A 71,461-nucleotide genomic window follows, 5' to 3' on the forward strand; every position below is an offset into this window, starting at 1 on the left:
TCTCAGAGATATTTTAACATAAATTATATAATAGTGTAACCTGAAAATAGCCACTGAACAATATATATTATTCCAGCTACTTAGAGAAAGGGACTTCAATGGGAGCGTTTGTTTATTCAGCACGGCCAGTATTTGAACAAGTGTTTTATAGAAGTAAATGACATTTATTTCCTTCTAACTCAGATAGGAGCACTTTACATCATGTTTAATAGTTAAAACCTGACCAAGTGTATTAAATATTCTTGACTGTTCATCATCAGAGTCCTTGATGAAGTCATGCATTAGGGACGTCTCGTCCCGGGTCTGGAGCATTTAAAACAACCTGGCCTGGTTAATTCTTCGTCATTCTTTGAACTAAAATTAGACTAATGAGCGCTTGTGTCATGGATGTCTCAATGGTTGAAACTGAGATGAAATGATCCGCGACAGCAGCCGTATGTCCTGTGCTAAGTAACTGTCGTTGGTGGGTTTCCTGCTATTGATGCTGTCCACGCGCGTGTGGAAGTGCTTGGGGAAGTCAGAGCAGAGAGGAGAGAGAGAGAGAGGGAGAGAGGAGGAGGAGGAGGTAGTAGAGGGGTGGCTAGTGAACAAGTGGCCAGAAAGGAAGGAAGCTGTAGTGATATTCTTCTCTGGACCGTCTCCCTGACAGCAGCGAGTTGTCTTATAACAGTAGGTGGCGCAGACAGTGGATCTTGTCCTGGTAAAGGGATTACAAATCTGCGACAACTCTACACCGACTGCACCCATCGTAAGCCCTCGTGAATAAAGTGAGTGACTTTTTGACTATTATTTTCACTGTGACTCACAAATTTCATTCATTAATAATACATCAAATCATAGTTGAATTACAACTGAAATTAAGTTCATTTGTGGGACAAACTCAGTTGAAAAGACCCAAAGGATGGTGAGCATCAAATTTTGTGTTTTGGATGCCAGTATATAGACTTTACATTTGTTTATGTTACTGAGATCCCAATGCTGTATGTGAAAAAAATTATGATGGAAATTAACTTTTAAAACCTTTATTTTCCCTTATGCTTCTATGAAAACTTACCCTGTCTGTTTTCTAAAAAAAAAAAAAATTAATAAATAAATAGTCAAAGTAGGCATGCAGAAAAATGACTGTATTATAGTATATCCTTTGTTTCTGTTTGAGGTTAGTTTGACCATTTCAATAAAACATAAAGAGAAAAAGACAATAAAATAAATCAGAGTAAACTGTTAGGATTGTACCACTACTGTGTGTCAGGGTTAATATTATTAACTTAAACTATATAAAATTACTTTCATTCATTGAATTAAAGCTAAAATAATATATAAATATTAGATGATGAACATAAACTTAAAAGAATCAAATTAACAAATGTTGCATTCAAAATAAGCTGTAAGGTCTAACTAAAACTAAAACTGAAATAAATATAAAGCTAAATAGAAATATAAAAAATGACAAAAGCATAACAAAATTACTAAAACTTAAAGTAAAATCAAAATGAAATCTGAAAATGTACAAATAAAATTTAATTCAAAATATTAATAAATAATATAAAATGACACATGGGCATAACAAAATTAAAATAACATTTAAAGTAAAATTTAAATAAATTCAAAATATTAATCAATACTATAACATACTATATATATATATATATATATATATATATATATATATATATATATATATATATATATATATATATATTTGACTATATATAAACCAAAAATTATTCAGACACTAGATATAATTTTCTTTTTTCTTTTTTTTTTACTAGTGGATACAGGACACTTTAGTTCATTTATGTAAGTGAGGATAGCAAAATAAACTGTGACATACATATTATACCCAAAGATTCTTCATACAGTGGACTACCAGTAAAATTTGGAACCAAAAATTATTAAAATGATTATATATATACTTTTATTAATCATTTCTCATTAGAAGTAATCAAAAATGACCAGATTGAATGTTTAGGTTTTTGAGCTATTGAAATGTCTATGGAACAGGAGGGTTAATATCTTAAACAACAAGAGTTTGGTCAACCAACTTGACTAGAAAGACTATGCTGGTGGATCATCTTTACCTGTTTTGTTGGAGACACTTTAAAAAATGATGGGTTGTTTCAACCCATGTTTGTTTGGGTCAAATATGGACAAACCCAAATGATGGGTTTAAAAATGTAATTTAAACCAATGGTTCAGTTTGTTCATATTTGACCTAAACATGGGTTGAAACAACCCAAAAGTGTAGCTTGACTTGGTTTTTGCACCTGGTAGACCAGCACCAAAGCATCATGAACCAGCATAAACCAGTCTGGAACATCATGGAAATTCAAGAGGGTCTTTTCATCAGGGAACCTAAAAAAATCTTAAGTCTCCAGCTTAATTTCACAGATGCAGAGAGATTTCAACTAGTTGAGAACACTTGATGAAGCAGATGAAGCATTCTTCTCTCTGTCTCCTCCAAATGAGCTTTTCAATTATCTGGGGTGCTTGTGTGCTTGTCTTGTGTTAATGTGACTACTCCATCACGAATATACTGATAAATTGTTCGTGTCATCTTGCATCTGTGAGTAAATGCACAGATTCCCTTTGGAAAAGGATTATATTGTCCTACAGGGTCTTTTTGAAGAAGATGTAATTTTAGGCAGTAACAAATGTTCCTTTATCTATTATGCAGTGAGGAAGTCTGAAGTCTGGGTCTGCAGTTGAGAATAAATTACAATTACAGGACCAGACTCAGACTCTCAACAGTTCTGTTTGTTATGGTAATTCTGAAATGAAAGCAAAACTTACATAATGGTCTTAGTTTATAGTAGCTTAGTTTAATGGCCACTTAATGTGCACTGTGTTTACATATCCAAGATAAGATTATTAACAGAAACTTTAATGTCAAATATTTTGCTAAATACATATTTTTTCTCTATTTGTATTGAGACAGATATTGCACACTGTCAATCAAAGTAAAGACCGCATTTGATAGCACTGTGCGTGGAATTGTCTAAATCATGTAAAGAGTCGAAAATATCCAAACCTTTTTGCACTTAAAAAGTCATCTGCATAAGGCTGAAAATAAGTGGTGTAATTTTGGATAACTGGCTGTAACTCTTAGATTTTTCTGCTGCATGTCAACCCATTTCATTTGGAATTTAATCCGGTCACACAGACCTCATTAAAATCACTGAGTTTCTTTCTCATTACAAAATTTATGTAGTCTTCATTGTGAATAAAATATGCACATTTGACTCTGGTGAATTATATTTGAGAAGGGAATAGTTCATCTATGTAGGAATTGAAAAAAAAAAAAGTCCAAAAAGATAAGTCTAATATGCCCTGATTGGTCTCTGAATGTCAGTTTTTTCCCATACCTAATTTTAGTTCTCATAAGATGTTTTTTGCATATGATTTGTTCACCAAATTTATTTGGATTAATACAGATCCTATATTTAAATATCTGTAATCGTTGCATAATGGGTATTTTAAATAGCATGAAATATTAGATTTATCTTAACACATCATTATTCATTACACATCATTATTCATAATATACATGATACGATGGCATATTAATCTAAAATTACTAATATAATGAGATTCTTTTTTCTTTTGACACCCATTAACTCTGTGTCAGTGAAAAATGATCACAGTTCGCTTCCTTTGACAGTTTTTCTCTCCAAAATCACAATACATTATAATGTAGTCAAAATCAGTTATGAACATAATGTTATGTAGTCTGGTTAGCCTCTGCTCCTGAGAAGAAAATCTACTTAGACCGTATCTATTCCTATGAAGCAGTTGTACAGCTCGTCTTTTTGCTGTTTAATAATTGTGAGTTTAGCACATGCGTCTGACAGCTCAGGGTGCTTCAATGCATCTGTTTAAGACATTGCTTTACATTTTAATAAGCTAGACACTCAATCCTTAAGGTGAATCAATTAAAAACTGTTATGAGAGCTGCCATCAGTGCAAAAGCAGATATTTAACATAATATTTTCATTAAAGGGTTAGTTCACCCAAAAATGTCAATTCTGTCTTTACTCACCCTTATGCCGTTCCACACCCATAAGACCTTCTTTCATCTTCGGGACACAAATTAAAATATTTTTGATAAAATCCGATGGCCAGAAAGGTATATTTACAAAGACATATTTAAAACAGTTCATGTGACTACAGCGGTTTAACCTTAGTGTTATGAAGCGACGAGAATACTTTTTGTGCGCCAAAACCCCCCAAAATAATGACTTTATTCAACAATATTTAGTGATGGGCGATTTCAAAACACTGCTTCATGAAGCTTCGAAGCTTTACAAATCTCTTGGTTCGAATCAATGGTTCCGGAGCATGTATCAAACTGCACCCCCAGTGGTGAACCACTGAAATTTCGAAATGCTCTGAACCACTGATTCGAAACAAAAGATTAATAAAGCTTCAAAGCTTCATGAATCAGTACTTTGAAATCACCCATCACTAGATATTGTTGAATAAAGTCGTTATTTTGTTTTTTGGCACACAAAAAGTATTCTTGTCACTTCATAACATTAAGATTGAACCACTGTAGTCACATGAACTGATTTAAATGTCTTTAGTAGCTTTCTGGGCATCTGAAAGTGTTAATTATCTCGCTGTCAATGGAGGCCTCACTGAGCCATCGGATTTTATCAAAAATATCTTAATTTGTGTTCTGAAGATGAACGAAGGTCTTACGGGTGTAGAACGACATGAGGGAGTAATTAATGACAGAATTTAATTTTTTGGTGAACCAACCCTTTAAGAAGGAAAGTCATCCAGGTTTGGAATGAGCTGAGGGTGAGTAAATGATGACAGGATTTAATTTTTTAGGGTGAACTATCCTTTTAATAGTCAATGAAACATGTAATGCCAAAAAAAAAAAATCTTCAGATATCATTTTCCTTCTTTCTCTCCCTCGATCAGGTGTCAAAGTGGTGGTGTCATTGGTGGAATAAATAAATCATGCTTACGGACTGGAGGAGACCAGATTGCACTGGATCGAACACGTGTAAAGAGCAAAGTGTGCAAAAGAAAAAAAAGAAGCACAATCCCTAAGGAGAGACTCTTGGTATTGGTGCAATGGATTACACAAGTCCAGGCAGTCTCCATAGCTGAGAGACTGCCCTGAAAATGGAGGTCTTCTACCCTGGCTGCATCTTTGGATTTCTGGATGGCATCTACCAAACCTTGAGCGTCCACATGTAAAGCACCGGATGTCGTCAGAATGCAAATGCAGCCTAAATGAAGGATCCTCTCTACAAAGTGAACTGGGCTCTGACACAAATGAAGTATGTAGCACCACTCACAGCATCTAACACAGAGACTTGGCCAGTATGGAAGAGCAGACTACCACTGTGATTCCGATTTACTTGAATGGCACTGAGCAGTTCAATGCTTCGTATGAATTCAACCTAACCGATGTGAAAGAAAGCATAGACACCTATGAGTTTTACGTCATCGGCCTGTTTCTCTCCTGCCTGTACACCATATTCCTATTCCCGATTGGCTTCATTGGGAACATCCTCATTTTAGTGGTCAACCTCAACCACAGGGACAAGATGACCATCCCTGATCTGTACTTCGTCAACCTGGCTGTGGCGGACCTTATTCTAGTGGCGGATTCGCTCATTGAGGTCTTCAATCTCAACGAGAAGTACTACGACTATGCCGTCCTCTGTACCTTCATGTCGCTTTTCCTCCAGGTGAACATGTACAGCAGCATCTTCTTCCTGACATGGATGAGTTTCGACCGCTATGTTGCTCTTGCCAGCTCCATTAGCAGCAGTCCACTGCGAACTATGCAGCACGCCAAACTCAGCTGCAGCCTCATCTGGATGGCCTCCATCCTGGCGACTCTGCTTCCCTTCACCATCGTGCAGACCCAACACACCGGCGAGGTGCACTTCTGCTTCGCCAACGTCTTGGAGATCCAGTGGCTTGAGGTGACGATTGGATTTCTGGTGCCCTTCTCAATCATTGGCCTGTGCTATTCCCTAATTGTCCGCATCCTCATGCGAGCCCAGAAGCACAAGGGACTGTGGCCGCGCCGGCAGAAGGCTCTGCGCATGATCGTGGTGGTCGTACTGGTGTTCTTTATTTGCTGGCTGCCCGAGAACGTCTTCATTAGCATCCAGCTGCTCCAGGGCACGGCCGACCCATCGAAACGCAGCGACACCACGCTGTGGCACGACTACCCGTTGACCGGGCACATCGTCAACCTGGCTGCATTCTCCAACAGTTGCCTGAACCCGATCATTTACAGCTTCCTCGGGGAGACTTTCAGGGACAAGCTGCGGCTCTTCATCAAGAGAAAGGCCAGCTGGTCGGTGGTCTACCGCTTCTGTAATCACACTCTGGACTTGCACATCCCTGTCAGGGGCGAGTCCGAAGTGTAGCACAGGTTTGGAAACCTGCAGTTCCTCAAGTTGTCATCTGCCTTGTCTTGCTTTCCAGAACTTGATCAAGAAGTGACATGGGTTAACATAACGAACACTGCTTAATGTTTAAGTCAGCTGGGTGAAATAAGGATTATTTGGGGTGAATCACCTGCTGATGAAGTGGATTACAAGACATGGATGTAGAGCTTGGCCTACAACAGATAAGTGAAATAAATAGAGATGGCATGTCAAAACAAAGACGTTTAAAGGACCATATTCTCTGTGAACCCATTCAAAGGTAACAAATAAAGTGCCTGCGACCCATTTCCCATTTCATTGTGATATATATTCTCCTGTTCATATATTCATGTTATTGAAACTGATGCAATCAACGACTTGGTGTGTTCTGCTTCAAGACTGAATAAATGCATATTTTCTAGGATTTTTTATTTTATTTATTTATTCCGGAGTTCTTCACTGGGGGATGCTAAAAACGTGAGAAAATCTCAATTTCAAGAGTGTATGATTTACTTACAGGCACTTTTAGGGATTCCATAAACAGTGGTAAACAGTAATGATGTTGGAGAACATGAAGTTTATGTGCAAGGTTTACACGAAAAACATCATTAGGGAAACATTAAAGTAAATTCACTTCAAAGCAAACATATTTGGTGGATTACTGCTCATTTGGTAAAGTGTTTGGACTCTAAACCCAGGTGGGTGATCTTGTTTCCCTGAAGTTGGAGTCAGTGGGCAGGTGGTGTGCAGAACACATTATTCAAGACTTCAGAAGTGCGGCGTCCAGCGCTGCTGTTTACTAGATCCAGAGTTATCCGTTGCGTTCCCATTTCTCTAGCTTTCTCATGAGAGCACTCTATCAGCAAACACAGCGTCCACGCTTGCAGTAAATCACTTTGAACTGTGGGAAGTAATTCCACAAAGGTCTAATTCATTTAGAATCAGACTGTTCATTGTCTAGACTGTATGGATACACAGTACGACTTTAAATTATTTGGTTTCACTGTTTTTCAAGAATGTGTCAGGATGATTCGAGTATCATTTGAATGAACACTCTATTTTTGTATACAGAAATTATCACAAAATGATAACAAGAGCGTCGGTCTTGATAACAGGAAGCTGATATTCTTCCCTAGAGAGAGCCCTCTCATGCCCAGGGCTAAAACAATATATGACTCAAATTATTCATAAACACTGTGGCAGTCTGAGGGCTCTTTCCCAAGTAAAACAGAACAAAGATAAACAAATAAAAGGAAAATGAAGATTTCAAAAATAATCCCAAGGTTGGTCTCTTGGGGTTTTTATAAGTCCAGTTGAGCAGTAAATCACACATGATGTTTAATCAATACAACGGTCTGGGTGGAGCATGATGTAATGCATTTGAGCCTGAAAGAAACTGATTTCATGAATGGAAGAATATCTCCATTTTCACATTAAAGGGATAATTCACCCAAAAATGAAAATAACCCCATAATTCACTCACCCTCAAGCCTTTCAGACGAACACAATCCCACCCAAAAAAGTGCACCCATACGGCTCCAGGGGGTTAATAAAGGCCTTCTGAAGCGAAGTGATTTTGTAAGAAAAATATCCATATCCACTTTATAAACTATAATCACCAGCTTCCGGTAACGGCCGTACGTGAGTCTAGTTCCGGTGGAAGAGTGAACTTTGAACCCGATGCATGACTCATTGATGAACACAGAAGCGCAGAGGATAGAGCAAAACAAAACACCGGTCACAAATTAAAAGTCTAAAACAAGAATATTTAAAGAGAAATGTTGGAGGATTTTGATATGTCGGGTCAGAGGTCACTCTACCGCCCCAACTCGACTTGCGTATGGCTGTTACCGAAAGTCAGTGATTATAGTTTATAAAGTTAAAATACAAAACGCTTACAAAAATGCTTTGCTTCAGAAGGCCTTTATTAATCCATTGGAGCCATATGAATTACTTTTATTATCATTCAATCCCATTATAAAGCTTGGAAGAGCCAGGATTTTTTTTAATATAACTCCAGTTGTGTTTGTCTGAAAGAAGACAGTCATATACACCTAGGATGGCTTGAGAAAACAAGTGTGCAGTACAGTACAATAAAATAAGTTTGGTTTTACTCTACAGGTAAATCACTTCACGTTTATTATCTTTGGCAAATGCCACAGGAAATTGACTGGTCTGCACAAACAGCTAATCTAGACCATAACTTAATATATGACATATTTAAGTGCCTGTTATATTATGAAAAAGTAGACAACTTTCATAATTAGATACATTTTGGACAATAAAAGTGCATGTGTTTATGTTCCTGTTGACAATGATAGTCTCCTGTCTGAAGACAAGCTGCTGTGATTTTTATTTATTTATTTATTTATTTTTTTTTACTTTTTATTCTCATTTAATTATGAGAATCTAATGAGAATCACACGAAAGAGTACGGAAGAGGATTAGGGCCAAGCAATAATTAAAAATAAAACCATCTCGAGATTAAAGTTGTTAAATTGCGAGAAAAAAGTCGTTAAATTATGAGAACAAATTTGTTATGAGAAAAAAAGTTGTGAAATTACGAGAAAAAAGTCGAGATAAAATGTTGAGAATAAAGTCATTAAATTACGAGAAAAAAGTCCAGATAAAATGTTGAGAATAAAGTCATTAAATTACGAGAAAAAAGTCGAGATAAAATGTTGAGAATAAAGTCATTAAATTACGAGAAAAAAGTTGTTAAATTATAAGAACAAATTCGTAATTTAATGACTTTTTTCTCATAATTTAGTGACTTTATTCTCAACATTTTATCTCGACTTTTTCCTCGAAATTTAACAAGTTTGATCTCAAGATGGTTTAATTTTTTTATTATTGCTTGGCCCTAATCCTCTTCCGTAGGGTATCATTAGACTAATGGGAATTTAAAAAAAAACTCCAAAGTAACATGGCTGGACTAGTTATGGTTATGATATACAGTGATTTTGGTCATGTAAATAATGTTACAATCTAAAAAAAAAAAAAAAATGTGTTTTTGCATTGTTTCTTATTTGGATTTGGGGTTGAGATTAGATTTATAAATCACTTCCCAGGGTGACCAGAGGATGACCTTACTGCCGTTTTTGCTCTTGCCCATTTTGGTCACAGACCTTGTTGTATCAGTCAGCTGAGCCATAAACTTACTCTGAATATAAATATTAGATGAAAACTTACATTAGTACTAACTATGAGTAACTTTGCAACATGTCAACTCTCATTAGAGTATTAGTAGAGTATTAGGTTATAGGGTTAGGTGTCAGGGTTCAGGTTAGTGGAAGAATTGACATAGTTGACAAGTTACTTATATTCAGCAGTGTTAGCAGATATTAAGCAGACAGTCTGCTCATACTCTATTGACAGTTAGTTGGCATTTAGTTGCAGAGTTACTTATAGTTAGTAGTAGAAAGTCTGAAGTGGACCAAGTGTTACCCAATTCTTGGAACTTAAACAAAAATTTTAATGAAAGCTTGAAATATAAAATTGGACCTCATTCACAATATTAAGAAATTCTATAATGAAGTTCCTAAACATAAGTTAGGGTTGGATCTTTCATTCAACATCCAGAGTATATAAGCAGCTGCTTATACCTCTCTCCAGACTCAACTACTCCAGCATCCCTCCACCTTCATCTTAGGTACCTTGGCCTTTGGAATCATATCCTATTCTTAGTCACTGTGGGGGTATATCAGAGCTCGAATTGAAGCTGCTTCTTTGAGCCCCTCATCAGTGGAGAGCAAGCAAGTTTAATCTAATATCTTAAAGATTATATGGGCAAACAAACTTGTTAAATAATAAATAAATCTAAAATAACACAGCTCAGGAGCTTCAGGATGTCAGGACAACTCTGATCATGGATAAAGGTGCTTTTTTTATAGTAAAATCCATTTGTTGAGAAGGTTTTTTTTGACATTTGGTTGAGAAAATGCATTTTGAAGCAATACAACTATTAGTCAGAATAATGACTGCTGTTTCGGTATATGGAGTATTGGGTGCTGATACAGAGCGATCGGTTCATATGAACGTGCAGTTCTGGTTATTCAGCAAGAAAAAAAGATACAGCCTGGTAAAACCAAGAAATGTTTTTCCAGCTGTGACAGCCCATCCTGGGAAAAACATGTAAGCATTGTTTGAATAACTATTTATGAATTTGTATGGACATCATCAAAGTATAATTAACTGTTATGTGGTTATATCAAAAAACCATCCACACATTAAAACAGAAACTAAAGTGTGACTTGGGAAACTCAGATAGACCTATAGGGCATGAGTAAGGTTGTGTGCCTTTAACAGAGATTTGAGAATCCATGATGAGAACAGCCTTAGGATGTGAGCATCAAGACAAGTGAAATAATGACAGGCCCATTAGACAAGAGCTGAAATGCGGACCCCCACAGTCGATCCCCTGGGAAAGAGCCAAAGCGAGACATGTTAATTTTGTATCTGTATAAATACAAATAAATAGACATGGGACGGCTCTGAGAAAGACAAAGAGCAAGAGGTGAGGGACAGAGACTGTGAGAAGAGTGTGTGTCTGCAGCTGGGACTGGAGCAGGGCTCAGGGTTGAGGGATCTGACGTCATCGCGTCCTATTTGCCTATGAGATTTCTCTTTTGATGCGGTTAAATGAATCTGTTTATCGGAGCTCATGCTGTCTTATGGTTTTCAGTGTTTACATGCTTTCTGTGTTCACAAATAATTTAAACCTCTATATTTGAGCACACAAAAAGTTCTTCATATTTGAACTGGTCCAAATATTTTTTATATATATATATATATATATACACAAAAATGCCGCAGAAATATTGTGGCTTGGAGGAGAATAAGCTGAAATCTTATAAAACACAACAAGTCTTACAGCATCCAACACCTAAGGGTGACTGCCTTTGCCAGGTAATTAAGGTAGTGAGAATTAATGCATATGCTTAGGGAATATGAGTTTGAATAATAGATCTGATTCACAATTACATTTACATATTATAATCTTCTCTGGAGGAAAAAAAAAAAAAGAACTTAGGTAACATCAAGAGGATTACACAAGAGTGTTTCACTCTTATAATGAATCAAAATAAATACCATAAGTGAACCTACATAACATGGTATGGGCTAAACCAGAACATTAATATACTAAAAAAAAAAAAAAAAAAAAAAATCATAGAAGCGCAAGCTCACCTCTGACCACGAGAGGGCGCCAACAACGAGTACGTTCAATATACAGTCGACGGACAGTTCGACAACTTGGAAAGAATAATGAGATAAGTTTGCAGATGCAGAGTAACGGCATTTTATAATATATTGGCACCTCAAGTGTTTTGGACGAGTTAGAGCGAAATATTGTCGAGTAACAGCCTCAGCGTAGGATAAAAATGCGATGTTACCAAAGAATCTATCAAAGTCTGTCAGTTTTGACAAAGCCAAACATACTGTGCAAAACAGTTTATATTCCGAGCATACTACATACTTGACACTGCACACTCCAATTTAAACTACTTGAATAATTTTACAGCGTTTTTGAGCAGGGTTGACAGGTTTTCAGAAAACCCACCCAAAAAGGTTTTAGTTTACTTGCACAAATAGTTTACTTTTTTATTGTATATATTTTTACAATAATAAAAAAAATATATATAATGCATATACTGTACAGGGAGAGGGAAAAAAAAAACCCAAAGGGCTTAAACCCACCCAATTGCTCCTGAAAACTAGCCCAATTGCATTTCAGGGGTGTCCCATGGTAAAATACGCATTTTTGGCAGGGCTCCTCTGGTAAAATTTGCATTCCAGGGGCTAAATATCAAGTTTTGTGGGGTCGATTCAACCCGTGGACATAAAAAACCCATGGCAACAGTATAAAAGTAGCCCAATTCCGTGGGGGAAAACAGACTTGGCAACACTGATTTTGAGTATGTCACAATCAATGTCTGAACCACACTGTAGCTGTAATTTGGCTAGTCGCCACATTTTATTGTCTATAAATGCAATTTGCCATTGCTATCAAATTATGTAAATAGACCACCCTAACCACCAAATTACAAAAAAAATATTTGATGACAGCTCTTATGAAAGCTAAAACGACACGATTCTGCCCTCTTGTGGTGGAGAGACTACATGCCACAATTACAGGAGTAAAACTTGACTTTAGCTTTCAACATTCAACTGTAATAAAAACAAAACTGGCACTGACGCATAATGGTCTTCAGTAGTTGTCATTTTAGTATTGTTTAATTGCAAGACATAATCATGAATGAAAGCACAGAAGACCGAATAACCAGCACAGTTTTGAGGTAGAGTAATTTTATTTACAACCCAATGATCAATGTAAAAGATACGTGATAAATATTTTATGCATGCAACTAAAGCCGCTTCACAATGAGCTCTACAATGGTTAATCTAGACACTCACTTTAAAAACCTGAGTCTGTAAGGAATGCTTTACAAAATGACTCCAATGTACAAATCCATTGCTTTTAGTTTGAGTGTTTCTCATTAAAAGTAAAAAAAAATAAAAAACAAAACAAAAAATTAAATTAAAAATTAGGCCCTCTCTCCTCTGATTCGCCTTGCAAGCTGGATATCCTTGGGCATGATTGTGACTCTCTTGGCGTGAATGGCACACAAGTTAGTGTCCTCAAACAGACCGACAAGGTAAGCCTCACTTGCTTCCTGTAAAGAGACAAGCAAAAGTTAATACATCTGAAGTATATAAAGATATATTATATATAAAAATAGTAATAATATTATAATTATTAAGTCACACACCTGAAGTGCACCAATGGCTGCACTCTGGAACCTCAGATCAGTTTTGAAATCTTGTGCGATCTCCCTGACCAGACGCTGAAATGGCAACTTGCGGATGAGCAACTCCGTTGACTTCTGATAACGACGAATCTCTCTCAGAGCAACAGTTCCAGGCCTAAAGTGAGAAAAAAAAACAAAAAAAAAAAAAAAACAAAAAATGATTTACCCATTATAATCATATGTACTGTATTAAGCATGCATGTTCAGTTCAAACACCAGTCTCTCAATCAGACTCACCTGTATCTATGGGGCTTCTTGACGCCACCGGTAGAGGGCGCGCTCTTCCTAGCGGCTTTAGTCGCCAGTTGTTTTCTTGGCGCCTTTCCTCCAGTGGATTTACGCGCGGTCTGCTTGGTACGAGCCATTGTTTCTCAATCTCTACAGTTACAGACAAAAACGAGTATTTTAATACTGAATTCTTCCACTTTTAAAATAAAACTCAAATGGTAACTTAAAATGGCGGTATCATCCGGGTCCTGCTGTTTGCCTTTACCACTTCCGCTCAAGAGCTGCAACTACTTGATATAAAAATGTCTCATTTTTCAGAGATGCAACGTTACAACGTTAAGTGCCTACAATATGATAACAAACCAGCTAAAAAACGTGTGTAATTTGCCTTGAACAAACGCAAACGAGCATCACCGATGTATATTAGCACCAGACGACGGGAGCTGCTGCTGCTGTTCTTCTGTAACAGCCGCTCCGGTATCAGCCTCTATCTGCAGCAGGACCCGCTTCACCCCCTCTACACTGCAGATTAAACACCACCCTACCACGAAACTCTTAACCACGAATATAGCAACTGCATCATGTAGAAGGAGTTGGAAAATGAACAAATGCTGAGAGGAAAGTTAACAAAAAAAAAAAACAAAAAAAAAAAACAGTATTCCGAACAACCGGCAGCTCGTCTCGAGCTCCTCAGGAACAAGCGGAACGAACCTTTGTCCAAAATGGCGGGCAAAACGTAGATTGAACCAGCAAAGAACGATCAGATGCCCTTTATACTTCAAAGCCCGCCTAAAAGAGGTTTAACGAGCCTAAACACGCCACGAGATGATTAAATGAACAACGTTCAAGGACGGTAACTTAGTGTTTGAAATATTAATCCAAAACTAACAAATTAGCCAGCAAATGACTAGTCAATAAGCACGAAAAATGAAAATCTTATCAACGCTGTTATTGGTGTATGGTTTTGTTTTAAGACAGCACTAGAGGAACTACTATGATTATTGTCTAACGTCAAAATATCGACAAAATAATTTAAACTTTACTCACACGAACCACGATCTGTCTCCCTCGGCGTGTCTCTCGTATTTGAAAATAAGAGGAGGATGGGCTTCTATTTATATATTTCTGTGGCTTGCCGCGTAGATACGCCCCTTTGTGACGTCTTCGTTTCTCATTGGTTCAACATTAACAGTCTCCTAAGTTGTTTCGCTTTATTAACTTCGGTTTCCTTTTAGGATATTTTTTTAATATATAATTTGCCCCGCAGCTAAGAAACGTAATAATAAAAAAAATATTTTGAGGGGAAAAAAAAAAAAATTGATTTCCAATAGAAAATGGGTATTTTGAGTAATATTTTTTTTTTTCCAGTGGGATATGTTTTATACAACTTAGTGTAACTTTTTTTTTTTTTGCAGAAAAATAAAAATATAAAACAGCATTGCATTTAAATACAATAAAAGAAAGGACAAACAAACACACAAACAAACAAAAACAATAACACCTCAATCAATCAGTATAAAAAATCTCACCGTAAGTCTTAAGAAACATATTTTTTCTGAATAAAAAATGTATTAATTGCAACACACAAAAAAATTGACAATATGGTCAACTCTAGAAAAATATTAAAATATTTCTTTCAGCGAGAATTTTAAATCATATTTTATAAAGGAAGACAAATAATAATTTAAGTCCTCCCAAAGAGATTTAACATGATTGCAATGGTAGAATAAATGAAGTACAGATTCTTCCTCAACTTTGCAGAATACACATAAATTAGAAAGATCACAGCAATTTGGGTAGACATTATGTAAAATCTTAAAGTGTTTTTTATTTAATTGGAAATTTAAAAAATTTCAGGGAGTAACCATGCTTTCTTCCAATGAATTTTGTCAAATGTTCCAGAAAATTTACATCTAGGATATGTATAAACTGAATAAGTATTTGAGTAATATGTACTTGAAGTAGGCTAATTAAGACGATTCCGATCTCACATTTAGGAGTTTACATTTTTTTTTTTCACTCTTGAAATTAATTAAGAAATATAAATTAGGATATTTTTGAATATATATAATTTGCCCCACAGCTAAGAATGTAATAATAAAAATTAATTTTGAGTAAAAAAAAAAAAAAAGATAAAATGGAGTAATATGTAGGCTACTTTAAGTAGGCTACTTATGACGATTCCGATCTCACATTTAGGAATTTACGATTTTTTTGCACAATGGGAATTAATTAAGAAATATAAATTCCTACTAGATAAATAAGTAGTATTGTGTCATCATATATTTTATTGTATATATATTTCTGAATCATTTTGTGGAGCGCCACGCACTAAATACACACTTGTTTTGCGTGCGGAATCGCTGCATTATTGTGACACTGCAGCTATGCAGCATGGTCATTGTCTCATATTTGTTTGTCCCGCCAGTTGCTCATATTGGCCTTGCAGCGGCGCGCGAGAGCATGAGTAGACGAGAGGGTCCCCGCGCACGCGCTATTATTGTTTTGACTGAAAATGCCGTCGGTTTCGAAAACGGCGGCGAGCGCTTCTCCTCAAACCGAGAAACCAACCCACTATACGTAAGTAAAGTAAACACTGAATGGACGAAAATACGTTTCCGCGGAACGTGATGGCTATCCGATAGCCGACTGTCGGATTTACATTTGTAACGCGTGCTGTTTCCTTTCCCTCTGTGCGTTTTAAAATGGTGCTTTTCCTTTTGTAAATTCCTCCGAATGCACGCGCCTCTCAAATCTCAATGTTGATCAAATCAACAATCTCATCTCCGCTAAACACTGCATTGTTTTCCGTATTAACGCGCTGTGTGCGATTAAAAACTTCAGAAAGTGCTCTTCGCTTTATTTGCAGAAAGCCTGCCTGTGTGAAAAAGCTTGAAGACATGTATACTGCACAGCAGCGGAGCGAGCGAGCGAGTCGAGACGCTCGCTAGATGTAGCTAGCAGGCTGGTTTGTTAGCTGCATCCGCCTCCTTCCTCGGCCCGTGTTTCTTACTCTACGCTCTTTTCCCTGCGTACGCACCGTTGGTTTGAATGGAACGTACGTCGAAGATTGTGCGTAACTCTGAACGCTAATCGCGGAGTACTTGGCGTAAGCTTCTAATGTTGTAGTGATAAATGGCTCACAGTGGATTTTTAACGCACTCAGTTCCCATTTAGCTGCTTATAAACACATAAAATTAACATTACATGTTTATAGTTGCTAAAAAGTAACATAAAATGTTTATCTAGGGCTGGTTTTGTGGTGGAAAGGTAAACTACGCAGTGTAACAGACTCCAACAGCTCCAAACTTTGAACGTAGTTTGACATTTCTGATTTGTTTATATCACTCAAACGAAGTGTTTGGCTGATTTATGAAGCTTTATTCCCGTTTTGACCCTAGATATTTGAAGGAGTTCAGGACCGAGCAGTGCCCACTGTTTTTGCAGCACAAATGCACACAGCACAGACCCTTTACGTGTTTCCACTGGCATTTTCTCAACCAGCGAAGACGGAGACCCATCCGGAGAAGAGACGGGACTTTTAATTACAGCCCAGATGTGTACTGTACCAAGTATGATGAAACAACAGGGATATGTCCCGATGGAGACGAGTAAGTAACTTTCTTTCTTTATGTATGCATGCTGCGGTCGAGAAGTCATTTTGTAATATGATGCACGCGGCAGTCATGTTTATTTTGCATAGGCATGCATGTGTTGGTCGAAACGAACATGTGTTTTTGTTTCGGTATTTGTAATAAAGTGCGTCACTGGTGTTTGTGGATCAGATCTGTGGACTGTAAACGACACTGGGGCTTTTCCTTTAGCCATGGGCATGTTGTAGTGTTTTTGACTCATCGTCTGATTGTTTTGTGTAGCACACGCCTCCTCCTCCTCCTTCATCATCAAACACGGACCGTGTCTTATAAATTCACTATAGTGTTGACTTTATGTTAATGTTTCACTCCACCGTGTATATGGGATATTGACTTTCTCCCGTGCTGTTTGTGTCGTCTTTCCTTCGGTGTGTGTGTTTATCTCGAGTTTCACTTCCACTTGTCACTGATGGCTCTCTCAGTTCCCAGTGTGTTAACAGAAAAGTGTAGCCTCAGTTTGGAAATGAAGGCTGATGTGTTTCTTGCTGCTTGTGTGTTGAGCTCAGGGAGCCCAAAGACACGCCCCCTGTTCCCTGGTTTATGATTGGCTCTCCGGTGCACGTACTCTGTTTTTGATTGGTCCGTTGCTGTTACAATGTTTACGGTTCCCTCTCTTCATGAAAACTCAAGTGTGTTCAAAGCAGCAAGCTATAGTCTTTGTTCGGAGGATATTTAAACTCCGACTTTCAAACTCACATCAGGTCTAAATTTACTCCAGTTATATATTTTGTTGAAAATTAAAGGAAAACATTGTCCACTAAATAATTTATTGATTCTTTTGTGGGGATCTATGTTCTTATATATATATATATATATATATATATATATATATATATATATATATATATATATATGTATATGTGTGTGTGTTTGTTTTGTGTGTGTGTTTGTTTGTGTTTTAACTTGTTAGTTTCTTATTTGCTCGTTGAAATTTAATTTGAAACTGCTACTCAGGTATACTTAATTGTGGATACTTAAAGGGTTAGTTCACCAAAAAAATGAAAACAATGTCATTAATTACTCACCCTCATGCTGTTCCACACCCGTAAGACCTTCATTAATCTTCAGGACGCAAACTAAGATATTTTTGATGAAATTTGATGGCTCCGTGAGGCCTGCATAGGGAGCAATGACAATTCCTCTCTCAAGATCCATAAAGGTACTAAAAACATGTTTAAATCAGTTCATGTGAGTTCAGTGGTTCAATATTAATATTATAAAGCGACGAGAATATTTTTGTGTGCCAAAAACACAAAAATAACAACTTTTCAACAATATCTAGTGAACACTGCTTCAAAGCTTTATGAATCTTTTGTTTTGAATCAGTGATTCGGATCTCTTATCAAACCGCTAAACTGCTGAAATCCCGTGACTTTGGTGCTCTGATTCACTGATTCGATTCGTAAAGCTCTGAAGCAGTGTTCTGAAATTGCCCCATCACTATATTGTTGTTTTGGCGCTCCAAAAATATTCTCGTCACTTTATAATATTAATATTGAACCACTGTACTCACATGAACTGATTTAAATATGTTTTTAGTACCTTTATGGATCTTGACAGAGGAAGTGACATTAATCCCTATGCAGGCCTCATGGAGCCATTGGATTTCATCAAAAATATCTTCATTTGTGTTATGAAGATTAATGAAGGTGTTATGGGTGTGGAACGACATGAGGGTTAGTAATAAATGACATTATTTTCATTTTTGGGTGAACTAACCCTTTAATTGCTTTCTGTAATTTTGTATTGCAATGGCATGGCAACTTTGTTTTGATTTTGGGAATGCTGTAATATTTCTGATCTCGCTGTGAGATTGTCATTGAATCCTGTGAGACATCTCTGTCAACCGTTTGATGGTATATACTATAGATTCTATCTGTAACTAAACCTAACATTATTTTACTAATGATTGTACACCCTTAATCATTCTATCGTGACATGTTTTTATTGGTGTTACACAATATATGGGGACCATATAGGTAGGGCTGGGCAATTTGACAAAAAAATTATATCTGGATTTTTTTCAGAACAATTGACCGATTCACGATTTCGATATTTTTTTGTTTGTTTGTTTGTTTGTTTTTTTAACTAGTTAGATTCATTTCCAAGTGCACCACACATGAAGTGATCAACATGGTGTAAATGTAAAACAAATTATTTATTTGTTAAATATCTCTGCAGAAAATATACATTAAATATGAAGGCAAATGTTGTTCAAACATATCTTAAACATATCCTAAATACTCAGAAATAATTTAAAATAAGAAAAATGCTACATATTTCTGGCAATAAATAACACCTTTAATAGGCTATTATTAACAGCAAATGCTTTGTAAAAACAGATCACCATAATGCAAACATGAAATATCAAACATACAGTAGTTCTTTACAGGTTTTTGCATTCCATAGCGCTACTTTTCCTGTTGTTTTTATGTTTGGCAGACTTGTTTGGCTGTTTCACTCGTGTCTTGCATCTTTTGCAGCGTCTCACCCATGAAACAGCATTCTAAAAACGCTACGGTCAAGAAAAAAAAAAAGTTAAACTTGGGTTTAATAACTTTGCTTTTTTTCCCATTCCACTGCTCGTCTCATTTTTCAATGCAATAACACATTTCTGAATGAACAGTCAAGGCCAGAAGCTAGTTATTTTATTTTAGTTTATAAAGTTTTAAATATGGATATTTTTCTTACAAAAACCCATCACCTCGCTTCCGAAGGACTTTATTAACCCCCGTAGCCATATGGTTTATATTTATGATGGATGGATGCATTTTTTGGGCTTCAAAATCTTGCCCCTCATTCACTCCCATTATAAAGCTTAGAAGAGCAAGGATGCTCTTAAATGTATCTCGGATTGTGTTTGTCTGAAAGAAGAAAGTCAAATACACATAGGATGACTTGAAGGAGAACTGTCCCTTTAAATATTGGCCATAATCTAATGTTGTACCTGAAAAGAAAAAGCAAGGAAGAATATCAAAACATATGCAGAAATAAGGATCCACAATTAAATATTGAACAATACCATATACCATACTATTAATAATATTGGCAGATAGTCTATATGTTCCCCGTATATTGTATAACACCAAAAAAAAAAAAAAAAAACATGTTATGATATACTGATTAAGGATGCACAATCATTAGTAAAATAATGTTCTTTTTAATTACAGATAGAATCTATCTTCAAATCTGATTCGAACCACAATTTTTTTTCCTTTTTTTTTTTACTTTCCTTTACCTACACCTGAACTGAAGGTCACTGGATTATTATTATTATTATTCTTTGTCTTTTGATGCACTTTTTGCTCTGACTGATTTGCTCAAATGAAGCTCTAATGTAAATGGTTAAATAATTGCGAAAATGATTTTTTCCCCCCCCTTGTATTTGCCGAATCAAAATGTATGTCACATAGTTTCAGTGTGTAAGCATAGATCACACATTCATTCATCCAGTAGCAGCCGTCTTATGGTGACATCATCGCTGTTGCCATAGTTACTGTTGCTACCTGAACAAGATGCAGTTGCTATATTTGAGAAGATTATTGGGTATGTAGCATTTTCAGCATAAATCTGCTCTCCTCTGAGCTGCTGTTTGGACTGTCACAGCCCCATTTTCTGTGTGCCTTAAATCCTGTCTTAAAAATTAAATGCATATTTCTTATACATATCTGGTTCTCCTAATCTGATCATTTGCTTTGTGTTGCCATGTTTCAGCAAACTCTATTACTTATGTTTCAGTCATTTTTAATGCATTTTAAAACTAAAAAGTGCAGTTATCTGTGAAGAGCACCAAGAATACACACATATTTCATCATGTCATGCCATGTAATATAAAGTATATCCACTTTATACCAACATATCTTGCAAAACAACTTCTAGCCGGGAAGTATTTCACAAGTGTTTGACTGTTTTAAAGTTGTGAAAGAGCTTGGCACTGACATTGGTGCGTGTTGCTCTTAATGTCTCTTTATATGACTTGGTACATTTAACATATATTTAAGTGACAAGAAAAACTGTTCTAATATATTTGTTGATGAATTTTAAAAGAATTTTAATATAGGTATACTAATTGTTGATAATTAAATATAGTTAAAGTAATTATTTTAAAACATTGTGCATATGTTCCCATGTGGAAACAAGAAACAACCTTATTAAGACAAGCAGTAATATAATTACATATTTTAACAGCGACAGCAAGTGTACTTCGTTTACTCTAATCAAACTTATTTTGCCTCTGGAAATAGAAGTAGATTTAGTACTATTTATAGTGTAGTTTGCAGTTGCAGCACTGGGAATAAAAGGAGTTTCTCGCACATGCTTCCACACATTCTTCCCACTCTGTCATGGCAATGAAAAAGTTTTGCTGTCTGTTTATATCTCACTCTGTCTTACATTGTCTTACATTGTGGTATGTTAGAAATAGTTGTATGGCAGGTAAATGCAGTTTCAACACAATCGTATATATATATATTTTTTTTTTGTAACAACAAAATCCAGCATCTCTTTATCTTTTATTATCTTTTCAGATTACATATTATTATTGTTTAAAGTATCAGAATGTATTTCTTTATTCAGCATTTATACTGATGAGCCGGTGCTTTTCTCCTCACAGTTGCCCTTATTTACACCGGACCACCGGTGACACAGAGCGCAAGTACCATTTACGCTACTACAAGACCGGCACCTGCATCCATGAGACAGATGCCCGTGGACATTGTGTGAAGAACGGCCTCCACTGCGCCTTCGCTCATGGACCACATGACCTTCGGCCACCGGTTTATGATATCAGGTCGGTCTTTTCCCTCTCTTTGTGTCTTTTGCAAAGGTGCACATATGTATGATCATGTCCCTTGACTTGTGTGTAAATGAGGGATTTTTCTATGATATATATTTAGACCATTTAACATAGTGATTGCCATCAGGATATGAGGAAACTTTCAACCTGTTTAACAAAAAAATGTTTCTGTAGAGAGAATCACCTATTGCACCTTTTAATTTTATTAATTTTAATCATATTTTTCACATGCGTAAAAATCGGCATGACGGGCTGAATGTTAATGCAGATTCACACTCTAATAGTAGATGTCGCTTACAGCAAATCAGAAAATACCCCACTTACTCTGGTACACAAAAGCGATGTGCAACTTTCCGTTTCTAACACCCGCTTATCACCGAAATGAAAGGAAGTCCAACAGTATTTACATGTTTTTAAACAGCCATTTAAGATTTTTGCATTTGTTATGGTGTTTATCAAATAATTGCATGACTGTGTGATGAGAACCACAGTAGTTGATAACTGTGCTCTACTATCTTGCTATGCATTTTTGCTTTACTTTTATTTGTAACGCTAAGAAAGAGTCAATCTCTCATGTATTCCTGTGTACCTGCCATTAAACTAGTGGAATACAGACTTTTCGCTTGCAAGCTCTTTCATTCCATTGATTTAACTAGCATCATCTGGGCTGAAGCATTACAATTTTCAGTGTCGCTTAGCAAGATAGTCTATTCATGAACAAAGTTGTAGTTTCCATCCACCTACTTTTATGTGCATTTTGGGATATATTATATAAAAAATGCTGGACGGCAACGCCAAGATGTGCAAAAATTCAGAAAATTAAGAAAAAAATGTATCCATTCAGAAGATAAGCATAAACTGCGATGGAAACCCATTTACTGCATAAAACCCTTGATGCACAACATGATTGGGTAACTGGTCTAAGCAGTGAACAATCTCATCGCACAGCATCTCAAATTTCTGAGCCAAAGTCTGTCATCAGAATGAATTGGTTTAATTCCCTCACAGAAGCGTTTCATGTGATTGCATTCACAAACACCAGCATCCGAACGCAAGATAACATCACAGCGTTTATTACGGTTCGTCTGCACGCTCTGAGATGCAAGTCATTTATGATGTAAGAAAAAAGAGGCACAGTGGCTTCTCCGATGGCAGCAACTTTCATTTTTATTACAGATAATTTGCTCCAGTTTCCCATGAAGTTACGATTTTGTTCTCTTGAACACCTGATGGGATGGAATTGCTGCTTTTATCGCCAGTGTTTAGTGCGATATTCCAGTTTTGTGCAGAAGTTAAATTTGCAACTTTGAATGGAAACATAGCTAGTGGATCTGTGCATGTGACTAAAAGTGTGAATCAGTGCAACGGAAAAGAGATCTTTCACATGCAAATGTCTGTGTCCGTCTGAACAGGTTCGTTAACAGCCGGTCATTCGAATTCAAATGTTTATCACACCGAACATTCGTCTTGGTGTGAACGGAGAACCTTTAGAGAGGAAGAAATCTTTACACTAAAGGACAGCAGTCGGAAAAGGAAGTTCTTTGCCTTGTTGCTCTCAAATTCCTGTTTTTAAAAGGCGGGGGATTTCTGCCAGGATTCCCAACCCCCAACTAATGTAAAAGCTGTGAATCCCAAAGTAACAGCAGTTTGCGCTTGACGTTGTTTTATGACAATTACTTTGATTTGCAAAAGCTGCACAAATTTTCAGTTGATTAGCACCTCCATGGGTATTTGCATAAGTATTCAATTCATAAGTGAGCAGCCAGCTAGCACCTATTAGGGTGCTTAATCTAATTTGCAAAAATGTACCTTATTTGTTGTTTTACTAATGACATCAATTACTCTTGCATTGCCGAGCAGTCTGCACAGCATAGCCGCAAACTGTTTGATTCTGGCCTGGAAATGTGGCTTACCAGTCATTAAATAACAAGAAATGTGCTATCTCGGCAGTTGCCTAGCAACATCTATGTGGAAATAGCTGTTGCATCAAAACCAATCTTGGGGGATTTTTTTGGTGGTGCTTCTGAATGGGTGGGCTGACTTGTATAATTATGTTTACAGAGAGATCCAGGCACAGGAAGCTCTGCAGAACGGCCAGTTGGGATCCGGGGAGGGAATTCCTGACCTGCAGCCGGGTGTGCTGGCCAGCCAGGCCATGATTGAGAAGACCCTAAATGAGGACCCACGTTGGCAAGGTGACACAAAAACTCCTCACACCAATGCCAGCCCAGTATAACAGGAATAAAATGAAACTGATATCAGTGGTAATGGTTACAGGTTTCAGTGGCAGTGGCTACAAAATGACACTGTATTCAATCAGGTCACTCATATTCAGTTTCTGTTGCCCTTTTTTGCAGACACCAATTTTGTTTTGGCCAACTACAAAACTGAGCAGTGCACCAAGCCTCCACGTCTATGCAGGCAGGGCTATGCCTGTCCCCACTATCACAACAGCAGAGATAGGAGAAGAAATCCCAGAAAGTTCAAATACAGGTGAGGCAGAATCACTTGAATTGCAAAGCAAATATTTCCAAAAAAAAGATGACACACGTGTCACATAAAACACATCTGCGAGTGGAAGTGACCCTATTGAGGAATATATATATATATATAAAGGGTGTAATGATGTAACGATACACAGAAGTCACAGTTCAGTATGTATGCCGGTTTTGGGGTCATAGTTCAGTACGATTTAAGTACAATAGGAAAAATGGTCACTTTAGTTTAATACATATACTGTTACACCACAATATATAGGCAACCAAATATTTCAGAGGGCCAGAGTCATTGACCAAATCAGCTGCTTTGATGACTCGTTTTGAGTGTCTGTGTCTCGTTGTGTGTCAATGTTGGTTTCATTCACACAATGTGGATAAACTACAACAGGACACACTTTATTGTGACCAAACATTATGCTAGAGTAGCAATATGTAAAATTTGTTTGGCTGAAATATCAAGAGGAGAACTTTAATTTTGGTTTCGGGAAAAAAATAATTTCTGTGCATCACTATTTTTAATTAACATGACACCCAATCCCTGTTGGATTCAACATAAAACTGAATCCCTCTTGGCAGGTCGACGCCCTGCCCGAGTGTAAAGCACGGTGATGAGTGGGGCGAACCCTCCAAGTGTGAGAGTGGGGACAGCTGTCAGTACTGCCACTCTCGCACCGAACAGCAGTTCCACCCAGAGGTGAGACTGCAACGCACACAACGTTGAACTTGAATGAGTAACTTTGAATTTATTTGATTGACGTTATTTTCTTTATCTCACCAACTTTTGTGTCTGTTTCAAGATTTACAAATCTACTAAATGCAACGACATGAGGCAAACTGGATACTGTCCGAGGGGACCATTCTGTGCTTTTGCACATGTGGAAAGTAAGCATGATTATAAGGATGACTGATTTCACTGTGCTTGTGTGTTGTAGTTATTAAATACATGATATGCAGTGATTTCATGTAGTTCAGGTATGGCTGCAAGATTCATCGAAATAAAATCGAAATGGTTTAGTGTGATTATCAAATCGCAAAGACTGTAATTTAATTAAACAATTAGGTAACCGTGTCCTTTTTGCATGTACTTACTATAGTAATAACATATTACTATATGTTTTATTATAGTAATAAAATTATGCATCATGACATGCAACTAACAGAAAAACCAAAACCTAATCGTATCCTCTAACCCTATAGTAAGTACATGTTGTTAGTTAATGCAACTCAGTACTTAAATTGTATAATTTACATGCGAGCAGCTCATGACCCAGTGTTTTCTTTGTCTCAGACGGCTTGGTTAGCATGCAGTTTGGAAAGCAAAATGTGTTAACCAAACTTGTTATGATAAGCACTGATAAACACACTGTTGTGGTTTTGCGCAAAAGTAAAACCTTGGTGGTTTACTGTTTTGAAAATGTAAGAAATTAAGACAGCCATAAATATTCGTATTTCAATTTTGCAGTAATGTAAAATAAAATTTATTATTATTATATTTTTCTTAAAAACTGTTCTTGTATTTTTACAGGAAAATATTACAATAGTAATATTTTTTATTTTATTTTTTTCATTTAGTAGTAATTATTATTATTATTATTATTTTATAATGATATTGATATGTAATCACACATTTTTGGCCAAATTGTGCTGCCATACAAAAACCTGGACCCTTTTTTTTTTTTTTTTTTTTTTTTTGCAATTTTACCAGAATTTTTTTCTTTTTTTTTTCAAAATTGTGCAGCCCTAAGTTCACGACTCTAAAGAATATTTGTGCGTGTGTCTGAAGGAATTCCTTCCACAGAGGAGACCATGAGCACGTTGCTCTCAGCAATGCAGTCGGGCTCTCAGTCCAAGCTGGGCTCCCAGCAATATCCAGAGTGTCCAATCAACGAGTGGAGCGCCAACACGAATTCCATCACCAGCAGTGCGAGTAACAACGGCCAGACGGGAAACGTATGTTTGCATTCACCTTCTCACACCTGTCTTGCATCTGTCTTACATCTGTGGTAGAGAAAGATCCTTTAGGAAGCAGTTTTCTTTCATTTCAGCAGTGTTTCATTTTGTTTTCTTTGCATTCATTTCTACTTATTGCAGTCTGTGTTGGAAAGCGAGAATATCTCAAATTCAAATCAGGGCTTTCTTCTCAAATGCTTCTTTATTCACATTACACCAAAAATTAGACTTGATTGAGCTATTTTTCTATTATTGTGAGCTAAATCCTCTCACATCTACATCCACCCAATCAACAACGAAAAATCACCTATTTGGCTGGCTCCAAACCCACATTTTTTTTTAAGCTCATTTGTGCTTTTCTCCTTCAGGTATCATGCTCTAATAGTCCGACTGTAACACCAAGCTCAGGGAGCAACAGTTCTTTGTCCCCAATTGGACCCATCGGCAGGCCAAAATGCTTTACTAATGGTAGCTTATGTTCAGAGTCCACCACGTCCAGTGTTTCCTCTCCGACGTCTAACTATCCCAAAGCTCCGGGTTTTGAACGGGAGGATCAGGTACACATGACCGTTTTCTCTAGCCCTTTCTAAAGGGATCTCCTGCAGGACTGCAGGCATGACACATACTGCAAGCTTCACTTTTGATTTATTTGCCCTTGGGTCATTTTCATTTCACCACTTTTCTGTTGTGTTTTTCAGTGATTTGTTGTCAAATGAAAATCACTTGTCTTTAGTTGTCATTATTCAGTTGTTGTTGTTCTCGAAAATTTCATTTCAGTCTTTGAGATTGAGGGTGTGGTATCATTGTGTGCACAGGTGTTAATACTTTGACTTTTGAAACGCCACATGAACTTGTTTATTCTGTCCATTTATCGTTCATGTTCTGAGGTGTAAACTATAAATTTAAATGTTGTAGTAACGTGTGAACGACACCCAGAGGCCACATAAACGATGTGGTCATCATAAAATATCAAAACAAAGCATGCTGTCATGGTATACTGTAACACACATCTTTAAACCACAGAAGGGCGTACTTTTTTTCTTTTTTTTGGTCGTTTTTTCCTGAGCAGGTAGCAATTGCCTACGTAATAACACCCCTGGTTGCCTTAACAACATCAGGTCACATGAAAGGATGTGTTATCTGATTTCAGGCAAAGAACCAGAAGAGCCAGTCTGGGGAAAATAATCAAAAGTTAATGGACCAAGACAAACAGGTAAAGCAACCTTGTCCTCATATTCACTCATTTTACAACCTTACATGCAAGGATTGCAAGCAAAGACATGAAGTGGTTAGAGCAGTGAAGCAGGTTATCATGTTTTCATCCTCATTTCCAAGAAACGAGATAACATTACATATCATCTGAACATAATGGCATAAAAAGTATTGTATTTGCAGATTTTTTTGTTTTTTTATGTAACTGTAGCTGAGTTTACAAATCCAAATCCAGCTGATTAGTAGGGCTGGGACAATACGCCAATTCTCGATTCGCAATTTGCGATATAATGATTCTGGATCGATTCTGATATTTTCTCTCTCTAATCGATTCTGAGCTTAGTTTTTAACAACAGATGGCGCTCTAAGCTAGTTTTTAACCACACACTCAAATGCTCATGAAGAAGAGTGCTGGAGAGCGCTCGTGTGTTTGGCGGAGTCATGTAAGTGGTTAAATATACTTGAACCTCAGTTTAGAATGCTGTTATGATGCAAGATTAATGCTTCAACCTTTTCGAACTTTATGAATTATTTTAGGTTTAAGTGGTATATCTAAAGGAAATGGACGCAAGCAGAGTATGGGTGTTTCTAAAGCATGCAGTGCCATCTGCTGTTTAAAAACTAAGCTTAGAATCGATTCGAGAGAGAATCGCGATGCATTGTAAAATATCAGAATCGCTCCAGATTCTTTGTATCACGAATCAATGTATTGTCCCAGCCCTACCAATTAGGCACATGGGTTTAATGTTCGCAACGTCAGAATTTATTTTTGCAAATGCGTTTCCATCTCCCATTATTTGCATTAACTCAACTTTTTTGAGAATTATTATTATTATTATTATTATTATTTAATTCATCTTTAAAATGCGCATAAAAACAGGGTGATGGTGTCAGTCCGATAGCCTAGTGGTTAGTGTGCTGACATATGGCGCAAATGCGTTCACGGCGACCCGAGTTTGATTCCCGTCTCGAGGTCCTTTGTCGATCCCACCCCCTCTCTCCACCCAGTGCTTTCCTGTCTGCTCTCTACTGTCCACAGGTACAAAAAGCCCATAAATATAACTTAAAAAAAAAAAAAAAAAAAAAACAGGGTGATGGAAACAGCTAATGTTTAAAACTGTTGTTATTGCTAACTAAAACTTTTGTTAATTGAAATAAAACTAAAAATAAACTATAAATATATGAAACGCCTATGAAATTGGAAATTTTGCCTTGGCAGTAAACTGAAATAAACAAGTTTAAGTTATAAAACTACTAAAACTAAAACTGAAATATAAATAAATGGGAGCTAAATTGACTAATATTATGTATTACTAAAACATAAAAAAAATAATAGTAATAATAATACTAATAGTATAAAAATACTATAACAGTGGTTTAAAATGTAAGGTTACATGTTATTTTACGGTGTTACTGTAAAATAAAGTGCTACCAAATGTTACACCTGAAAAAGAAAGAAAGAAAGAAAGAAAGAAAGAAAGAAAGAAAGAAAGAAAGAAAGAAAGAAAGAAAGAAAGAAAGAAAGAAAGAAAGAAAGAAAGAAAGAAAGAAATATAGGTAGTAAAATAGTAAATTAAAAGCAAAGAACATTTAAGGCAGAAATGTCAGGGTGATACAACTGTCCTGAACTCAAAATCAAGGAAAAAAGGCTTAATAATGTTAAGTAGTTTGGCATAATCTTTTTATTATTACTTGTTTTAATAAAGAGCAAAACTGCTTAATTTGGTGCTTATTAACATTTGAAAAACATTATTCATTTATACTTGAAAACCTTATTAAACCAAAATGAATACAAAGAGTGCATTTCTAACTTGTCACTTGTGTTTTAAACTAGATCTTTCCTTCTTTTCATCGTGGACAGTCTTATTTGACATTGTGCCATGTCACGGCTGATTCACAGGCTCACGGTGGTGTGTTCTCAGTGGTGAACCCACTAGCGTCCAGCATTACATCAAGCATCACGTCCAGCTTGGCCTCCAGTATCGGATCTGACAGTTCGTCACCCACCACTTTATCAACCATGAATGCAAAAGCCACGCCTTTCTATCCAGGCAGCAATACTGTGGAGTCAGTAATAGGTAAGGTCCTCTCCAGCACTCTTTTGTCTTAGAGCAGTCTAGCCAAGCGCTACATCTAAAAGTACACGAGACAGACTCAGCCCAGATAAGGCAGTGCAGATAAATGCCGAGCGTTTAGTGAAGTCGAAGGAAGTGTATTTGTGGCAATGCATTAGCCATAAGTCAGTGAGTCCACTAAAGCTCCCTAGCAGCAGCAGCAATGACTCAGCAGCACAGAGCTCAGAGGATGGTAAGTGCTTTTGCCTTCATGTCTGCCTTTTCTTCTGAGCTAATTCAAGCTAAATATATGGCATTTACCCAAACACAGCATTTGATGTATGGTTATTATAGACTGTGAGTTGATGTGAACTGAAATGAATTGTGTTGCAGGATGGATAACTAAATCATCAAGCCTTTTATCACTTCAAATGTTTCTATTGGAGTTTAAAAAAAACATCATTAATAGCTTTATGCAGTATTGTCTCATTAAGTAGCTTGTGTTTTGTATCCATTATGCAAAAATATTGAATCGCACCACTGTTCTTGCTCTTAGGATCTGCACTTGACCTAAATTTTAGTGACATCAATGTTGCCTCCCTCGACAAAGAGCTGGAGGACCAGGACAACAATGGCCTTGGTTTAACAAGTAAGACTTTATTGTTGTTGTTAGCTTTTGCTTGTTTTGGCTTGTACTGGGTATATGATGCTGTTAATGTTTAAACACTTGTTTTCCACCATAGATCAGAGGTTATTAGGAGGCTCTGCTCCTGTCAATATTCCTGGCTCTCTGGCCCGGTCTTCCTCTCTGCATTCCTCGTCGTCTCTATCCGCCTCCCCGCTCAGCTCGCTGTCTCAATCCCTGTCCCAGTCTCTCCTCACTGGAATGGCCTCCCAGCAGAGCCAGCCACAGGCACCACCTGTTAAAACCGAGCATGGCCTTCTAGGAACACCCACGTCTACACAGAACTCCTTAGGTGAGAACTGTAAGGTTTGGAGATCGTCATATTCAAGATGAGAAGGGCCAAAAACTGCCACTGAAGAATAGTAATGTTTTTGAAAGAAGTCTCTTTAAGGCTGCATTTATTTGTTAAAAAATACAGTAAAAACAATAACATTGTGAAATATTTTTACAGTTTTTAAAATATATATTTTCTATGCAATATAATTTTAAAATGTAATGTATTCTTGTGATGTCAAAGCTGAATTTTCAGCATCATTACTCCAGTCTTCAGTCACATGATCCTTCAAAAGTCTTTCTGATATGATAAGAAATATTTGATTATTATCAGTGTTGTAAAATATTTTAGTGAGTAAATATTTTGTGGAAACATCAAAATTATTTTGAATTGAAAGTTTGAAAGAACTTATTTATTTGAAATAGAAATCTATAAAATATAAATGTTTTTACTGTCACTTTTGATCAATTTAATGCATCCTTAAGGTTTTTTTTTTTTTTTGCTACTAATTTATTTTTGCATGACATTATACATGATTAAGGTCAAATATCTGATATCACAATAATATCCAGAACAAAGTTGTAGCAGAAAAAAAAAAAATGCATTTTAGGACTGAATTTGTGGTCAGTCCTTCCTAAAGTAGTTTTTTTGGACTGTTTTTACATAAAAACAAAGAGGAATAAATTGTGTTCATCTCATTTACATAAAAATAACAGCTTTAAACAAAACTTTGGCAAACCCAACAATAAATCTCTGTTTGCGCCCAACAGACTGATAAAAATGTGTAAGTTGTGTAGCAGCCAGCTAAACAGATTGAAACTTTTTTTTGTGTGTGTGGTGTGTGCACTATGCATCAGGTGGTCCGTGGGCGTGCCATCTGAGACTCAGGCTATTATTTTCCCAAACTTTTGAGTATGATCACAGTCTCATGAATATTTGAGTTGATATAATAATGTTTTGGCTTAGGTCTGAATGGCGGAGCAGGGAGTATATGGGACTTTATGAGTGGCAGCTTCTCTCCCAGCCCGTCTCCAGTGTTCAGCAGCCTTACTTCTAGCACGGTCGGCTCCAGCAGCGCAGACATCGGCCGGCTCCTCCGAGAACTGGATGAAGCCAAGCGCAAGATAAAGCAATGGGAGGAGGCCTGGCACCAAGTCAAACAGGTCAGATGTGTTTGCTTTATTATGGGCCTTGTGAAATGAGTGATTCCTTTTGTCAAGCAGCCATTTAGGTTTCCTGTAGGTTGTCTCTCAGAGATTCATGCCCAGTTTTATTGTAGAAAATAGAGTCTGACACTGCTTTTCTTATTGATGCCATTATCTTACAGTGACACCTCAAGCTATTGAGTGCTGCAGTGATTAATTTTTGTAGGCCCTGGTTCCCTCAATAAAAACCAATAGGATTTTTTCCATTGGCTTTAGGATTACTAAAGAAGCTCTGTGACCAACAAAAGTTTATGATTCTTACCTGATAATCTTCACATAATGAACACCACTTTTATGAATTTTGAAGCCTAAATTCAATAGCCAGAAGTAAAAAGCTAAATGTAGGCTATAAATGCAACTACTCGCATGCTTCAACATCACCACCATTAAGCTTCCGACAACTCTTTCAGTCTTTATTTAAAAGCATTTTCCCTGAAAGTTTGAGTTAGAATAGTTGCAAGAGCATAATTATAAACACAATAAGGCCGTAAAAGCAGACTAGTGGGTAGATGAGTTTACCTGTTCGGTGTGATAATGTTTAATGTCCCCAACAACCTTTAAAGTAGGGCTGCATAATTAATTGAAATTAAACCTCATGTGATTTGGCAATTGGCTGTGTATTTTTTTTTATTTTTTTATGCGCAGCTTGTCAGTGAAGTACGGCTAATTGCTGCTCCATCTGAAAGCCGGAGGGCGCTCTTGTGCAGAAACTCCAAAAATGCCCCTCGGGAGTACGATAATGCATGTAATTACAGGAAATCCCTATAAGTATCATACCATCACTGTAGCTGAATAAACAGATCGTAATGCTTTGATTAAACATGACTAATAAACACACGACTATAACAATATATGGTTTATCTGACGACTTCAAGTCTTCTCAGGTATTTTCATGATAATAAAGTAGATTTATAATTCAATGCTAATCGACACATAGCCTTTATCACTGTATAGAATACTATGAAATAATATGTTGCTTGTCTTATTCTGTGTGAGAAGCACATCATCTCACAGAAGGGTGTTTTCAAACACTCAACTGGCGTTATGAAGGTAGTTTGAGGTAAAAGCATGTTATTAAATGTTGTCTTTTGTTGGACCAGAGGTTCATAAATGCTTTCCATGTTTGGAAAGATGTTTGACGCGTGTTGCTTTTTCAAATGCACATTATAAGTGGCTCAAACTCGCAGTGCTTTCAGAGGGAGCAGCATTTACTACTGATCACAGAGCCGTGATTCGCAGACAAGCTGTGCATAAAAAAAATAATCGCATCCTTTGCGCTTTCATAATTGCACTTTAAAAGCCAAATGGTTTAACCACTATTTCAGGTTAATTTCGATTAATTGTGCAGCCCTACTTTAAAGCTTCATGGGGGGTATTACGGATGCATTTAATGACCTATTGTATGTATTTATGTATGTAGTTTAAACCTAAAAATATCTTTAGCTTGTGTTCACCACAGACCTTATTTCAGGCATTTAACCAAAAACCCATTCCAAAAAACCATTAACTTTGGGGCGATGGAACCAGAAGTGATAAAATGCGAACTCTTTTCCATGTTTTGACCTATAAAAATGTTATACCTGCAGCACTCCTTTAGCTTTGCAGCTTTGCAACAAGCCCAAAGGTGTATAATCAATTCAGTCATTATAATCAGATGGAACGTCTCATTAAAACGCACCTCTTATAGGCCTGTGAAGCGTGGCAGAAAGACGCTCACGAAGCGAAAGAACAAGCTAAATCGGCAGAGGCGGAGCGGCAGCTGGCAGAGCAGAAGCGAGAGGACACGGAGCGCAAGCTGAAGGAACTGCAGGGAGACTTTGACGTTTTGTGTCGCTCCCCCAACACGCCTCTCCTGCGCAGCTACGGCGAGCTGGACCAGCTCCCTCTGCCAAAGCTCCGCTCCATCCAGAGCCAGCTGCGCTCTGACCTAGACCTCATAGACGGGGTAAGAAGGACCAGGTCCCAACACACATACGCCACCATGTCACATTTACACACTCTCTAAGTAGACCGTCGTGCTCTTCTCGTCAACTAGACGGCAACACGGTTTAACATCCACACGAGTCAGTCATGCATGACGCACTGCATTAAATCTGTCAGAGTGTGACTGATGTTAACTCTTCTTTTTCTCAACACAGGTAATATATCAGCTTCAGTCAAAGAAATGTATAGTTTGCCAAAAGCATGATCGTTCCATTGTCCTGCAGCCTTGCCAACATTATGTACTTTGTCAGAACTGTGCGTCTGGTAAAACGGAATGTCCTTACTGTAAGACGAAAATATTGAAGTGGTGATGTACAGCTATCCAAGGTACTATTTAATGATTTAGCCCTTTGAAGAACTACTAATACATAATATTATTAATATTATTATTATTATTATTATTATTATTATGCTTACAGTTTCTAAATAGCATTTTTTTTGTTTGTTTTTTGTTTCAGTATTTCATATAGTGATTCAATTGATTTGTTTTATTAGAATCTAAGTGGTGTTTGACTGATACAAGTACTTAAATGCAATACCTGTTCTGTACAAGCTAGATTTTTATCAATTTTCATAAAGCATTAAACAATTTCCCCTTGGCATTTATAGTCAGTTGGCCCTGATTTGACTGTTAGCAACAAAATCATCGGTCCGACGCCACTGTTGCTACTAGCTGTATGAAGAGGATTCATTTCTTGTTAAAAGCACTTTGTTGACTTGGAAATTTGTCTGAGGGTATTTTTTTTTTTTTTTTATAGAAATTTTGCTTTAAGCTGCTTTTGTAGTTGTTTTTTCTTTTTTCTAAGATTTATATATTTTTTTCCCCAAATATGCTAAAGTATGAAGCTTTTGTGTGTACTGTGAAACATAATAGAATATTTCATTTTTTTCTTACTGTTAAATCATGGTATAGTGTATATAACTTGTTAGTTTTCATATAAAATAGTACTAAATAGTAGTTAATATTACTTTCATTGTTACTTAAATTTTTCAATCAAATAAGTGCAAACTTTGAATGCATTTTAGGCATAACCAGCAGCTGTAATATCAGTAAGGCACATACTGTATGCTAAGGCATTTAGTAAACCGATTTCTCTGTCTTATAGTGACTATTTAGATATACATTATGTAGTTGTTAAATGAGCACATGTGTTCTGAAGTCCTCAGCAACACAGTTTTTTTTTGGACTTCAGCCTTTCAGATATGTCAGAACATATATCTGATTCCTGGCCACTCCCTCTTAAGTGCCTTGCCTTACAAACATTCGAAGCATCTGTGAAGAGTTTAGGATTGTAGTACAAAACCCATCAGCTTGTGCAAAGTTCTGCAAAGTATGTATTTTTCAGTAGTACCATATTATCGGAGCCCAATTCAGTACTAGCGTATTTCCGAGAGACTTCACCCTGGTCGGTGCCTGAGCTCTTGAGGTTCAGCTAAACAATCGTTCCCTCTTCTTCATTAACGATGGTGCTTTTTGGGTGCAGCTTCATTATCGTTAGAAATGTTGAATCATCCTTAATTTAAATGTGTAGGGATATTCAAATCAGGAAATGTTTGTGTGTTTCTTTGATTGCAAAAACTGGCTTAGTACATTTCTGTTTATTGAAATGTGTAGAATTGTAGTGCTCTGTAGTGTTTACAGACAGAAATCGTTAGTGTTTTTTCGTATCCAAATTCGACAGTGTAATGTGCTTAGGTAATCTAATTGAAATGACCTGCTACTGTGTTATCTTTTTTTTTTTTTTTTTTCCTGTTCCTTTCATATTTACACCGAGTTTGTGCGGTAAATTGTCAGGTACACAAAGGTGCAAGTTCTTTTTCTTATGAAACCGGGATAAACAGTTTACTTCAAAAGGGATGGTTATTGAGGATCTAATTGTCCAGACCCTCTTTCTTTTTCTTTCTTTCAGCTTCACAAGGCAAAGACAGTGTATATATGATTTCTCTCTGCTTTCTTTCTTGCATTTTATCTAAATCCACAAGGTCTGTATGTAGCTCATGTTTTTGACTGATTTGTCACTGCATGTGTCAGTGTGTAACTTTTGTTAACCAGCTGAAGCTCTAGATCACACTGCCAAATGTATTGAGCAGACTTATCCAGTTGTTGGTCAGGCATCACAGTCGAGCGCTCAAAGTATTCAAAATATTTTTTAATGCATTGACTATGTGCTTATCTTTTCTAGTTCGATTAGCAAAGACATGTTCTCGTTCGTACGAAGGTTGACGTAGATAGGTTGAAATGGATCAAAGCAGCTCTGGATGGGATGTTTCTAACACTCAAGTGTTCAAGAGCTTTGCAGACGTGTCACTTTGTTGAGGAATTAGTTCCATTATTTGGTTATTGGACCATAACATAGGGTTTTGTTGAACTATAAAATGTGGTTAATGTGTGAGAATTCACACAACATTTATTTCATAAATTAAGAGTGCGGTCAAATCAAATGTGGACTTTACTCAAATGAACCAAAGTGGTATTGTAGTTTATACTTGTTTCAAAGTTCAATTGAAGTGGTGTACAATTACTGTGTCAGTTTTTCAATGTTTAATTTGACAGGACAACTATGCCAACTGCTTTTGCTGACAATATTAATGGACTGAATGCCCATTTTTGTAGTTTCTACCAAAGACCTTTACTATTCTAAGTTCTCACTTCAATTTTATAACTGCATTTTCATTTTAACATTTTGAGGAAATAGTTAGAAAAAAAATGACCAAACCTATTACCTTATTTACATAATGTGCATTCAAAAAATCCTAATGAATCACAATTCTTTAACTTAATATAAAGATTGTGTTTTTTTTTTCTTTTTTTTTTCCAATTTCTCAGTAAAAATGATAACATAGTATTGAATTGGCTGTAATCTACAGTGAAGGAATGTCATAGTAATGAATTAATATTTGTGTTAATATTCTTAAGTGGCCATATGGATTAGTGCTTATTTGAAGTATATATTTTTTCTTTTTATACAAATAGTACTTGCTTGTAAAATTCTGAAATCAGTTTTGAAACATTAGTTGTTGTGCACTACTTGTATACTGTCAGGAATTTAAAAGAGTATCTCGGCCCGCAAGGTGCTTTCTTTAGTTTCCATTTGACTGGTGTTTGTTTTTCTGTCTGTTTAGTTGGGATTCTTCAGAATTTGGATATGAAATAGAAAATCTTTTAACTTTTTTTTTCTTCTTGAAGTCTATTATTGTATTGTCAAATGTTGTCTACCATGGCTGTGTAGAACTTATTTGATTGTGATGTAAAATGGGTCCCTTGCTCATGCTAGTTGAAATGGCTGAGACAGACATTGGGTTACATTTATATAAAAATGTTCAAATATTCCTAGCCTTAAACCTCACTTTTTGGCCTAGTTACACTTGCGTGTTTAATTAAAAAAAAAAATGTAGATCTGCACTTAAATGTCTGATTCACGACCAGTTATTCTGCTTGGTAATATTGTTAAATCTTAGAAGGATCAAGTCTCTTTGAAACAAATTTGTGCCTTTTAATACAACCACATTGAAAGTATTTTTCATTGAACAAATGGGTAAGCCCAGCTTACGAAATGAGCCGAATTTTAGTGCCTTGGGACATTTTAAATCTGTACTTCTCAATGCACGAGAGTCCTGTCACAGACTTTCTACAGACCAGTGTATTAAAATAATACATAAATACTCTGCCATGCCTTTGAATGTTTCACTTTGAGTAATAAGTGATTCTGATCGAGAGAAATACTTACTCATGTTGAAAGTCAGGAACAGTTAAGGTGTTTTGCAATGATATTCTCTACCAAGGGTGTTAAAAGTAGCAGCTCATCCGAACAGTTTATGAAGTATGACAAAATTAATGTGGAATTGTTATAAAATCTAGTCGTTCCGAGTTTGGTCTTCAGACTGATTTTCTGTTTTATTGGTTTGCTTAACTGATTTTTCTGTACAAAATTTATAATAATGGCAGATAGTAGTCTTTTAGTCCACAGCATGATCTTTCTAAACCCCTCTGTCTGCATCAGCCATTTTAATACCAACTGTAACTGAAGATGACCATTTAACATTGATGTAAGACCAGGCATCTGTATTTAAAGAAGCACCAAGGACTCTTGTTTAGCAATGTGTAAATTAATGTATTGGAAATTTACCATAATGCTCTGCAGTGGAAATAATCATTTCTTCATTTCTTTTTGCATTCTTGTGGATTTCGTTTGTTCATTTGTTTGTTTTTCTAATTTTGTTCTCTATCAGTAGTGTGATTTATTGAACCTAAGGATTTATGCAATCTTGTATATACGTATTACATATGAAACTGGTTAAATTTAGCAAATTAGCCAGGGGAGGGGGGGGGTAACAATTACAATAGTAAACTTTTGTAAGAGGCTAAAATAATAATAAATAAGAAAAAAAATGCCAGAATTTTTGGAACCACTGTTCCCTATAATTAATGTTACGGTTATTCGAACATTAAATCCCTGAATATTGAATGTACCATTCAAATTAGATTTAAAATGGGTTACTGGAATAACTTAGAGAACAGTTAATCTATAATGATGTAGCACTAGTTTTGTGAATTGCGATACATTACATTACAAATAAATTTATAAGTTAAACAATTGCAGTTTTCAAGTTTGTGTATTTATCCATGTAACAATTTGATGGAAATATGAGATGTATTTTTCTCAGGGTTTTACAGGAGAACTGTAGAATAGAGAGAGATGTCCAATTTTCAAAGGAAACTGCAACTCACAGATTTATTAGCTCAAAAGTCAAAATGAGGAAAACATTTATATTGTGAGGAAGAAACATATCCCTTATTTTGGTACAGTATGCATCAATATATAGAACAGCTTATATTCTAATTAGTGTTGAAATACTATACAATTTGCTGTCAATATAATACTTTGTGTATGTGTTGTCAACACAAGACCTTAAAACTTTTACTGGGAGTTATGTGTTTAAGTTATGGAGGCTTCTTTATGGAATAGTTGTACGTTTTTATGCCGTGCAAGGCCAGAGAGGTTTTTCTTCACTAGAATTACTTAAGATGGTATTATTTATAATGCATAATCTTTTTCTTGTAGTGTATCATTTAAAATTGTTAACACTTGTCTACACTACAGCAGTTATGCAATGGTTTACAGAATTCATGGAATTATTTTTGTCATCATGGGAATTAAATAATTTTTGATCTTTAACCTGACTCGAGTGTTTTGTCTTATTCCTCTCATGTGCTTATGAATCATCAGTTGCTGAGTGCTAATATGCAACTTAACATTAAGTGTTCTGTCCACAAGTAAGATTAAATCAATCTTTTCATTTCTTTAAAAGTGAAATTTAAAAAAAGATGAATGTCGATAAATCACATTCATGTGAATTATAGAAAGCTAAATATTCACCACTAGGTACCGATTATGGATTAAATCCCGGTTAGTGTGGTGCTATGCGGTGAAGACTGTCAAAGACTGTGATCATCAAACAGGTAATGCAGCAATTTCATTGCCTGCACACAAAAAAGGTTCAGGGAAGTCATATGGAGAAACAGTTAAAAGTACACTCTTACAAATATTAGTACTTTACTGGCATATATTGGCGCTTTTCCACTGCATGGTACGGCTTGGTACGGCTCACTTTTGGGGGGTTTTCCACTGTTTACAATACCTAGTACCTGGTACCTTTTTTTTAGCACCACCTCAGTTGAGATTCCAAGCGAGAATCAGCAAGATTCCAGAAAGAATCGCCACTACCAGCGTAATTGGATTTGCGACACGAGATGCCAAACACGCTAGATTTAAATAGTCAGCAACAGCCACAGCAGTATCATTTGTTCACACGACTTGCTGTAAACGACCATCTCACGCAACTTGAAAAAAGAAATGGCTGTATCATGGCCAGTAGACGAGGTGCAAACGTTAGTAGCCAAGGAGCGAATCCATGGCAGTAGAGGCGTTGCAACCATAACGATAAGTCTATAATCCTACCCACTTTGAAGCAGTACTAACCTACAGTGGAAAAGTAAGCCGAGCCAAGAAACAAAGCACCATATGATTCCATGAAGAAACTTTAACATCAGTGGAACCTTTCCATTACAAAACAGGTTCTTTAGAATGTAAAATAGTACTTTAGATCATTAAAATATTCTTCACACTATGAATTTTTAAAAGGACTTTTCATTAGCGGCTTTTGCACCGGGTAGTGATAGGAAGTCATTTATAGGAACTAGCCCAAGAACCACATTTTCAAGGCCATTTTCCTGGTTGCATCTGCACCGCAAGTAGGACCTCTGAAGTGATGTAAGCCGGCTGACAGCGACGTCATTTAAGCACGGCATTCAACAATGTCAACAACTCCATGCGTAAAGTGTCTAGACTTCGGCATCAACCCATCTACCGCTGTTTTCCATGTTCGTGGATTAAGTATATGTAAACTGTTTACACGGCTTTTTAAAAATGGCAGGTGCCGGTTCTTCATATGTCATGCCTTCAGCCAGTCAACGTACACTTGTGTCGCTGGTAGTCACTATTGTGCTGGGTTAGACCCTACTAAGTAGGAGCTAATTTAGTAACCCTTAAAGGTGTTCCTATTACTAAAATCATTCCCAGTTCCTGCAGTGCAAACACGCCAATAATCATAGGAACTATGAAAACCTCCGGTGCGAAAGACCCTATTGAAATGTACTTTGGGGAATTGTTGCAAAAACCATTTTGGAACCTTTATGTTTATGAGTGTAAGGTGTTACTGTACTCACCCCACTTTTAGAGTTTGGGTAAAGAAGTTTCATGGTAACTCTCTTAAAGTCTGGTCTCTCCCTACAAACTCTACAGCAGAAGGAAAATACACAATTGTGTTGAATTACGTATTATTTGTATTACAGTCTGCTGTAACCTTTTACAATTTGTTTTTCAGCTTTGCTTGTACCTCTCAAGAATGATATCAAAGCATGTGACGGCATTGTCTGCTTGCAAAGCAATGATAAGGCAGGGACCTTCAAGTAGAAGAGCTCCACCAGCAGAGGACCTCAATAACTCAGATATGTGCTGCCTTTGTTTTTCATTTGGTGTGCAGAGCTTTCCAGCCACCAGATGGCAGCCTGTCCTAAGCAGCCGCTGCAGTAGGTCCGAGTACAGAGGAGGCTGACTCTGCTGCAGGAGGTTGGAAGGTATCAGCAGGCAGGTGGTCTGACAAAGAGCACTGCAGACCAAAGGCCCTACTGGCACCAAAACACAAATAAACAACAACGGTTCCCATCCTCATTACAAAGGTCGATCGCAGCTAGTAAAACATCAACAGGTTTTGGTTTATGTTTGTGTTATTGACTCAGTTTTCTGATGTGTTATTAGAGGGGTGAGGAAGAACGCCTTGCCTTGACCGAATCCTGATGAAAATTTGTTCTTGACAGTGGTTCTGAGGGTTTTCAACTGTTCACGGTCCACACTAGCATCAGGATCTGAATGCAAACAGGATATCTGAAATAAGACAGAAGAGATTTTTAACTATAGCACCAATATACTTGTGGGAAGGAAAAACCGGTTACAATACCTTCTTGTGTCTTATAACTGAAGTTTCAGTGCAGCACACTCCCTCTGGAAATACCAGTTTTATGTCTTCTACAGCCTTTCGATAAGATGGAGATCCTGTACAAAAATGTACAAATAATGTTTGTGAGCTTTGACCAGACTTTAACGGTTGATTATTTTTGTCAGAGTGCTGACCATAGATGCCATTACGCAGCCTGTCAGAGCCATACTGGGCCCTCCATAGTGTCTGATCTATAGTACGGGCTTCCACAGGGTCCTCAGGACCCATCAGCTCCAACAGCCTCATTACTGCATTCACTCTCAGTAAACCCAAAGCCAGCGAGGGTCCAGATCTCAAGTACTTCAACTCCATCTCCTCAGTGGGTTCCTGGACATCAAATAAACATGAAAAATTGTTTCTTATACAGACTCAAGCTGAACTATAGCATTAGTAAATGTTCTCTGGATAATATCCCCTTGTAAAAAATAAATGCATATAATTGTATTGAATGTGCTCTTGGGGTGTATTTCAAATCTTAAAATTATGTTTTTAAAATACTGTACTTGCAGATATTATACTAGTAATTAAAAGGTCACTGAAGAGTTCTGAAATAAAGGACACTTTCATGATGGTTTCTTAGCACTGTAATAATAAAAAGTTTTACTTTAAAGTACATTTTAAATCATGTTTTGTCATGCTTTTATTTTGCAATTAATATGCGATTAAAGGTGTAGTAAGCAATTTCTGAGAAACGCTGTTGAAAGTGGATCGGACTGAGCAGCGCAACACACTCAGCAGTAGGGGGTGAGTCTACTAATGATGGGGGAGGAGAGAGAGTGAGCAAGAGGGAGATTTGAAAAAAAAATTTTTTTTATGAAATGCGAGAGGCTTTATTTATCTTTTTTTATCCCATAGAAAGCAGTGAAATTACTACATTCAAGGTCCAGAAAAGTAAAGACATCATCAGAATGCCGACTCATTATTGGCCGGCTCCTTCGTCAGTATCACATGCATGCGTCGTGCTGCTCATGTGAACAGCGTCGGCCAAAACTTAACCAGCGTTCTGACGTAGAACCTGGAAGCTCTGCAATGTCTCTTTAACATAAACTGCATAGGAGAATGACAGGGTAGAGAAGAAATTGTTGAATAAAGATATTTTTGTTTTGTTTTTGTGTGCATAACATCTTTTTTTTTTTGCTTCATAACATCAAGGTTGAACAACTGTAGTCACATTGACTATTTTAACGATGTCTTTACTACATTTCTAGACCTCGTATGTGGTAATTTCTTTGCTTTCTATAGGAGATAAAAAAAAAACTTGGATTTCATCAAAAATATCTTAATTTGTGTTCCAAAGATGAACGAAGTTCTTGCAGGTTTGGAACGACATGAGGATGAGTAGTTAATGACAGAAATGTAATTTTGAGTGAACTAACCCATTAAGACGAGTTAATATTAGAAAAGCCTACTTGTGTACTATATGTTCATTTTTTTGTTCTTCCTTGTCATTCATTAATCACCTTCACTATATTTTTTTTAGCTATGATAAAGAGACTTCCAGTCTTGCATTGAATGTTCAGGCATTTTAGGGTCCATGAAGGGAGGGGTGTGTTTGTTTGGGTTGGTTTCAAATATCAACACTGTTCAATGATTATCAGAAATCGCTTACTGCACCTTTAAATGTCCGAAAACATTACAATCAGTTTGCACTTAATATTCTTTAAAAGGAATTCATTTTTTATATTTTTTAAGTGTTTTTTTTTTTTTTTTTTCCCACAAGTACAAAAGTATGCTAATGTGTACTTCTTTTTTTCACAGCGGTCTAGAATAAATGTGATTATTTACTCTTTTTAGGATATTTAGGAAGAAGAGAACAGATTGACCTGTTGCTCCGGTGGATGTATCAGTGCATTTGCCATGTTTGAGTCCAGCAGAAGCACACGTAAGCCCACTAGAGTATATCCATTCTGTTTGATAATGGTGAGAATTTTACCAAAGCAGTGTCTCCAGGCTCCAGGCTTGAACAGAGCTAGAGTCAAAAGTGGATCTGGGCCTGTAGAGTACAGAGGGAGGAAGCTGAAAGAAAAAGCCATGAAAGACAGCTTTAAAAAGGACATGTTCTGAGAAGACATCACTTACCCACTGTCATGTAACTGTAAAGCGACTGACTTCTGAGACCTGAGGGTTGTCAGAGATTGACAAGTCAGTTCCCAGAGCACATGGGAGGGTAAAATATATATTGGCTTGGTTCTGTACATACCAGGAGTGTCAATGTGATGAAGTGGTAGGAATTTCAATGATGGACGACTGCTGTGATCTGAAGATGAAGATGCTTAAGTTAAGTAAACGGCATTTGGAGCAAAACTAAAAAGATCATCCCTACCAGACTGGTGTTACTGTAGTTGAATCCTCACCGGGGACCAATTCTACCTCCGAGAAGAAGAGGCAGGTCTGTCTGAAAGCAGTCTCAGGAGTGGGGGACATCAATACTTGCAGGTTTCCTGGGTAATTTTGTGGTAAAAGTCTACGTAGGCTGATGAATGCCCTCACCCTCCTCAGAGCCAAGACCAGGGCAGGGGTGGATGTCAAGCTCTGCACACTGCTCTGCCACTCTCTGTCCCCAATCTCAAAAGGACTCAACTCTTGTGCCTGTCGCTGAGACAGCTTGGGCTCCCACTTCAATGCCAGCAACTCAAATCCATCTTGTCCAGCTTGTACAAGGAAAAAGTAGATTTGGTAGCCAGATGCTGAAACTTAGTGATTTACTCAAGCATGTACACAGGTACTTATGTGAAGGTATAGATTTAGGTCAGGGATGTCCAGTCCTCCTCCTGGAGGTCCACTTTCCTGCATAGTTTGGCTCTAACACATCTACCTAGATGTTTCTAGTGATACTGAAGATCTTGATTAGCTTGTCCAGATGTGTTTAATTAGGATTGGAGATAAACTCTGCTGGAAGGTGGCCCTCCGTGAGAAGGACTGAAACCTCTGTTTTAGGTAGAGTTTATGTACCTGCTTCATCTCCCCTGAGAACTTTATGAAGAAAGCCCATTTCATTCTTCATGATGTTTTGACCAGTTAATGTGAGAACCACCACCTGCTCTACATCTGGCCAAGAGGGATACATGTGTTTGGACAGGACCATGTGGCTACACTCTGGCACTGTCCACATGAGCCCACCTGTAGGTCATCATATAAATGTCAAAATACACTTGGGTGGTAATAGGGTAAATTATGAAAACGCAATGTAATGTCTGTACCCAGAACTTTGTGGTGGGTTTTAGAGTAGGGTACAGTGTGAAAGCAGACGTGTGGACCAACAACATCTGTGAATCTTGCACAGATTGATCCAATAAGGCCTTGTGCAGCAAGCTCATTCATCAAACCTTTATCAGGAAAAGAAACGGGACATTTAATACTTGGAGCATTTTTGTACAGCTATACGTACAGTAAGTGGCTGGCACGATATGTGCTATCCTGATGCTTTACCTATCGGCAGTCTGGAACAGTGTCTAACTGCACTTTCTCTCCTCATGAGCAGCACAAGACAATGAGAGGACAGCTCAACCTGTTCTCCATCCAGCAACACTGTGGGAGCATGACAGAACGCTGTAACCTAACAGAGACAGACAAATGCAATCAGCGTCAATGTCATGGTAGTGTCCCACTCTCAGTTTCAATATATCTCTGTACTAGTACAGGCTCACGGTTGGGTTTATTCACCTGCTTGGTGGTGAGACCCAGAGATTGAGCTTGTTTCATGGAGATCTGTGTCCTTTGAAGTCCCAACAGACTGAAGCCTGTCTTTGCACATGCAGATAGTATATAGCTATAACAGCATGGTCCAACCACAGGAGACACAAGGAGAAATATATCCGCTGTATGGGGGCAAAGGGAAAAGGGGTAGAAAGTTTGACTTATTAGATGTTAGAAATTACAAAGTTTTTATTTTCTAGTCACCTTTCACGGTGGCACATAAAGTTGCTGGAGAAGATGTCAGGATTTGGGATCTTTTTCCTCGGTCACCCTCCTTTGAGTCCTTAACCCTGATAAGAATGATAACTAGAGTCAGCAGGTAGTTCAAAGGAACAGTTTGCCCCAACATGAAAATTCACTCATCATTTACTCATATCATTCCAAACTTGTATGATTTTCTTTCTTCTATGAAACACAAGAAGACAGAATGAAGATTTTGAAGAATCTTTTTATCTGTTTTTGTTTATATTATGCAAGTCAAAAGAACCCAAAACTGTCAAGCTCCTAAAAGCATAGAGTGAAATGATACAACTTGAACTTCTGAAGCGAGATGCTCACGTTATATGATGAAATGTAGATGTAAATGTATGTAAATGACTCAATTTAAATCAAAATCAGCCCACACACACATATAGACTACATCAGATATCAATTGATGTCTCACCACACACATATCATGTTTTAGGTTTGAACCGCCATATTAAATGTAATCCTTTGATTAAAGTTTTGATTTGAAAGTGAATATAAAGACTTAAATTTCAGCATGTTCATTATACTAAGTGATCACGTTGCTTCAAAAGACTTAAATATCAGCCAAATTGTATGGATTAATTTGATGCTACTTTCATGTCATCTTTGGAGTTGAAGGTTTTGCTCCCATTGATTTTCATAATATAGACAAAAGCAGCTGAAGACAATTATTCAAGTTTGGGATGACAAGAGGGTGCGTAAATGATAAAAGAAGTATTAAAGGAACACTCCATTTTTTTGAAAATAGGTTCATTTTCCAACTCTCCTAGAGTTAAACAGTTGAGTTTTACCGTTTTCGAATCCATTCAGCCGATCTCCGGGTCTGGCAGTACCACTTTTAGCATAACTTAGTATAGTTCATTGAATCTGATTAGACCGTTAGCATCTCGCTCCAAAAAATGATCAAAGAGTTTCGATATTTTTCCCATTTAAAACTTGACTCTTCTGTGATATGATATTACGCAGCGTCTGTGACCCCCTGCTTGCACAGGGAGCGTTCCTTGCAACCATGGAGACATTTGTGAGAGCGCTGCATAATATCATTGCGCCTGCTGCACCCATGGTACGGCAGCAAAGTTCTTTAATTATGACACTGGAATGAGAGTATAGTTCCTAGCCATATCGGGCTAGAAAATTGCAACTTTTCATTTTCCGTCGGTCTTAGTACATGATGTAACTACAGAAGAGTCAAGTTTTAAATAGGAAAAATATCAAAACTCTTTGGTCATTTTTTTGAGCGAGATGCTAACGGTCTAATCAGATTCAATGAACTATGCTAAGCTATGCTAAACGTGGTACAGCCAGACCTGGAGATCGGCTGAATGGATTCGAAAATGGTAAAACTCAACTGTTTAACTCTGGGGGAGTTGGAAAATGATATATTTGAATATTGAATATAAAATGAATATTTTCAAAAAAAGTGGAGTGTTCCTTTAAGATGCTAACATTCTATGATACTAACATTGACAGGGTGTTTTTTGCTATTCTACCACCAAACCACAAGCAGAGCCCCAGATGTACAAGACTGGCAAGACGGGGTGAGTAGAGCAGGATCTGGTCTTGACTGTGATGGTACAGGGCGTTGATGGATGCTGGATCTGTCCGCCTTGCCAGCTGGGGGTCTGATGGCCCTGTGATCTCCTGCCACACTGAGTTAGCGTGAGGACCCCGGAAAGCCACAGTGAGCACTGGCTCTCCCTCGCTATGCATAACTGACTTGCAGACTAGAAGACAGGATATGCATTAACCCATGCGATTTGTACATGTTGTGTAATTATGGTGGGAGATATGTACCTGCAAAGTTTGTCAGTAGCTCTTGGAGTGGGTAGAGGAAACGGACACCACATACATCTAGACTTGATCTGCACATAAGCTCAAGTGTGTGATGCATTGCCAGTGGGTTAAGAAACAGTGCCCTGCCTATCAGAACAAGTGCCGTCTGAAAGCAAAAAATAAAAAATACCCATACAATACAAAGCTATATTCAGCTATGGAAAAAATTAAGAGACCACTTAACATTGATTTCTGAACTTGAAGTGGTCTCTTAATTTTTTCCATAGCTGTATGTTAACTGAAAGGTAAAATGGCATTTTCAAAAGACTCACTCACCTCAGTATGACACTCTTGAGAATTTATGGCTTCTGCCCTTTGACATTTTTGGTCTTCGGTTTCCAGAGTTTGCCAGTAGAATCCTGGGATTATACTAAAGGCCTTTTTAACAGCCTGAAACAAAGTGCATTAAGGAATTACAAACCCGATTCCAAAAAAGTTGGGACACTGTACAAATTGTGAATAAAAACAGAATGCAATGATGTGGGAGTTTCAAATTTCAAAATCTTATTCAGAATACAACATAGATGACATATCAAATGTTAAAACTGAGAAAATGTATCATTTTAAGGGAAAAATAAGTTGATTTTAAATTTCATGGCATCAACACATCTCAAAAAAGTTGGGACAAGGCCCTGTTTACCACTGTGTGGCATCCCCTCTTCTTTTTGTAACAGTCTGCAAACGTCTGGGGACTGAGGAGACAAGTTGCTCAAGTTTAGGAATAGGAATGTTGTCCCATTATTGTCTAATACAGGCTTCTAGCTGCTCAACTTTCTTAGGTCTTCTTTGTCGCATCTTCCTCTTTATGATGCGCCAAATGTTTTCTATGGGTGAAAGATCTGGACTGCAGGCTGGCCATTTCAGTACTCGGATCCTTCTTCTACACAGCCATGATGTTGTAATTGATACAGTATGTTGTCTGGCATTGTCATGTTGGAAAATGCAAGGTCTTCCCTGAAAGAGACGATGTCTGGATGGGAGCATATGTTGTTCTAGAACTTGGATATACCTTTCAGCATTGATGGTGCCTTTCCAGATGTGTAAGCTGCTCATGCCACACGCACTCATGCAACCCCATACCATCAGAGATGCAGGCTTCTGACCTGAGCGCTGATAACAACTTGGGTTGTCCTTGTCCTCTTTAGTCCGGAAGACATGGCGTCCCAGTTTTCCAAAAAGAACTTCAAATTTTGGTTTGTCTGACCACTGAACAGTTTTCCACTTTGCCACAGTCCATTTTAAATGAGCCTTGGCCCAGAGAAAACGCCTGCGCTTCTGGATCATGTTTAGATATGGCTTCTTTTTTGACCTATAGAGTTTTAGCCGGCAACGGCGAATGGCACAGTGGATTGTGTTCACCGACAATGTTTTCTGGAAGTATTCCTGAGCCCATGTTGTGATTTCCATTACAGTAGCATTCCTGTATGTGATGCGGTGCCGTCTAAGGGCCCGAAGATTATGGGCATCCAATATGGTTTTCCGGCCTTGACCCTTACGCAAAGAGATTGTTCCAGATTCTCTGAATCTTTGGATAATATTATGCACTGTAGATGATGATAACTTCAAACTCTTTGCAAGTTTTCGCTGAGAAACTCCTTTCTGATATTGCTCCACTATTTTTCGCCGCAGCATTTGGGGAATTGGTGATCCTCTGCCCATCTTGACTTCTGAGAGACACTGCCACTCTGAGAGGCTCTTTTTATACCCAATCATGTTGCCAGTTGACCTAATAAGTTGCAAATTGGTCCTCCAGCTGTTCCTTATATGTACATTTAACTTTTCCGGCCTCTTATTGCTACCTCTCCCAACTTTTTTGGAATGTGTAGCTCTCATGAAATCCAAAATGAGCCAATATTTGGCATGACATTTCAAAATGTCTCACTTTCAACATTTGATATGTATCTATATTCTATTGTGAACAAAATATAAGTTTATGAGATTTGTAAATTATTGCATTCCTTTTTTATTCACAATTTGTACAGTCAGTGTCCCAACTTTTTTGGAATCGGGTTTGTATATAGAATAATGTCTCAATAACTGTAAACAAATTGGATACATAAATCATATAAAACCTCTATATTTTGGTTGACAGAGATGAAGCAGTCCAGGTAAGATGAGGGCACGTGGACATGTGTAGGATAGGCCTGTTCCTCCAGCAAATGATTAAGCTGAGGTACCCAGAATGCAACAGTCTTCAATGACGTCTGAGCAAAAAACTTGCAAACTCGCCTATAAAACCTGCTCTCGTCCTTTTCCACCTCCCCAATCTGTGAGGAAAAAATATCAGATTCCATTATAAACTTGAATAATAGTCAATAAAGACCTTATTTTTAAAATAATATTTGGCCTACACGGAATCTTTTGAAGTGTTTGCAAGTGGGAAATCTGCAGAAAGCATTGTTAAATGAGCCAAATATTTTATTTATAAGAAAAATATGCTGAGGATTATGTTTAGAACTCACCCTGGATTTCCTACAGTCATCTTCGAGAGACATGGCGCAGATGTACAAGGCCAAGCCATCCTCCCTATAAAACTGCTGCAGCCCAGCCACCCAGAAAGGGGCATCAAGCTTGTTACCTTTTCTATTGCTGTTTTTGGGATCAGTCTATCACAGAACAGGTAACAGAGAGATGAAATGTAACATAGCATGTCAAATATTTTTTCACTGCCAAAAATAAGACGACATACCAAAGACAAGAACCAAGCTATGAGTGCATTGTAAACATGTGACTTGATGAAGACTGAATCCACTGTCTGTGCTTTTCTCTGCATTCTTCCAGCCACCAACCCAGGACTGGACAAGGACACAGTCAGCAGCAAACATTCCTTCATCTGTAGATCCGCAGGTAGGGTGTTCACTGAGGGAAGGTAGGATGCTTCCTAAGGGGAGTGAGTACAGCTAATGTGAGTACTCTAAATATGAAAACTACCTTTTATATAAAATTTTATAGATAATCTGCCAATAACTCACAGGTTCATAAAGAATATCAGTCCTCTCAGCAGCTTCCTCGCTGTTATTAGCAGAACGTTGAGGTCTGAATGTTTGCAAGAGCTTCAGATCCTTCTGCCATCTGACTTTATGACTTTATGTGCATGGTCATACAGTTATTATTACATTAGTTTATGCATATTTCTGAGAGTGAAGAAAATGTATGAATACCTTGTACCTTTGTTTGTTTTGAGCAGCTGGGATGTGAGAAGAATTCTGATTATGTTGGTCATATTCTGCAGTAGAACAGCAGACATTGACCTGCTGAATACCAGGTTCACTGCAACTAGTTTCAAAATCATGAAGCTGTTTTTCCTTTATGATTTTCCCTGAGGAGTCTTTCTGCCTAGCCTCAGCAAAATCCTGTGAATTTCTGCAGCTCCCAGATATCTCTACCACACTTTGATTTGACTGTCTGGTGTTTTGGAGTGATAAAATCTTCCCAGCAAATTCTCTATAAATGAAAAATAAACATGCGTTATGACTGAGCTTATGAGATGTAGTGGGAATATATTTTACTGTACATCAGCCATTCATTACCTGAAATATAATTAATTATAAGATTTATCATTTATGTGATCGCTTACCTTTTCTGCCGCTTTGCTTTTGCATTTGTTTTAGTCTTCCTCTTAGTGGAGCTCATTTCCGTTTCCATGTTTACAGGACTTACGACACTGTTACTCTGGCTAATGGCTGATTGCTTTGTTTGAAATGTGTTGTTGCGCAAGTCAATATATATGGTGGGAGACTCTTGATAGAGTTGTAATTTTGCTGAGGTCTCTCTGAAGTCCTTCACCTGTCTCCCAGCATATCTAGGAAAAGTCACAGACACATTTAACCTGCCGTGTGGAAATCTGTAAACATGAGAATATACACTATTGTTCAAATGTTTAGGGTCTGTAAGATTTTTGAATGTTTTTGAAAGAAGTCTTTTATTTATTTGACCAAAAATACAGTGAAAATGGTGTAAAATATTATGAAATGTTATTACAATTTAAAATAACTGTTAAACTGTTTAAAATTAATGTTAATATATTTTAAAATGTAATTTATTCCTGTGATGTCAAAGCTGAATTTTCAGCATCATTACTCCAGTCTTCAGTGTCACATGATCCTTCAGAAATCATTCTGATATGACGATTTAATGTTTTACTGCTTAATATTTTTGTGGAAACTGATACATTTTCTCAGGATTCTTTGATGAAAAGAAAGTTCAAAAGATATGTATTTATTCGAAATAGAAATCATTTGTAACATTTCTGTCACTTTCAATCAAATCTGAATCAAATTATTAATTTCTTAAAAACAAACTTACTGACCACAAAGTTTTGAACGGTAGTGTAAATTTACCGTCATAGTAGCAATAGAGGTGATATGACTCTACCTGAGGGATGATTCTTGTATATTAGGGGTTTTTGTAGATGAAACGTGTGTCTTTATGTCCATCTCATTTACTTTCTTCTCACAAAAAGCAACCAGCTGCTCCATTAAATAATGTTCATGTTGTTTTTCCCTTATGTCCATCTGAAATGTACATGCAGTCTAAATGAATAAAACAGTGTCTGCAATCCAACCTTTGAGTTATGGCTGAATTGGTTTGACAAGAGGTTTGTGTTGCTTTCGAGTCTGAAGGACTTGGTCGAGATCCCATTCGGGTTTCAAAAGGCTGTTTATAACAATTTGTCACATACCTTCTGCTTAGCTCTGGTGGTCTAATAATCTGATTATATACAACCAAACTTACTGTCAATGATAAAGCGGGACAGAGTTGGGTCTCTGTCCATCCAGTCTTGTTTCCTTTTTCTTGCAAAGGTACATTGCTTTCTGTTTTATGTGCCACACTTTCATTCAGTGATCCATCTGTTTTGTCACCTTTTTGGTCATCATCAGTCCAGGAAGTGAATAGCTGTGATACAGATTTGCACAGATGCTTTATGTAGGACAATGTGATCTGAGAAGTTATTAGAGATAAACTAAACTCTCTCTCTCTCTCTCTCTCTCTCTCTCACACACACACACACACACACACACACCTTGACTTCTGACTCTTCCAGTGAAACACACTCCAGATTCATCCTGGTCTCTTTCAGCAGCTGAATCACTTGTGGGCGCTGAAGGACAGATATCTCTTCTTCATTGTCCGACTGCAGTGTGAAATGTTGTATTTCAGTTAGTGTACCTTTATTGTAAAGCTTTTAAGATTTAATATCACAGTTCAGCTGGACCTCATTGACACTGACACTGGTAATAATTGACTTAATATGAAATACGAACTTACGGAAGACGGGTCAGAGTCAAGGGATGGTATCTTGGATATAAGATCGTATAGATGCGTATTCCTTTGCATTTCGTGTATTTGGTAGGTGCGTAGTTTTTTCGAAATACTGTAAACAGCAGCTGCGGTTGACTGAATGCGGACTTAAGTCAGACGCCACCGAACTAAACTGTAGTTGCCACGGTGACCGCACGCGCTGGAGAACACATACATATCTAATAATGCTGGCGAGGCTACGGGTGGCCCTGGCTATTTTTTACAAATACATCACCTCTCCCTATAGGTGCGTATCATATGCCTGTCAAAAAGAAACGTTACATATTCGTCAGTTTCTGTTCACAATGTTATCTTTACGACGCAATGTCGTAAAACTTGTAGGTAAGATTTGAAAATAGCGAAGCAAATATAAATCAGTTAAAAAGCCCAATTGTTATATACAATCCTATTGTTCTGCTGCAAGACACCTGATGAATCCGGGCGAACTGACAGAGACACTAACTTATGAATGATGAGATCATCTCCGTTTCTAACCAGATGTTCCGTCGTCTCAGAATATTGCAGCTATGCAAACATTTGAGAACCAATTCGAGAACTATTTTTCTCATTATAGTTAAAAAAAAAAAACATAATTAATGACATAATTAATAGGAAGAGCCATTGTATTTTGTTTGTCATGCAATGTAAAAATGATATGATCATAAGTCATAGCAACATGTTTTTTTTTTTTTTACTCAAAAATAATTGAAGCAATTTCAAATTAGGCTATACGAGATTCAACTTGAAGTCAGTTTTAAGTAGGCCTACGTAGTTTTCAGATGTTTTTAGGTTGAATAAGTGAAATTTTTTCAGCCCTTTTGAAAAAACCAGCATATGCTGGTAAGGTGTGTTTTGATGCTGGGTTGAGCTGGTCCAATGCTGGTCAAGTGCTGGTCCATGCTGGTCCTATGCTGGTCAGCTTAGCACCAGCATAAACCAGCATCCCAGCTTCAAAACACACTTTACCAGCATATGCTGGCTTTTTCAACAGGGAGTGTAGATTTTTTTATAGGTTGTTGTTTGCTGTTTTGAAACTTTGAACTTGAAAATGTGCATTTCTTATGCTGATTTTTTCAGGCTTAGTTCCTTGAAAATTTCTGGCCTTGCCCTTTCTGTAGTCACCGCTCACATAGATGTTTTGGCGCGAAACTTGCTAATCGAGTTCACTATCACAGTTTTCAGCAGCTCCCTTGATCAAACGCATTTCTTCATATAATAAGTTTATCTCCAAGTTGTTAATAATTTGGGATTATTATTATTATTATTATTAAAAACAAACAAATATCTTTTTTTTATGAAGGTGACATATTTTCAGTTTCAAACTATGAAAACCATATCAGTGAGGAGATTGAGCTGAAATATGAGACATGATGTGTGACAAAAACTAAACAAATGTTACTGTGAAGAGAATAGCCTATTTGTATTGTCATTTTAAAAAGTAATTTTGTCAAATTGTGCAAAAAGTGTGAAAATACTATTTAATTTTGGGAATTTGGGGTATTTAGGAATATGCTTTGGTAGAAATGTCTAAAGATTGTAGTGGAATGGTGTTTGTTAAATAAAAAAAAAATCATAACAGAATTCGTCAAAAATGCAACATTCTAAAATAATAATAATAAAACATTACCTTTATACTGATTTAGATTGTGTAGTAAGCAAAAAAAATCTACAATTTTGTGTACCATTTTCTAGATCTGTACAATTTTTGTGTAACATATACATGTCCACTGTTGTTGGTGGTGGACAAATTCAATAAACCAGTCAGAATCTAGTGAAACACTTTTATTTTCTACTCATAGTTGAAGAAATGCATGATCTGTCATGGTAGTTTCACCATGTATAAATTGAGTCGCCAACTGCTTTATTAGCAAACTACAAGGGGTATTAAGAAAAGTTACATTTCATTTTTAAATGATTGTAATTGTTATTTATGTGATTTTAGGTTTTAGAGTGTTGCTGAAGAAGTGGTTGACAAATAGGGAATTGACCGTTCTCAAACCTGAAGGTGCTGCAGCAGGCCTTTGGACTTAAGAGCATGGATCAATATTGTGTACATATCACCATATTTGGATTTGGTTTATTGGAATTGGCCTTTGCGCAATGTCCTTTTAGAGACTGTAAACAAACACAATTTGTTTAATTTAGAAGGAAGAACTAGACATTCTCAAAAAAGAGCTTTTTTAAGCTAAAATACTTTTTAACCAATACTGTAATGTTACTTTTGATTGTACAGTTGTTATTTTTCAAATATTTCAAGGAAATGTATCTTCTACATGTTCTTTATGGCATGTAATGGAGTGAAACCACTTAGTATTTTTTTTTCCCATCATTAAAATGTTTTACACACACAAAAAACAAGTTTTGAAATATCTTTTTTTATACATGTCACTTTTTACCGCCTAAGTTTTGTTTTTCAGTAGGCTTTATTTAAATTTATTTCCAAAAAATATATAATTGCCTGAATATATCAACACAATTGATATATATCCAGTGACATTGTTATTTTTACATGACTTGGATTCAGGATCTTTTTAAGATCTTTTCACAAAAGAAGATATGTCTTGAGTTAAATAAAAGTCATGAATGGAAGCTCTGACATGGTTTTGAATTATACTGACTGAATAGAAAATGTAATCTGTGGTGTTGTAGAATTAATATTTTTAGGTTTAACAGTCCCGAAAATGTTCACTGCTGATGTTCCGCAGGTCAAGTCCAGAAACGCTGGGTGGGCTGGCACATGTGATGTTATTGTATATTGTGACAAGTGTATGGGGCTCCTCACCTTCCCCAAGCATTTCAACCTGCAGTGGAACCACCTGTGGCTTTTGTAGAATGAAATCTCGGAAGGGTTTAGCACTACAGTCACATTTCCAATTGTTACCTGAGAGCCAGAGCTGATCCAAGCTATCAGGTATAGAAGCTGGAAGGTTGACCAGTACATTGTCTTTCAGGTTCAAGTACCGCAAACGTGGCAGCATGTATATAGTCGCATTAAGTAGGACCTCCAACTTGTTTCCAGAGACATCCAGCCAAGACAGGTGTTGCAGTGGCAGTAAGGCCTCAGCAGGAAAATTGTGAAGTAAGTTGCCTGACAGTAGCAGGTAATCAAGATTCTTCAGGCCATAAAATGTGTGGGAGGTGATGGTGGTTAACTGGTTGAACCTTAGATCAAGCTGTTGCAGGCCTTGTAGTTCCACAAAACTCTGACGGTCCACCGTAGAAATGTTGTTGTGTTGCAGGAAAAGGCGACGAAGACCTGTTAGACCAGTGAAACTTTGGGCTGAGACTTTTGTCAAACAGCCTCTATCAAGGTGAATACTGTGGATCTTTGACAAACCCTTGAAAACTTGATCCGGTAGGCTGTGAAAACAACTGCCAGTCAATTTTATCACAGCAAGGTGATTCAGGCCCATAAATGTGCCCATGCGTGCCTCTTGTAGCCGGTTGTTCTCCATGTTCAGCACTTCTAGATGACCCAGCCCTTCAAAAACTCTCACTCCCAAGGCTCGTATCTGGTTGTGACAAAGGCAGAGTTCCTCAAGATACTGCAAATCACGGAAAGTCCCAGGTCTTAGACTACTAATTGAGTTATTTGACAGTCGAAGCACATGTAGGCTGTGTAGACCAAGGAAAGTTTCATCGTGAAGTGCAGATAGACGATTTCTGCTGAGATCCAACCATCTTAAAGATTTCATGCCCACAAATGCCCTAGGCGCCACGGTCACTATCTGGTTTTGGGCCAGATAAAGCTTCTGCAGCTTTGGTAGTTTCAGAAACACATTTGCCTTGATAACTTTTAGATAGTTTCCAGTTAGGTCCAATTCTTTGAGCTCAGTAAGACCCTGAAATAGCTGCGGTTGGAGATATGCCAGACGATTCCCAGCAAGAACTAACTCTCGTAATCCATGTAGGTCCTGGAACCCCGTCTCAGGCAGGACAGACAGTGAATTCCATCCTAGGTTCAACAACCACATGTGGCTGAGTCCAGCGAACAACCTGTCGTCTATTCGAGACAGTTGATTGTTGTTGAGACTGAGGGACGCAAGGTTGGGTGTGCCCTGGAAGACTGTGCCAGGTAATGAACGAATATTGTTCCTCTCAAGGTGCAGGTGAGCAATGGAATTCAGACCTTTAAAGACATGGCCATCGAGGGAGACCAGCAGGCTGCCCTGCAGGTTTAGGAACTCCAGATTGGATAGCTTTTCGAAAGCAGCCGCTGGTAAGTTCGTAAACAGGTTTCCATCCAGCCATAGTGAGCGTGTAGACAGAGGGATGTCGGAGGGAACCAGGGTGAAGTTGCGTGTGCTGCAGTAGACATTGAGCTCTAAACTGTAGTCATCTTGAAGACAGGTACATCCCTTTGCGCAAGGCTCACTTTTTTGGCCAGTGGCTTCCTCTGAGGGCTTTGGATCTACCGAGAGCCTCGGCTCCTCTGAGGGTCTGGATTGCACTTTGTTGGGGTCTGGCAGCACCACTGATGTCCCCAGTGTGTACAACAATAGAAGTACAAAGGGGCTCATCCCAACTAAGAGACAATATCAAAATGTCAACATCATACACTTGCAAGGTAACAAAGCACCTGCCTATCTATATACTTTTTCAACATCTGTCATATTTGGGAAATTAGTTCAGCTGCAATGCATTTACACTATCACTCTTCTTAAGCATTCATTGAACATCAATGGAAAAATGTATACATTTTAAAAATGCTAGATTTGCAAAATTTCTAATTTTGGCTTTACCGTTTTATTGTGACAGCAGTCCAGCAGGCGTTCACTAGAAGAGTGGCATGTGTGTGACAGATCTGAAGCACCTCTGCCCTTATATATCACCTAGAAAAAAACCCACACAATGTTCTGCACAGAATTAACCTCTTCATTTCTGCTCTTGCTGCTGTTTCCATTTTTACCAGTTGAATATTAAATTAATCCTAGCCGAACTTGTTCTAGTTACTATTTTCCTTTTATAAAAATGTACTGTCAGGCACAATGTAAATATCTATTTGTAGAAAAGTGTGATAGTGGAGATGTTAAAACATGTGGAGATGTTTAGATAATATTAATGGAACTCCATTGGACACATTTTGTACAAAATTAGTATTCTAATTTGATTGTCAATGCATTTTCACAGAATTTTCTGTCTAATACTCCCACACATTTTAGACAAAAGTCCTTTGACTTTCTCTGAATAGTGTTCCAAAGTTCATGTAAATCTGCAGAGCCATCAGTGACATTTAGCAGATGGTACTTGCTCCAGTTGTGGTTATCAGTTGGAAGACATCCAACTCTAAAAAGTTATTCAGGGTTAAACAAGCTAAGGACCAAGGCCTGAAAGTCATATTGTCCGTTTTCTGATTTTAGACTAAAACATAAGTTGCAAAGAACAATGATAACACTGAAAAAGAAGGAAGTTTTCAGTTGAACGTTAGTATTTATTTCTTTGTAGAACTAGACATCACGTGTGTCAATATGCAGTGGCATTCATAGAATTTTAGGAAGTGGTAACTACTGTAAAGTCAAACAGAGATAGGACACTGCTTTGGCAAACTCTGCAGTACTCTGCTCTCATACACAAATCAATACAGGCATCTCATTCACATACTGTAATTTTTAAATGCAGGTTCTTGTCTGTCATAGGGTTATTGAACTTGTTAACCCAGAGATAAGCTCAACCAGACTGTCACTGGTTGTCTCACAAAATCACAAAAGATGACTTTTTGTGCACCAAAGAAAACAAAAGAACGTCTTTATTCAACAATGTCTAGTGATGGGCGATTTCAAACCACTGCTTCATGAAGCTCCGAAGCTTTACGAATCTTTTGTGTCGGTTCGGAGCGCCAAATTTACGTGATTTCAGTAAACGAGGCTTCGATACATCATAAGTGTTTCGAAATTTAAATATTTTGGCAGTTTGATATACGCTCTGAACCACTGATTCGAAACAAAAGGTTCGTAAAGCTTCTAAGCTTCATGAAGCAGTGTTTTGAAATCGCCCATCACTAGATATTGTTGAAAAGTCGTCATTTTGTTTTTTGGTGCACAAAAAATATTCTCGTAGCTTTGTAATATTAAGGTTGAACCACTGTAGTCACATGAACTGTTTTAAATATGTTTTAGTACCTTTCTGGGCAGTCAAAAAGGAAATTAACTTGCTGGCAAACATGGTCTCACTGAGCCATCGGATTTTATCAAAAAAATCTTAATTTGTGTTCTAAAGATGAACAAAGGTCTTATGGATGTGGAATGACATGAGGGTGAGTAATAAATGACAGAATTTTCATTTTTGGGTGAACTAACCCTTTAATGTTTAGGCTCAGTGTTACAGTGGTGAGGAAAAAAAATAAGCATTGGAGCAGATGACTGAGCTGATGGACAAGGAGGAAGCAAGGTTTTGTATTTTAAGACACATTGGCATAAAATCACCAGTAGAGGGAAGTACAGTCTTTTGCTCATAAGATTTCATCAAGTTGAGCTGAATTACCTCCAAGAAACAGTCCACATATTTTCTGTTGTATTATCAATAATTGTCATCTTAATGACACACACACACAAGAAGAATGAACATTTTAAAATAACGCCTTTCTTTTTCTTTTTGACAATGTCTATTTTGACTGTTTACTTTCATGTAGAAAACAGGGCAACTGATGATTCCTCCACATCAAGTTCACCTTGCCTCAGGTCTGTTTTCCACCACTTTCCACTGTCTGTTGTAATGTTCTTTCTATATGTGAGATGTGCATCTACTGAGGACAAAGTAAGGTACCCAACAGCAAAAAAAAAGTGCTTACATATTCATGAAGAATATGCAAAGGAACAGCTCAGGTATGGAAGGCAGTCAGTACTCGAGGGTAATCTGCCACACTGTGGCTTTTAATGATCGTCTCTCCCATGACAAACAGCTCTAATTGACTCATTCTCCTACAGTCAATGATATACAAAGGTTTGGAGCTTTGTCATTTGGCTGTGGCTCACCATGAGCACAAGAGGCGTCAGGATGAATGACAGTGCCAGCTGCTCAAACACACTCAGCCTGTTCAGAGCTGTGCTGCCGGCACGCTTCACAAACGGCCTCTCATGTCAACCGGCTCAGCAAACTAGTACTGGGCGTTGTAGCGCTTCGTCAGCACTGCGGAGGAGCAGGCCTAAAGGACATGGTGTCAGGTTGAGTTAGAGGGGAAATGGGTGTGATGCTGAAGTTCAGTTCTCTCTGTGGTCTTCCCTCCATCTCCGTTAGGGAATCCGCATATCTACCGAGACTTTCCTTTCTGGAAGCTTCCTTTCATTGCTTTTCTCTATTCATGAATTGTATACATGATACATAACTAGAATTAAAGCATTCTAGAACTGCCTGTTTCAATATGTAGTAAACTTCACCATGCTGTACTCTCTGAATTGAAATCCCTGTGTTGAGAGATAACAGATATAATAAATATAATGGGATTACGTGTTACAATACTTTGCTAAGCACTTGGTGAAAAAGTGCAGAGCAAGATAAAAGACTTTTAAAAAACATTGACTGTCCTCTCGATAGTCCACGATAGTAAACATTTTATTAACTATATGTAACTTTGCCACTACATGTCAACTAACTCTCATTAGAGTGTTAGTAGACTATGATAATATTTTATTTTGATGCTCCTCAATGGACATTTTCTGCAAGTACGTCAACTTTTTCTACAAACTATATTTTTACTAATATTCTAATGAGAGTTAATCGACATATAGTTGTAAAGTTACTTGCAGTTAAAGGGTTAGTTCACCCAAAAAAAACAAAAAAAATTCAGTCATTAATTACTCACTCTCATGTCGTTCCACACCCGTAAGACCTTCATTTGTCTTCGGAACACAAATTAAGATATTTTTGATAAAATCCGATGGTTCAGTGAGGCCTGCATTGTCAGCAAGATAATCAACACATTCAGATGCCCAGAAAGCTACTAAAGACATATTTAAATCAGTTCATGTGACTACAGTGGTTCAACCATAATGTTATGAAGTGACAAGAATACATTTTGTGTGCCAAAAAAAATAAATAAAAATAACAACTTTATTCAACAATATCTAGTGATGTGCGAAATACTCAAAACACTGCTTCATGAAGCTTCACAAATCTTTTTTTTTTTTTTTTTTTTTTCTCGAAACAGTGGTTCGGAGCATGTATCAAACTGCCAAAGTCTCGTGATTTTAGTAAACGAGGCTTCGTTACATCATAAGTGTTTCGAAATTTCAATGGTTCACCACTGGGGGGCCTGACTTTGGAAGTTTGATATAGAGGGCTGCATTGGGTTTGGGGACCCGCGGGACCCAATGCAAATTTCACGGGAGCGGGCGGTTTTACCTTTCCTGCGGGCGGGAGTGGGCGGTCAGAAAACTTTGCGGGAGACCCGCGGGAAACGGTGGGATTTGGCGTGTAATAGAAACGGAGACAAATGAAGTTGAGAAGAAAATTAAAGCGGCTCTTTACTTGACAAAAGCAAAGCAAGACAAAGCAGACACTTGGAAACAATTCTTAAAATTTGCACATTTTATTTTGAGCATTCTCGCATGATCTAGTGCACCGTCAGAGAGGGCATTCAGTGTGTGTGGGCGGATCATGGAAGAAAGACGCACCGCAGTCAGTCAGCAATATACTTTCCCTTCATAGTAATAGAGTGCCCCAGGGATGATGTGTTTTTGTAGGCAATACCGGAAGCGAGTTAGCATTTTAGGACTTCCGGTTCCAACGCCGAAAAGTCTATGGGTTTTTTGAATGGGTTTTTGCTAAATCGCCTGAAATAAGGTCTGTGGTCAACAAAGCCTCTAAATACTTTCACGTTTTGATCTATGACATAAAACACACCAGTTATAACCCACTTGTGATTTTTTTAACTTTTACTGTGTCTACAAATTGCTAAAAGGGACTACTTCCTTTGGCGGGGACTTTAGACGTCATCGTTAAAAACGGGACATTTGGACAGCATTTCTCATGAAAAAGTGGATAAGAATTCATACACAGCGCATATATAATCAGTGAGCGTGTTTTTAAATAGAGTTGTTTTCTAAATAAAGTTTGAGGAAGCTTGATGGGGACGACGTTGATCCGCGACCATGTGTGCTGTAGTCCGTTTATAGCCTACTGTTAGCCTTTTATATCTGACGACTTTATTTGGGCTTCAAAATCTATAAATGTTGTGTTAACTTGTAAAGATTATCTTGGTAGACAAAACGTGTAAGTGTCATAACCCTTTGTTAAACACAGAGCTTATTTTCTGCGATTTTCCAAAAGTCTATGGGAAAAATGAATAGGCTTTCAGTCGAGGGAACCCGTGCGCCGCCAACTTCCGGGTTGGCCTACAAAAACGCGTCATCCCTGGGGCACTCTATATGGAGTAAGCAATGCAAATCCCAGTGATCATTCATTTGTTTAAGTATGCTACGTTATTTTTATTTATTTATTAGTATTATTTATTTTCTTTGCAATAGCCTCTTAAGCATTCTATTTCAAAATAGCATTCTATTTATTTAGTTTTGTATTTAATTTGTTTAAAGTATATTATGTGTTTATTTAATAAGTAAAAGTTATTTCGTATTGTGCTTTGGCTTATTTACTTAAACTGTTATTTAAACTGCTTGTTTAGTTAATCATTCGTTGAGTGTGTATGCAGTAGCCTGCGTTTAAAAACTGAGTTGCCGCTAGTTGTGGTTTTGTTAATACCCAATGTTTTTTATCATGTGTGGTGCTTTGGTTTTGAGGCTACTTCATCTTATTTAAATGCAATCATGTTTAAAGTCTGTTATTCTGGATGTAAACTTGAACGAATTTAGTCTGAGAGTATTTGTTTAGGCCTTTTTTTACAAGCTCTGAGAGAAAGTCCGCGGGAGCGGGCGGGTTTGGACACAAACTTTGCGGGCGCGGGCGGTCCTGGTCAGATACTCAGCGGGAGCGGGCGGGTGCGGGTTAAGGAAATCAGTCCCGCGCAGGGCTCTAGTTTGATACATGCTCTGAACCACTGATTTGAAACAAAAGATTCATAAAGCTTCAAAGCTTCATGAAGCAGTGTTTTGAAATCGCCCATCACTAGATATTGTGGAATAAACTCCTTATTTTGTTTTTTGGCGCACAAAAAGTATTCTCGTCGCTTCATAACATTAAGGTTGAATTACTGAAGTCACATGAACTGTTTTAAATATGTCTTATAGCTTTCCTGGCATCTGAAAGTGTTAATTATATTGCTGTCAATAGAGGCCTTACTGAGCCATTGGATTTCATCAAAAATATCTTAATTTGTGTTCCAAAGATGAACAAAGGTCTTACGGGTGTGGAACGACATGAGGGTGAATAATTAATGACAGAATTTTCATTTTTGGTTGAACTAACCATTTAGTAAAATGGACCATCAAAATAAAATGTATGCCAATTTTTTATTAAGTGTACACACACAAACACACAAATACAGCAAGTTTTGTTCTCATTCATTTGCAGTTTATTGAATTCTACTCAGTCTAAACAAAGTTATATATAACTTAAATAAAATTAAATTGTTTATTGTACATAAAACTAAATAAATATTTTTTTTGAGTACCTGCCTGTTATTTCATTGTATGCTGCTTAATCATTTCATGCTGTGGAACAAAACAGCAGTTTGTTTCTCAGTACACAACAGCAGAAGGTGTTTTGCTATGCACAGCAGTATACTACTCAATAATATATTCAAATTGTTCCCTTCATTATCTCTATGGATAGTGTTTAGAAATAACCATTTGTATCTGTTCTGACCTGTGACCACCTCTTAGACCTTCACAAGGGGACAGAGTAATTACTCCAGTCAGTGCTATTTACATGAATAGGAGTTTTCTTTGCAAGGATCCCTTTGGGAGTATAACAGTCTGTCTGTGACAGGTTGATGGTAAGCTGCTGCCACATGATTTCAACATTATTTTCAGACCTTTAACAGCCTCATAAGCCAGACAAACCTCAATAAAAGGATGAGAAGACCCATTATCTCTGTTATTCGGCTCTGCTAAATGACCTTACCTGCAATCATCACACATGCCTGACAATTCCAGTATATCCAGCAACAATGTTAGACATTTTGCATCATAGTAAGTCAGCCTTATAAAAATTTCTCTTCTGTTTGTTTTTACTTTGGATTAATTACATGGTTGGTGAACCGATGGACCTGCTTTCTGGTTTAAATGTGTTGAATTTCAGGCAGCGCTTTCTTTGTGCTGTGAAGCCCCACATGATCTCCTAGTAATAATCTTCATAAAACTGTGCCTATTTGAAACCAGTGTGGCAGAGCTGCTAATAAAAGCACTGTGATTTATTCTGCAGTGCGAATAGCGAACAATTTTACCCTCACACCACAGCACACGCAGGCCTAATAGTCAGGGGGTTTAGACTGAACAATGCACGGGGTGATGATTTGTAATATCACATTTTATTTTTAGGCACAAGCAATGGGAAGTGTCATTAGAAAATGAGCCAAAATGACTTTTCGGGCCTTTCTTTGGATATCAGTTGTCATGGTTTAGTCATTTCCCATCCAACCCTGACAGTTAATGTCTGATATACAGCATGTCAAGCCTAACTCAGAAGTCAAAAGGATTCAGGGTAGCACTTTATTTTACAGTATGTGTACTTCCCAGGTATATATATAGTAATTGTGGTAACACAAGGTACGTACCTGACATGTCTATACATGGAAACTAATAAGAAACACTGCTGTATTTTCCAATGTGCATACATGGTAACTACTTTGTACCTATAGACAAGTGTTAGGTAATAACAGGCGCTTACTTATAGTGTCAGTATATGGTGACTAACAGACACATTACTGTACTTACTAATGGTATGTACATGGTAACTATGTTGTACTTATGGACAAGTGTGGGTAATAACAGATTCTTATTTATGGTAACTTGTAAGACACATTACTGTACTTACTAATGGTATATACACAGTAACTGTAGTACTTACAGACAAGTGTGGGTAATAACAGGAACCCCCCAAACTAAGTAATGTGTAACTTATGTATTAACTAACTGGTGTATTCACTAGTACATTCATAGTAAGTACATGGAAATAGCACTGTAAAATAAACTGCATCCTTGTACATAAATATTAAAAAGGTATTACCATCTCTTACCAGTGGCCAGTTGCATAAACTGCTTAGTCATCTATTTTTTTTTCTTTCTTTTTCTTCAAGATGGTACTAACTTTGTAAAGTCAATTACATAAAAGCTAGATCAGTCTCATTTGAATCAGAAAAGTAAAACTGATTAGTCCTAACTGCTAGTTGGTCAAACTAGATCTTAAGTCACAGTCTTAGCATAGAGGCTAAGTTTATGCAACCGGCCACAGGTGTAACTTACACATTAACTAACCTTTGTAATAATAAGCTTAAGCATATTAACTAGTAAGGACTGTAAAATAAGATGCACTGTTGTGAAGAACAATTTAGCATTAACAGTTCATAAAACACTACATAAAGTACATACATAGTGCAGCAAAACAATTACTTTATTTCTTGAAAATTTTGTTTAACTTACTAGTGTCCGTGAGTACAACGTAATTAATGTGTATATACTTACAAGTTACCATAAATAAGTGTCTGTTATTACCCACAGTTGTCCATAAGTACAACATAGTTACCTTGTACATACCATTAGTAAGTACAGTAATGTCTGTTAGTTACCATATACTGACACTATGAGTAAGCGACTGTTATTACCCAACACTTTTCTATAGGTACAAAGTAGTTACCATGTATGTACCATTGGAAAGTACAGCAGTGTTTCTTATTAGTTTCAATGTACATACATGCCTGCTGATAGTAGATGTCCATGCGAAACATGAGAGATTGGAGGTGAAATATATTTTAATAAGACTGCACTGATTAAAAGTTCATTAATGTGCAAGGAGCGAAGCAGATCAGATCTAAATGTCTCATGACTGTGTTTTTCTAAACTTCCAAGTCAGGAAGCAAATCTGCCCTGTGCTCTTCACCTATTTGCAAATGAATAATAACTCAGACATTTTAATTAAGCCGGCATGGACTACTGTTCTTGGAGTAACACTGCCGTAGTAATGTTAGTTGATATGAGAAGAAGGAGGTGGTAACTGGCGAACGTTAAACATAACTTTAATAATATTCAAAATAAACAAACAACAAAACGAAAGTTAAATGACCCTCACGGACGTATGCCAGCCACACAAACATAAAAAAAACATAAAATAAGTCCAGGCCTGGTCCTCTCTTGTCCTTCACTGTTGTCGCTTATGCTTCCAGAGCTCCTCCTTGAGAGATTCGAGACCGGTGCAACGCACAGCTGATGCTCGTTAACACTCGCGCCATTCCCTCGTGGCTCTCGCCCGCCCTGCTCGTAACATACTCCCATCGCCCTTCACAGGCTGGGGGTTACCCACGAGACTGTGCTCTACTTCCCATGGGGCCAGTCTCGGTGGCCGCAGCACCTGGGGTTAAGGGCAGACGAGACGAGAGAAAAGCAGACGGAAGCACAGGGAGCGACAGATGAGAGAGGGAAGAGAGGGAAAAAAATTCTTGGTCTGGTTCCCGGTGTAACGATCACCGTCTGCTCCTGTCACTCCCCGGACTACACTTCCCACAATTCTCTCTGCCAATCACCTGCACTCACTCCACCAATCACTACACTAATCACCACACCCAGCTGCCATGCATTACCTGGACTATAAAAGACTCACACACTCATCACCTGATCGCGAAGTCTTGTTGTCACTTGTGTCACATTTCTGAGCGTTTCCTTGTATCCTGTTTGCCTGTCTGTGATTGATTTTGCCTGATTCCTGTTTTACGACCCATTGCTGCCTGCCTCGATCCTAGCCTGTACCCTGACTATGACTCTGCCTGTTCCTTATTGCTCCTGTTTGTTCCTGTTTGACCCTGCCTGAACGACCACGCTCACTTCTAATAAAACGCTGCACTTGGATCCCCTGCCTGAGTCTCCCATTCGTAACAGAAGACTTCGCCACACCAGATCCAGCAGCTTCGGTGAGCTTTTACCAGTCTCAGCATGGACCCAACAATACAACTGGTCAGCCTCCGCCAAGGTACCCGTACCCTCGAGGTGCACATTCAGAACTTTTTGGATATAGCTTATTTATCTGATCTGCCGGACTGTGCCCTCATAGACTTCTTTTGTTACGGATTAAATGAACCATTGAGGACTTATCTACTTACCAATGGTCTCCGTGGATCGTTCATGGAATTCCTGGACTTTGTCCTGCTCGCAGTTGGTTCGACTTTCACTGTGGGTGTCGCGGAGGATTCCGACACCACGGTGAATCCCGTAATGGCTGCCATGCCCGAGAACACGCACAAAATGGCGGCCACAACCACAAGGCATGCATCCGCTGATCGCCCAGAGAAACGCCACGTCTCCGCTGATCGCCCAGAGCAACGTCACGCCTTCGTTGATTGCCCAGAGCCACGCCACGTCTCCGCTGATCGCCCAGAGTCACGTCTCGTCTCTAGATCAGCCAGGGAGCGGAGAGGATTGCGTTCCAGTGTGGCTGATCCGCCGCTGATTTCAGTTCGAGCAGCTGGCATCTCCAAGTCCTCGCCGGCCGCTTCGCTCTCAAGCCAGTCTGTCGCTTCCCTCTCAAGCCTGCCGGTTGCTACGCTCTCAAGCCTGCCGGTTGCTACGCTCTCAAGCCTGCCGGTTGCTACGCTCTCAAGCCTGCCGGTTGCTACGCTCTCAAGCCTGCCGGTTGCTACGCTCTCAAGCCTGCCGGTTGCTACGCTCTCAAGCTCGCCGGTTGCAACGCTCTCAAGCTCGCCGGTTGCAACGCTCTCAAGCTCGCCGGTTGCAACGCTCTCAAGCTCGCCGGTTGCAACGCTCTCAAGCTCGCCGGTTGCAACGCTCTCAAGCTCGCCGGTTGCAACGCTCTCAAGCTCGCCTGTTGCATCGCTCTCAAGCTCGCCTGTTGCAACGCTCTCAAGCTCGCCTGTTGCAACGCTCTCAAGCTCGCCTGTTGCAACGCTCTCAAGCGCCCTGGACGCGATGGACAAGATGGCTGCTTTGCCAGTGCCTACGGGCAAGATGGCCGCCCCTTCGGTGCTCACGGAGGTAGGGGACGTTCCAGCCATTAAGTCCGCTCCAGAATCCGCTTCAGCCAGTGAGTCTGCTCCTGAACCCGCTCCAACCGGTGAATCATCGACTCACCCTCGGGAAAAGAGGAGGAGGAGGAAGAAGGCGTCCTCCTCTCCTCAAGATGCCGATGCCCTTTAAGAGGCTGCTGTGGGCCTGGGGACCATTCCAGAGGTCTTTCCTGCTCCGCCCAAACGCCTCGCCCTGCCGGCGCCACCTGAGCTCCTAACCCTGCCGGCGCCACCTGAGCTCCTCGCCCTGCCGGCATCTACGGAGCTCCTCGCCCTGCCGGCATCTACGGAGCTCCTCGCTCTGCCAGCGCCACCCAAGCTTCCAGCCCTGCCAGCGCCATCCAAGCTTCCAGCCCTGCCAGCGCCGCTCAAACGCCTTGCGCTGCCAGCGCCACTCAGGTGTCTTGCCCTGCCAGCTTCATCCACACGCCTGGCCCTGCCGGCTCCACTCGAACTCCTTGCCCAGGAACCTGCGACGGACCCCGCGGAAATCCCCAAGAACTTTTTTGGGGGGGGCAGTATACCTGAGGGTGGGGAGCTTGTGGGTGGGGACCTTGCCCGACCACTGCTGGCATGGGCCTTTGAATTATTATGGCCACTAATGGACTCTGACCAGCTGGGGTCAACTATGGACTCTGTTCCGCAGTGGCCGTCCAAACCATCTAACCTGCCATGGCTGCCTGACCCGCCTGACCCGCCGTGGTTGCCCGAGCCACCTGACCTGCCGTGGTTGCCCGAGCCACCTGACCCGCCGTGGAGTTATGGCACTCCTGACCTGCACTGGCTGCCCGTAGCACCTGACCCGCCATGGTTACCCGTGGCGCCTGATCCACCATGGCTACCCTGGAGCCTGCATTGGAGACCATGGTCCCGCTATAGCTCCAATGTACCCACCCTCCCTCCCTATTCGTGCCTTTTACGTCGCGAGGACGCGCCTTCCAGAAGGGGGGCGTTATGTAACGATCACCGTCTGCTCCTGTCACTCCCCGGACTACACTTCCCACAATTCTCTCTGCCAATCACCTGCACTCACTCCACCAATCACTACACTAATCACCACACCCAGCTGCCATGCATTACCTGGACTATAAAAGACTCACACACTCATCACCTGATCGCGAAGTCTTGTTGTCACTTGTGTCACATTTCTGAGCGTTTCCTTGTATCCTGTTTGCCTGTCTGTGATTGATTTTGCCTGATTCCTGTTTTACGACCCATTGCTGCCTGCCTCGATCCTAGCCTGTACCCTGACTATGACTCTGCCTGTTCCTTATTGCTCCTGTTTGTTCCTGTTTGACCCTGCCTGAACGACCACGCTCACTTCTAATAAAACGCTGCACTTGGATCCCCTGCCTGAGTCTCCCATTCGTAACACCTGGACACACTGCCACTCGGCCTTCAGCCAGCTGAGAGGCTCTTCCTCGCGGTGCCATGCGATGGTACTAGACGCTCGGTGGACTGCTCGATAATCCTCCGCCTCCTGGCGGCCAGCGAAGGCTTCTCCGGCTGAGGGCAGCCGTCAGCGAGTCCCCCATTCCCTGCTCCTCCCCTTCATGGCGGATAGCAGCAGGCTCCGGCCCACAGCGAACGGCGGCGACTCCTCCGCTCCCTCTAAGATGGCAGCCACCCTACCTCGACCCAGGAGCATAGCAGTGAGCTCTCCGTCCCACCTGTTGATAAATCGCTCCAGCACCACCGCCTTGGGCAGCCACTCGCAGTCGTCACTCTCCCGCGCTGCCCGACCTCCTCAGCCCCGCGATCCCCCTCAGCAGCGAGGGCTTTCCGACAGTATGTCCCTCCTTCCTCCCGGGTTTCAGCACCAATGAAGTAATGTTAGTTGATACGGGAATAAGGAGGTGGTAACTGGCGAACATTAAACATAACTTAAATAACATTCAAAATAAACAAACAACAAAATGAAAGTAAAATGCCGGCAGACCCTCATGGACGTCTGCCAGCCACACAAACATAATAAAACCATAAAATAAGTTCAGGCCTGGTCCTCTCTTGTCCTTTACTGTCGTCGCTCTCCTTTTATGCTTCCAGAGCTCCCCTGTGAGAGATTCGAGACCGGTTCAACCTGCAGCTAATGCTCGTTAACACTCGTGCCACCGGCCTTGTGCCGTTCCCTCACGGCTCTCGCCCGCCCTGCTCGTCACAACTGCATATTGGCTTCAAGTTTTACATGCAATGTAGAATCATGCGCCAGGAATATCTGCTGAAACACATTGTGAGATTATGATATGCCTTTTAAATGTAAATTCAATTTAAACAATTATATGTAAGGAATAATTGACGACGGGCCATTGAATTCTTAGAAAATAATGCACACCCGAGGTGGTAATGTGGCCACGATGCGAACTTGGGTGTGCATTATTTTCTAATAATTCAATGCCCCAGAGTCAATTATTCTGCTTATACTATGGTTACCACACCTCAAGACAAAGTTGTATTTCAAGAGATTTGTCAGGTTTTTGTCCTTAAACCACAATGGAAATAAGTTAATGCAACTTTATTGTGTTACCCTTGAGAAAGTAGTTGTAACAATGATGTATTGCTACTAATTTTTATGTCAAATAAACTCAAACTCAAATGCAGTTGAGAAAGAGAGAGAGAGAATAAGCATATGTGAATTAGCCTACCTGAGCCTGTGCATCTGTGGATTTTGGTTCTTTTGTGGTTGTACCTATTGAAATAACTGAAATCATTTGGCAAAGTGATATGGAACTGCAATGCGGTCAAGAGCTAGAACTACTTCAGCTGTACGTTTCCCTGAGAATAATTTGACGCTTTAGAACGTTGGTTAACCAATCACATTTGAGCATTCAACAGCCCCGTAGTATAATTACACTCTAAAAAATGCTGGGTTAAAAACAACCCAAGTTGGGTTGAAAATGGACAAACCCAGCGATTGGGTAGTTTTAACCCAGCGGTTGGGTTAAATGTTTGCCCAACCTGCTGGGTAGTTTTATTTAAACCAACTATTGTTTAAAAATTGCTATATGGCTAGCTTAAAATGAACCCAAAATAGTTGGGAAATTAAAAACCAGATGCAATTAGAGGCAACAATAATAGACAAAAGGTGAATGTTTATTAATAAGCTTTAATATTTTATTAATATGAATTTAATAGTTTAATAATTTATTAATATAAATTTATTAAGCAATTTAATGAATGTTTATTGTTTAATAATTATTCATTGAACGTTAATAAATGTTCATTTCCAACATACTTTGGGTTCATTTTAATTAAGCAATACAGTAATTTTTAAACAATAGTTGAGTTAAATAAAACTACCCAGCAGGTTGGGCAAACATTTAACCCTACTGCTGGGTTAAAACAACCCAATTGCTGGGTTTGTCCATTTTCAACCCAACTTGGGTTGTTTTTAACCCAGCATTTTTTAGAGTGTGTAATTGCTTGGCTTCATTTTAATTTGTGAGTGCAAATTTCAGTCATTCTGGTCACACCCCAGAGGAAGTTTCCATCCATCCATCCATCCATCCATCCATCCATCCATCCATCCATCCATCCATCCATCCATCCATCCATCCATCCATCCATCCATCCATCCATCGACAAGTCCTTCAAGTAACAAACTGCTTTGGATAAAAAAAATAAATAAATAAAAAACTGTCCATTTAATGCCAAAATGACATGTTCTCCTGCTGTAAAAATAATGATATTCCATGTGTCCAGACACTGTCTGTTCTGTAGCTCAATCATATTGTCAGCAATGACATGCACTGTTTCTCTTGACTGCTAATAAGGCCATATTCCCTAATGTAAGGCAATATCTTATTACCAAGTCTGTTTTATAGCCTGTTTTACATGCAAAGATAAATAGTACATTGGTGTTGAGGGAGTTGCAGACACACAGCTAGATAGGTTTCACCAAAACAAAATCATTGAATAGCATGGACAATTCAGCCACTGGCAATCCTGCTCTACCCTCAAGCA

At 38.3% G+C, this 71,461-nt stretch overlaps 5 protein-coding genes across 13 annotated transcripts; 2 read left to right on the forward strand and 3 right to left on the reverse strand.

Annotated features, from left to right (window-relative positions):
• Window positions 1-668: 668 nt before the first annotated feature.
• Window positions 669-6,520, forward strand: gper1 (G protein-coupled estrogen receptor 1). The gene is made up of 2 exons (XM_067376115.1): window positions 669-767; window positions 4,927-6,520. The coding sequence occupies exon 2, from the start codon at window positions 5,337-5,339 to the stop codon at window positions 6,396-6,398; it is 1,062 nt and encodes a 353-aa protein (XP_067232216.1). The 5' UTR covers window positions 669-767; window positions 4,927-5,336; the 3' UTR covers window positions 6,399-6,520.
• A 5,921-nt stretch (window positions 6,521-12,441) lies between these two features.
• h3f3a (H3 histone, family 3A) lies at window positions 12,442-14,547 on the reverse strand. The gene is made up of 4 exons (XM_067376125.1): window positions 14,483-14,547; window positions 13,445-13,585; window positions 13,169-13,322; window positions 12,442-13,072 (listed from the first exon to the last, which is right to left on the reverse strand). The coding sequence occupies exons 2-4, from the start codon at window positions 13,570-13,572 to the stop codon at window positions 12,944-12,946; spliced, it is 411 nt and encodes a 136-aa protein (XP_067232226.1). The 5' UTR covers window positions 13,573-13,585; window positions 14,483-14,547; the 3' UTR covers window positions 12,442-12,943.
• A 1,061-nt stretch (window positions 14,548-15,608) lies between these two features.
• Window positions 15,609-41,986, forward strand: unkl (unk like zinc finger). 9 transcript variants are annotated; one of them, XR_010894650.1, is made up of 17 exons: window positions 15,609-16,015; window positions 16,837-17,046; window positions 21,701-21,877; window positions 23,945-24,078; window positions 24,241-24,376; window positions 24,958-25,075; window positions 25,179-25,263; window positions 26,165-26,331; window positions 26,700-26,888; window positions 27,482-27,544; window positions 29,378-29,621; window positions 30,154-30,246; window positions 30,341-30,574; window positions 31,523-31,719; window positions 33,449-33,706; window positions 40,630-40,984; window positions 41,064-41,985. XR_010894650.1 is itself a non-coding variant. In XM_067382506.1 (17 exons), exons 1-16 carry the CDS (start codon window positions 15,951-15,953, stop codon window positions 34,053-34,055), a joined length of 2,526 nt encoding a protein of 841 aa, XP_067238607.1. In that variant the 5' UTR covers window positions 15,611-15,950; the 3' UTR covers window positions 34,056-34,071; window positions 34,354-40,623. The 9 variants fall into 9 exon arrangements, 8 of the variants coding, with proteins under 8 accessions (XP_067238604.1, XP_067238605.1, XP_067238609.1 ...); XM_067382506.1 differs by lacking the exons at window positions 40,630-40,984; window positions 41,064-41,985 and adding exons at window positions 33,900-34,071; window positions 34,354-40,623 and having other exon boundaries at window positions 15,611-16,015; XM_067382503.1 differs by having other exon boundaries at window positions 40,630-41,986.
• Window positions 41,022-50,326, reverse strand: LOC137004667 (dynein axonemal assembly factor 8-like). The gene is made up of 20 exons (XM_067365224.1): window positions 50,241-50,326; window positions 50,052-50,163; window positions 49,769-49,960; window positions 49,542-49,685; window positions 49,152-49,346; window positions 47,356-47,469; window positions 47,041-47,185; window positions 46,709-46,970; window positions 45,202-45,287; window positions 44,965-45,119; window positions 44,731-44,857; window positions 44,502-44,627; window positions 44,254-44,421; window positions 43,656-43,952; window positions 43,502-43,558; window positions 43,381-43,419; window positions 43,125-43,294; window positions 41,436-41,628; window positions 41,263-41,357; window positions 41,022-41,189 (listed from the first exon to the last, which is right to left on the reverse strand). Exons 1-20 carry the CDS (start codon window positions 50,324-50,326, stop codon window positions 41,022-41,024), a joined length of 2,931 nt encoding a protein of 976 aa, XP_067221325.1.
• Window positions 50,327-53,974: 3,648 nt separating this feature from the next.
• On the reverse strand, window positions 53,975-57,167 carry igfals (insulin-like growth factor binding protein, acid labile subunit). Its single transcript, XM_067376150.1, has 2 exons — window positions 57,123-57,167; window positions 53,975-56,905 (listed from the first exon to the last, which is right to left on the reverse strand). The coding sequence occupies exon 2, from the start codon at window positions 56,898-56,900 to the stop codon at window positions 55,047-55,049; it is 1,854 nt and encodes a 617-aa protein (XP_067232251.1). The 5' UTR covers window positions 56,901-56,905; window positions 57,123-57,167; the 3' UTR covers window positions 53,975-55,046.
• Between the last annotated feature and the right edge of the window lie 14,294 nt (window positions 57,168-71,461).

Source organism: Chanodichthys erythropterus, chromosome 3 (genome assembly GCF_024489055.1).
Source record: "Chanodichthys erythropterus isolate Z2021 chromosome 3, ASM2448905v1, whole genome shotgun sequence".
Lineage (NCBI taxonomy): Eukaryota > Metazoa > Chordata > Actinopteri > Cypriniformes > Xenocyprididae > Chanodichthys > Chanodichthys erythropterus.

Coding starts and splice junctions, on each gene's coding strand:
- gper1 (XM_067376115.1), top strand. CDS start 5,337: ATGGAAGAGCAGACTACCACTGTGATTCCGATTTACTTGAATGGCACT.
- LOC137004667 (XM_067365224.1), bottom strand. CDS start 50,326: ATGTCTGCTGTTCTACTGCAGAATATGACCAACATAATCAGAATTCTT. Junction 49,961..50,051: donor CTGATATTCTTTATGAACCT/GTGAGTTATTGG, acceptor CACTCCCCTTAG/GAAGCATCCTACCTTCCCTC. Junction 43,953..44,253: donor TCTCAGGGGAGATGAAGCAG/GTACATAAACTC, acceptor TCCTTGTACAAG/CTGGACAAGATGGATTTGAG.
- unkl (XM_067382503.1), top strand. CDS start 15,951: ATGCCGTCGGTTTCGAAAACGGCGGCGAGCGCTTCTCCTCAAACCGAG. Junction 21,878..23,944: donor CCACCGGTTTATGATATCAG/GTCGGTCTTTTC, acceptor TTATGTTTACAG/AGAGATCCAGGCACAGGAAG. Junction 24,377..24,957: donor CCCAGAAAGTTCAAATACAG/GTGAGGCAGAAT, acceptor CCCTCTTGGCAG/GTCGACGCCCTGCCCGAGTG.
- igfals (XM_067376150.1), bottom strand. CDS start 56,900: ATGAGCCCCTTTGTACTTCTATTGTTGTACACACTGGGGACATCAGTG.
- h3f3a (XM_067376125.1), bottom strand. CDS start 13,572: ATGGCTCGTACCAAGCAGACCGCGCGTAAATCCACTGGAGGAAAGGCG. Junction 13,323..13,444: donor AAGAAGCCCCATAGATACAG/GTGAGTCTGATT, acceptor TTCTCACTTTAG/GCCTGGAACTGTTGCTCTGA. Junction 13,073..13,168: donor CAGCCATTGGTGCACTTCAG/GTGTGTGACTTA, acceptor GTCTCTTTACAG/GAAGCAAGTGAGGCTTACCT.